This window comes from Asterias amurensis, chromosome 17 (genome assembly GCF_032118995.1).
Source record: "Asterias amurensis chromosome 17, ASM3211899v1".
NCBI classification, from domain to species: domain Eukaryota; kingdom Metazoa; phylum Echinodermata; class Asteroidea; order Forcipulatida; family Asteriidae; genus Asterias; species Asterias amurensis.
This window is the reverse complement of record NC_092664.1, coordinates 15662304-15730188: the sequence shown is the minus strand read 5'-3', so window position 1 is coordinate 15730188 and position 67885 is coordinate 15662304. Positions and strand designations below refer to the sequence as shown.

Sequence of the window (67885 nt, the reverse complement as noted above, 5' to 3'; positions counted from 1 at the left end):
GTTTGTTTGTTTGTTTGTTTGTTTGTTTGTTTGTTTGTTTGTTTGTTTGTTTGCTTGCTTGCTTGCTTGCTTGCTTGCTTGCTTGCTTGCTTGCTTGCTTGCTTGCTTGCATGTCTGTCTGTCTGTCTGTCTGTCTGTCTGTCTGTCTGTCTGTCTGTCTGTCTGTCTGTCTGTCTGTCTGTCTGTCTGTCTGTCTGTCTGTCTGTCTGTCTGTCTGTCTGTCTGTCTGTCTGTCTGTCTGTCTGTCTGTCTGTCTGTCTGTCTGTCTGTCTGTCTGTCTGTCTGTCTGTCTGTCTGTCTGTCTGTCTGTCTGTCTGTCTGTCTGTCTGTCTGTCTGTCTGTCTGTCTGTCTGTCTGTCTGTCTGTCTGTCTGTCTGTCTGTCTGTCTGTCTGTCTGTCTGTCTGTCTGTCTGTCTGTCTGTCTGTCTGTCTGTCTGTCTGTCTGTCTGTCTGTCTGTCTGTCTGTCTGTCTGTCTGTCTGTCTGTCTGTCTGTTTGTTTGGGTTTTTGTTTGTTTGCTTGCTTGTTTGGGGGTTCAGGCTCTCTGTGTATTATATTTATTGTTTACAAACCCACTATATAGAAAATGCACCAACTGAGTTTGCTGAAAATGTTATTAGTTTTCAAGATTCTTGCATCATGCCAGAATTGTGGTTTAAATTGAAAAAGATAGGTAAGACTTCTTCTGTATGTACAATTTGTGACCTTGTTGGTAATATTTGTTCGGAAGTATAAGCCTCTGAGACCACTAAGTGCCTCTCGTTAATGACTAGTGTATGGCGATTTAACATTTTACGAAGTTAAAATGAACATAATAGTATTTCGGGGCTTTTATTTTAAACTAATGTTTATACTTATTAATTGCTAATTGCTAATCATACTGATTACAATCATCACCATGAAAAACAATTAAATTTGTGTTTACAAAATGCGCGTTTTGTTAGATAGGAACAAAATTCTTTCGTCGTAATTCAGCGTCGACATTTTACATGTCAACTGTGAAGGGGAGGGGGAATTAATAATGATCTATATAAACAATTAAGTTATCAATTATATTTTGTATTAACACAAGCTAGCGGGGTGTCTTCCTATAACCGCGTGTTTCAGTGTATCGCTATATAGGCGGCTGAGTGGTCCAATGACAGAAAATGTGAATAAAATGTTTGGCACATCATTTTGGCTCAATATAACAAAATAACTGTTGGCTCGTTCAAATTTCTTACTGGAATTCATCACACTGTAATGTGTATGGCAACTGCCTTCATCTAAAACAATGACTTTTCGGTGACAGAGCTTTCTCTGTTAACGCTCCCAAATTTTAGAACATTCTCCCTCCCCAAACTCAAAAGGCTTCTTCCCGAAAACAACGTTGAGGACTCAATTATTCAAATCTATAGTTACCCGATTCTGAATACCGCAATTTCTGCAGATTTTTAAACTTTTCTCACGTTTATTTTCGGATTTTTTGTTTTTGCGATATATATTTTTTAAATAATGTATTTTTTTTTTGGTGCTTTTGCCTTGGTTTTACTTTAGTTTTCAAGGACGCAAAGTGCTTAGAAACGTAGCATTGAGCGCGGTATTAATTGTTTTACTATAATTATTATCGATTTACCAAGTAATAAGAATAATAACAAAAAAAAACACTTTTAAAAAGTTGGAAATGCAGTTTCCTATTACAGGTATTCTGAAATATCCTATTAATATCCCTTAATTGAAGTGATTTCTAGATGGCCCTCATAATTTAAATGACCCTGAGGTGAGTCATGATAGCAAACAGCAAACCACGATATCCCATTATTGTGGAACTGTCTCTTGCTCGGTTCAGTTGTAATTGCAATTTTTCAGTGATTGGTGGAGTACAGTGCTCGCTGTCTTTCTGTCTCGGTTTCAGCAATTAATTTTCTGCGTTATTAATTACAAGTGGTAAGCTATTGATACATCCTTGCCTGGTAGAATGCTGCTAGGTCAAGTGACCTCTTGACTCGCTCTCTTCCAGGTAGGTCATACCTGCTGATTTTAATAAGCTGGTCATTGACCAGTGTCTGTTTGAGCAATGCCAAAGGTAGAACAGATGTTTTGTTTATCTTATTGGGGTCGTCTGGGAATAATACTAACAACAGTTTTTATAGTAAAATATAGTAATACAAGTTTTTGGGACAATACAGTTCTTATTACAATCAGAGGCCGTCCAGGAAAAGGCAAACATGTCGTCAAAAAAGATGTGCCCTGCCAGACCTTGCTCATTTAAAAGAGTAATCATCTAAATGCTACACATTACACACACGTCAACAATTGTAGTGACAAAAGCTGGCAAGTAAAGTTATTAATATAACGAAAAGACCCCCCCCCCACCGTATCAGAACTAAGACCCACCCTACCCCAATATTGTCAAATTTCAGATTTATTTTTCTTTTTTAAATATGATATAATAATAGATCAAATGTATCAACAAATATCACAGTGCCAATAAATGCATTGTGGTGCGTGGTCTACACAAGCTTACATCATGTTGACAAAATATCCATTGTCTTTTAAGAGTCGACAATTTTAATAGAGACGTTATATAGTATTAAGGAGTATAATTATTCTTATGACAGTCGGATTATTATTGTTATTTAATTTCTCTCTATAAGTTATATAAAATAGGCAAGAGTGAGGAGGACAACATATTTCTGGCGAAAAAAAAAATTATGTCTAAAAGGTATGACAGGCAATATTAATGTACACGGGGGGAACATTACACATTTAAACAGTACCCAACATGTCGAGCATTTGTCGATGAACATGTTGGATACAATCGTTTGTCTGAAACCATGAATGGTTATGGGTCTGCTATTACAGATGGTCGCAACGGGTTGGTCATAATAATGGTTCAAATCAGTTAGTTGTCGGAATTGTTTTATTTTTTTATTTCGTATAACACGGCCACCAACACATTTCGCACTATTTATTATAATAACGAAATATTATTTAAAGGCAGTGGACACTATTGGTAATTACTCAAAATAATTATTAGCATAAAACCTTTCTTGGTGGCGAGTAATGGGGAGAGGTTGATAGTATAAAACATTATGAGAAACGGCTCCCTCTGAAAGTGCCATAGTTTTCGAGAAAGAAGTAATTTTCCACGAGTTTGATTTCGAGACCTCAGATTTAGAACTTGAGGTCTCTAAATCAACCATCTAAACGCACACAACTTCGTGTCACAAGGGTGTTTTTTCTTTCATTATTATCTCGCAACTTCGATGACCTATTGAGCTCAAATTTTCACAGGGTTGTTATTTTATGCATACGTTGAGATAATTATTGTCAAAGACTAGCCTTCACAGTTGGTGTATCTCAACATATGCATAAAACAACAAACCTGTGAAAATTTGAGCCATTTCTTACAATGTTTTACACCATCAACCTCTATTCGTGATCAAGAAAGGTTTTACGCTTATAATTATTTTGAGTAATTACCAATAGTGTCCACTGCCTTTAAGTGAGAGAAAAACAAGTAGACTTACCTGACTGTGATGTTACAGCCAAGACTTGAACCATAAAAACACCGAAGAGCTTAACAGATATCAACTTCACCATCTTGCTGCTGCCAAAATGTCACAAGCTGATGCTGTCTCAAGAATACCCTCTTCAAAATGAATAAAAACCGAATCAACACGCATAACAAATAGCCTACATAAGCGCCTGTACGGGAAAGTGTCAAACGGCACACGTTACATGCAACTCCAGGCAACCCCTTATGACAATTTAATATCCACATTTACTGTTGCTTTGGTTTGTAATGGGAGAGTTGAACACCGTTGGTTAAATACTTCTTATCCTATCGAGGTGTGTCATCCCTGTCAGTCTTGCATCATAAGGTGTCTCAATGGTTGCAATGACAAGTCCTTCAAAATGGCTTAGCGCACGGTAGACTTGTACCCTGTCTTTATCCGCAAGGATACTAAAGGTATTGACAACAGGTTGCTTTTCAGGGCCAGTGGTTTCATTGAATACTATGATGCCATTGGACAAACGTGCAGTGACGTAAGCTTTCAATATATGTGTTTTGATTGGTCGGAGGTGATGTTGGTGCAGCTGAAAAACATCATCTCGGACCAATTAAAACACAGATATGGAAAGCTTGCTTATGGTCGTCTGCAACTAGCGTGCGCTGTGTATTATGTACAACACGTGTACGGATTTGACTGCGTATACAAAATGTGAAATGAAAGGCGATTGTGATGTCAGATGTTCAGAATACTCTAAAAGTTTGGCGCACGGTAACCAAAAGAGCGACACCAACGATGATTGGCTCACTGAAGCGTTATAAAGCCATGCAAAGAGAAAGCACCCAGTGTGGGCTCTTGGGAAAAAAGAAATCACGTGGATGTGCACGAAAAACGAAAGTGAATACATATAATAGAACCCCTTTTTGAGTAGATGAGAGGAACATGCATGAATTTTGTTTGCATGCTAATGAAATTGAATTTGATTTTTCTTCTGAAATTGGTCAAAACAAAATGAACTAGAACAAAACAGTGGGTTGCCAATTACTTTTTCTACACTGTCCATCAATGCGAAAGATAATCTGGCAAAAGGTCAACCCTAATGGCCTTTTAGTAACCAAGAGCAGTGAGGCTTCGGTTGGCGGTCAGGATCGATCGTGCAATTAATTGAAAAACTCTTGTTTATTGCGTTTCTTTGGTAAAATGACAGTGTCCATATGTACATCAGTTTTTAAATTATGACACCTATCAAGCTAAGTGGGTCGTTTGTTGGAAAAAATATTATGGAGAAACTAAAAAAAAAAAAAACATCCCATGCAACAGGATTGATTTTGTTGTAAAATAATTTTAAAAGATTTTAAACTTGCATCGGGTATAACGAATAATTTGCATTGGAGATAAAGAATGTTACACGGGTAAGTAAAACCAAAAATATCTTGGCAATATAAAATTTATCTTTTATTTTATATATTGACAACGACCAATGGGTTTTTATACAACCCCAAAAAGGGTTAAACTCAGCATTTATAAAAAGACATTTTGTCGATGTATATTTATCAAACCATGGCATTAACATATTCCTTTCTCGGTTTCCTCCTCTTTATATATTTGTGTGCATAATAAGTGGCGAAATTAAGCTCGATTAAAAGCCACTGTAAAGGGCAGGTCACACAGGCCCCGATAACGATAACGAAAACGAGAACGATAAAAATGCACGCCCTCGATTGGTTGAATGAGCGTGGGCGTATTCTGCGTGGAGCATTTCAACCAATCGAGGGCGTGCATTTTTATCGTTCTCGTTATCGTTCTCGTTATCGGGGCCTGCGTGACCGGGCCTTTATATGTTTTATCGTATAACATGCAACGAACAACTTTTAATAGGTCCTAAAAGAGAGCAACAATATAGAAAAATCAACAATAAATACACAATATAGACATCATGTTAGATACCAGTATGATGAAGCAATGTAATAAACAAATATATCCACAGTAAACAAAAGAAAAAGTGCACACTGTAATAAACTTGTTCCGGTTTAGTCCGCAGTTTAGGGCTCTAATTCAACCTAATGGGAAACCAAATTGAGTTGCAGCAGAGTCACTAAAATGCCTAATGGTCTGGTTCGTCCCCTGCCATTTGCAATAACGCCACAAGCTTCACTGATGCCACAAACCATAAACAATGATGGATCGTTCGTTTGGTCTTCGTTTGAAAACCGTATTATCAATCATCATTACGATCACCATTTTTACTTGATGGTCAACAATTTCTTTTTCAAGTTACAAGTCATGCTTGATACTGTGGAGAGTTTAATTTCGTAATATGAGACGTCTCTATAAGTAGAACGTGCAGAGAGCAGAACTTTGTTTGGGAGGTCAGGCTTTCTGCTCTACCAGCCAGGCTAATTCTGATGGATGATACCCAAGCCTACATCCAAAATAAATGGCCCCAGGAAAAAACTAATTGATACCTACATCTTGAAGTGGCCTTTAGGCCTTGTGTGACTGACGACTTGCATAAAATAAAAATAAGTTAGCACCACCCGCACAGATACATGTAAGATAGCAATATCGAAGCTAATAATTGACCAGTACATCTGAAGTCACATGTGGAGGCTCGTAATCGCGTTACGCTTGATACACCAGCGATGTCTGAAACAATGTGCATTGTTGACCTCGCGTGTTATTATTATAACGCTGTTGTTTGTAATCAGCAGAGTGTAATGGGTTCGAGTCCCGGTCATGACCCATGTGTCCTCTTGTATGTAAATCGTGTACGTAAATCGCAACTTATCGTCCGTACATATTAGGTTTAGATATATCTATCGTGTACGTATAAACACGGTAATTTTATATATTTTTTTATTCATGTGGCAGCAATACGGTCCTGCAAAATAACAGTTCAAAAAGTATTTAAATAAAATTGGTTTGAGAATGAAAATAGAGCCAATTTCGTTCTCTCTGGAATAGTGCATGGATGATATTTATCAATACCAAATGCTGACGGGACACATTCAAACCAATTCAATTTATTTATTTCCACACTTCCATGAAAGATGTCGACGATAACATTGTGTACTTAGCCTACTACGGGGTAGATTAAAATATCATAAAGTATCTTTGGTAATTGTCAAAGACCAGCCTTCTCACTTAGTGTATCTTAACATATGCACAAAGTAACAAACCTGTGAAAATTTGAACATAATTGGTCGTCGAAGTTGCGAGATAATAATGAAAGAAAAAAAAACACATCACGAAGTGTGGGCGTATTCTGCGTGGAGCATTTCAACCAATCGAGGGCGTGCATTTTTATCGTTCTCGTTATCGTTCTCGTTATCGGGGCCTGTGTGACCGGGCCTTTATATGTTTTATCGTATAACATGCAACGAACAACTTTTAATAGGTCCTATGAGAACAACAATATAGAAGAATCAACAATAAATACACAATATAGACATCATGTTAGATACCAGTATGATGAAGCAATGTAATAAACAAATATATCCACAGTAAACAAAAGAAAAAGTGCACACTGTAATAAACTTGTTCCGGTTTAGTCCGCAGTTTAGGGCTCTAATTCAACCTAATGGGAAACCAAATTGAGTTGCAGCAGAGTCACTAAAATGCCTAATGGTCTGGTTTGAGAATGAAAATAGAGCCAATTTCGTTCTCTCTGGAATAGTGCATGGATGATATTTATCAATACCAAATGCTGACGGGACACATTCAAACCAATTCAATTTATTTATTTCCACACTTCCATGAAAGATGTCGACGATAACATTGTGTACTTAGCCTACTACGGGGTAGATTAAAATATCATAAAGTATCTTTGGTAATTGTCAAAGACCAGCCTTCTCACTTAGTGTATCTCAACATATGCACAAAGTAACAAACCTGTGAAAATTTGAACATAATTGGTCGTCGAAGTTGCGAGATAATAATGAAAGAAAAAAACACATCACGAAGTTGTGTGCTTTCAGATGCTTGATTTCGAGACCTTCAAATCTTATTCTGAGGTCTCGAAACCAAATTCAAAGGTTTTAGTGGAAAATATCTTATTTCTCAAAACTATAGGTTACTTCAGAGGGAGCCGTTTTCTAACAATGTTTTATCAACAGCTCTCTATTGCTTGTCACCAAGTAAGTTTTTGACGGTAGCAATTGTTTGAGTAATTACCAATTGTGTCCAGTGCATTTAAGCACCAGTAAACAGGATAAATGTTATAACTAGAGTTCGCATACCGCCTACGCTATATTCATACCAATGGTGAGTTTCATTTGACAGAATCAGGTTTCAATTTTGTTCAGCATTAAAGACTTAGAAAACTGTCAACCCGCTGATATCAGTACCAGTTACTTTATTCACTCGCTTAAAGGAACATTACAGAATTTTTTTTGCTAAAAAACAGTTGCTGGCAGTGTGTAATCCACCACATATACACAAACTGACAAACCTTTTGATGTTTGAAATCGGCCATCTTGGTCACCAGAAAATAGTGGAAAAAACGAATACACATTTTGCATGATATTGATACCATTAATTTGTTTGTTCAACAAAACGCTCACTGAGCAATTAACCCGAAACGCGAAACTATATTATTTTATTCCCATCAAATATGAAATTTGAGACAGAATTGTATTCAAGGGATTTTTTTTTTTATCATCATCATGACACCGTGCAAGTTTTGTATCATAATGTCATTCGGTGATCTTCACGGTTTTTGTTTCAAACCAATTTTGAAATGTTTATTTAATCACACTGTTCAATTCTCATCGATATTGTGCTCGCATGTCTGCGTTTCCAAAAACATTCAGACTTTACGTAACAATAATAATTGTTTATGTAATAATTCAGGGCAAGCGAACAAAAACACCTAACACCACATAACAAACAAAGCCATATTCTGAATCCATCCAGTTTTTTTCTCGACATAACGGGACAAGAAGAAGAAGAAGAAGAGGCCTATACGGCTGACTCAACACAAACTGAAACTTATTTGTTCACAGCTAATGCATTTCAGAATTGTCCCCAGAACACCATACTAAACATTTAGCATCCAGCATTGCAAACGGAGTTTCTTCAGGGCTAGTGTATTTTATATTAGCATATGTGTATTTATGTATAGACCATGTGAACCTTGTTTCACAATTAGCGTGACCTTGTACGTTCTTGAGTATTTTGGCAGGCAAGATACTTAACTGAACCTATGGGGACGTTGACATTTTGTGTCATAATTTCCACATAAAAGCAAGAGTTATGAAAGTAAAAGCTGGACAAGTTTTGAGATGTGCCCCCTTTCATCATATCAACAGTTGATAAGAATTAGACAGTGCAATCTCCATAAACTATAAGAGTTTATGTGTTCTTCCACTGAGCTGTGTACAAATCGTGCCTGCAGTAAGTCCAGCAGGCTCTGTGGCCCTTTTGTAAACATGTGATGTCGCAGGTCACCTCGTCTATTACTTATTTGAATACAATGTCAAATAATTTGCAAATAACTAGATGACGCCATTACCACAAGTACACATTATTTCGCAGAAACTCTGTTTCTAAGCATGACAAATTAAAGGAACATGTTGCCTTAGATCGGTCGAGTTGGTCTTTGAAAAGCGTTTTGTGACCGTTTGTTATAAAATGCATATGGTTAGAAAGATGATGTAAAAGTAGAATACAATGATCTACACAATTATGCCTCGAAATTGCGTGGTTTTCTTTTTACCTCGTCCAATAACACGGTCGGCCATTTATGGGAGTCAAAATTTTTGACTTACGTTCTTTTGACGTAAGTTTTGCTTACGTTCCGTCTCAAGTTACGCTTTATATACAAAAGGTACGCTTTTAAACATGAGTCAAGTTACGCTTACGTTCCATACGCAGCTACGTTTACGTTCTAAGATACCCAGCTACGCTTACGTTCCAAGATATGCTTACGTTCCAAAAGATAAGATTACGTTCTAAGCTACACAGCTTCTCAGCTATGCTTACGATCCATACGCAGCTACGTTTACGTTCCAAGATACCCAACTATGCTTACGTTCCAAGATATGCTTACGTTCCAAAAGATAAGATTACGTTCTAAGCTACACAGCTTCTCAGCTATGCTTACGATCCATACGCAGCTACGTTTACGTTCTAAGATACCCAGCTACGCTTACGTTCCAAGATATGCTTACGTTCCAAAAGATAAGATTACGTTCTAAGCTACACAGCTTCTCAGCTATGCTTACGATCCATACGCAGCTACGTTTACGTTCCAAGATACCCAACTATGCTTACGTTCCAAGATATGCTTACTTTCCAAAAGATATGGTTACGATCCAAAAGATATGGTTACGTTCCAAGCTACGCAGCTACTCCATATCCATACAATCCATATACATCATTTAGGTTTGTTACGCTAAAATCAAAAATTACGCTTTCAATCCCGAGTCAAGCTAGGCTTATGTTTCAAGATTTGCAGCTACGCTTACATTTCAAAATACATTCTCACAAGGACGCTTTTGAATAACTCACGATTTTTTTTTTACAGCAACCATTTACAAAAACATTATTTATGATTATACAGCCCTAAACTGCGTACACGGTGAGCCGGTGTGTCCCTTTAAAAATTTCTCACCAGTTGGCCTGTCCAATCTTAGACAGGTTTTACATTACCCGAAATATTGCCGAGTGAAAAGATTTACCTTTTTATTTTGTCTTCATACCATATAGCTCAGCAAAAAGATAAGTCCGGTTTGACCCAGAAAATTTGATTTAAATTTTAAAGCGAATCTTACAACTACATTTTTAATCTTTGTTACAAATTGATAATGTAGAACGCTTTTTTGGTTCTACACAAGTGCATGTTTCACTGAATGAGATGACTGAACTTCACATGACAGCTTAGTATCCTGAGGCAAAAACTTGCTTAAAATTACTGGACACTATTGGTAATGACTCAAAATAGTTGTTAGCATAAAAACTTACTTGGTAACCAGCAACAGGAAGATGTTGGTAGTAAAAGCATTGTGAGAAACGGCTCCCTCTGAAGCATACAACGTAGTTTTCGAGACAGAAGTAATTTTGCTATAAAATATTTGAATTTGATTTTAAGACCTCAGAATTATATTTTGAGGTCCCGAAATCAAGCATCTGAAAGCACACAACTTAGTTTGACAAGGGTTTTTCTCTTCCAGTATTATCTTGCAACTTCGTAGTTTGTTATTTTATGCATATGTTGAGATACACCTGAGAAGACTGGTCTTTGACAACTACCAAAGGTGTCCAACTTTTTGTGGGACACAAAACACCACGTTCACAGATTTCCATTAAACTCACACATTTTAAAGACAATGATGGTAGAAAGCTCCCCCTAATTATAACTTACAGAGGTGCTGTAGTTTTTGAGAAATTGGTAAAGAAATGGCACGAACATAAATTTCGTCTCGGTTAGACGAACGTTATTTTAGCATGCAGGCCTACAACATAATTAACAGTATTGGTATTTGAATACCAAAACCCTTTAACATCAAGCCTACCAGCAAATCCTTGCGTCTAAGCCCGACCCCTGCACAAAATGTCAAGTGCTTGAAAGAGAAGAGTCATTTCTAAACAAATAACAATCAAAATAATTTTATTATTCTAAACAGGTCTAAACTATAGGGCAGACATATTATTCCGTTGTTCAACCCTAAATAAATTGATGATTAATGATAAATAATTAAACAAATTCTATAAGTTACATGGTGTCGGCCACAACTTGTAATGTGAAAATACTTACTGTTCCAGACATTTGTTTATTATTCTCTTTTTTTTCACCAACATATAGAAATACAAAAGGATGATTCGAATTGAACTTTATTTCACCGACATTATGAACGTACTGTATCCATGTACACTAAAAACGAAAGTCTAATTCTGTTTCATGCACCCTTCATGCAATCACTCCATCGAGCAGTGGCACATAACGTCGGTGGTCGCAGGTTCGAATCCAGTTCTATACATATTATTTCAACCCGAAATAAATTGATGATTAATGATAGATAATAAAAAAAAACTATTTTATTAACAAAATTTGTATCACTGATTCACTGAAAAGGCACCCTGTGAATTTAAGTGACTTAAAGAGTTTGGATACTTTTGTAGGAGACTAAAAACAATGTCCACATATTTACATTAAACTTACATCGTTTGAAGATAATGATGGTAGAAAGTTTCCCTTAAAATGATACTTGCTGAGGTGCTGTAGTTTTTGAGAAATGAATAAAACAAGTCACGAAACAAATTGTTGTCACAGCAGACGCCTTTGTCTCAGGAGACGACCATTATTAAATAATAAAATACGTTTACATGCTAAAAATTTCTCAAAAACTACAGCACCTCAGCTAGTAAAATATAAAGGTAAGCTTTATACTGACATTGTCTTCAAACAGTGTAAGTTTAATGTTAATCTCCGGACATTGTGTTTTGTGTTACAAAAAGTAGTACCCAAATCCGTTAAATGACAACGTATGGCTCTGGTTTTTGTAACAGTTCGATTTGTTTAGTAATATTGTAGATATATACAAAAAAGCTTACAATTCAAAACTTCATTCCAGGAAGGAATAGAGATCACCAAAAATCTAGAGCTCCAATGTTCTCTTAGGACAATCCGTAATTGGAATACACAATCTGATTCAAATTTTGGGGATCCAAAATTTATATCTAATTCTCCATAACCACATGTAATAGCTCCTACTCCACAGGTCGGATGTAGTTTTTACATCGACCGAAGGGTCTTATGGTAACATCATCAATGACGCCATGACCTTGACCTGGTACAAGGCAAAAGTTGAATCGATGGAGCAACTTGGCCAAGAGAACTCGGGCTTCGATCTGTGTGGAAAAAAAAATCATGAAGGGATGCATAGTTTAGGAAATCGTAAAACTTAAAAGGTGGAGTACGCATTTGCCACGGCCCTAAAACCCAAACCTATCTGAAGACATTATATATTGTCCATGAACGAGGTTGGCACTTAAAGCCATTGGACCCTTTCGGTAAACAGTATTGTCCAAGGCCCACACTATGTGTATTCACAACTTCTATGTAAAACAACAACCCTGTGAAAATTTAGGCTCAATCGGTCATAGGAGTCGGGAGAAAACAACGGGAAAACCCACCCTTGTATCCGCACGTCTCGCCGTGTTTAAAATAAATCCGTAATTCTCGATATCGAGAATTTATTGTTTTTTTAACTGTTTTCTCAAAAAGTAAAGCATTTCATGGAATAATATTTCAAAAGAAGTCTTTCACCACAACCTTCTGTAAACCCTGTAGGTTATTTGTAAATCTGTGAATTTTTGTTTTTTTTTCTGTACCGAAAGGGTTTTGGCTCTAAAGAGTTAATATCGACGTTTTTGAAGCCAAGAAGAGTTAATTAGATTACTTGTGGCTCTATAAAGTTACTGGGAATACACACTCGACTGGCCATCCTTCTGAATCTTACGGTCCTAATTAAAAAACAATTCATGTCACAGTGCTATCATAAACATTCAATATATTGTAATGATTATTATAAGTTGACTCACCATGGCAAACTGTTGACCAATACAATTACGGCTGCCCAATGAAAATGGAAAGTAGGCATACTGTGGTCTGAAAGGGTTAAACAAAATAATATTCTTAATTCATCTTGGCCGAGTTCGGTTTTGGGATAGTCGAGAACAATTTGATGTTCTAACCTTTGAGATACACGTGTGACGTAGGACTTGACTTACTTGTCATTGCTGGCATTAAAACGATCGGGATCAAACTGCATGGGGTCGTGGAAATATTCCTCCATTCTTGCCATAACAAACGTGTTCACCTACAGGGAATCATAATAACGTAGGCTTTTTAATAATACAAAGCCATGTTTTGAAATATGGTGGACACACCATAGATTTGGGTAAATCTGTACAAACACCCAAATCAAGCAGTAGTAACTAGTAGGCCTACCTGATTTTATTGTCTACCATATCTCATCAAAAAATGTTAATGATAGTATTATAATATTATCTTCAACACAGCTTTTTTGAAATATCCTGGCCCACAGCGGTCTAGTTAACCAGACCCTTTCTAATAAGTCGAAAGTTTTCAGTAGCAGACACTAGCATGACAACTTGTGGCTATCAGCAATGCACTTAATAAGTTGATATGTCTTAAAGGCTGTGGACACTATTGGTTATTACTCAAAGTAATTATTAGCATAAAACCTTTCTTGGTGACGAGTAATGGGGAGAGGTTGATGGTATAAAACATTGTGAGAAACGGCTCCCTCTGAAGTGCCATAGTTTTCGAGAAAGAAGTAATTTTCCACAAATTTGATTTCGAGACCTCAGATATAGAACTTGAGGTTTTCGAAATCAACCATCTAAACGCACACAACTTCGTGTGACAAGGGTGTTTTCTTCTTTCATTATTATCTCGCAACTTTGATGACCGATTGAGCTCAAATTTTCACAGGTTAGTTATTTTATGCATATGTTGAGATACACCAACTCTGAAGGCTAGTCTTTGACAATTACCAATGGTGTCCACTGCCTTTAACGTCATTTGGGGGCGCTTTCGGTGGTTCCTGACGCCATAAAGCACTTGCTCAAACGGGTCTGAAGGTCTGACAATATTGAGATGCATATTATACACGTAGAAATTGGTTTATATTAATGTAATTGCACAATGGAAATGAAAAGACCACCAGGCATTTACTTATAAGGTGTTTTTTTGTCATTACACTTACTGCAACAAGACTCCCTTTATGTATTTTGTAGCCTTTGACTGTGACGTCATGTGCAAGCTCCCTCCCAGTGCCCACTACAGGAGGCCAGAGACGCAGTGCTTCCTTCAAAACCTTGAGTAAAGACAGTTAGGAAAATAACAATATGTTGAGTTTTTGTTTTCGAATTTTTTTCGTCATAACTCGCAGGGCATTCGTATGAAGTATGAACTGGGATTAAACAATCAAGTTTGCACAAGCCAACTTCATGGAGTTTTGATGTTATGTGAACTCGGCTGTTGCGGTAATTCCCGAGACTCAGTGTGTACATTTTGTACTACCTTATATAGGTGAAGTCATGTAGTAGTCATTCATAATGGTTTGCTTGCTATATACATACAAATGTTCACGTTTTGTGTAGCCCTTACATGTGCCCAAGTCATACTAGTTATCGTGTTGCCCTATCTTGCATTATACGTACCTGCATCATGTAACTGAGTTTGACAACATCGCTGTATTCCAAATAATCCCTATCACCACACACTGACTCTACCTCAGTTTTCAATCTGTTACAATCAAACGACATTGATTCACATTATTTCAGATTGCATTATGTTCATATACGGCTTAATGTTTATATAATTTTCAAATCACAATAATTATATGGCGAGTGGAAAGTTAAAGGAACACGTTGCCTTGGATCGGTCGAGTTGGTCTTTGAAAAGCATTTGTAACCGTTTGTTATAAAATACATATGGTTAGAAAGATGTTTTAAAAGTAGAATACAATGATCCACACACATTTGCCTCGAAATTGCATGGTTTTCCCTTTTACTTTGCGAACTAACACGGTCGGCCATTTGTGGGAGTCAACATTTTTTGACTCCCATAAATGGCCGACCGTGTTTATCGACGAGGTAAAAGAAAAACCACGCAATTTCGAGTGATACTTGTGTGGATCATTATATTTTACCTTTAAAATATCTTTCTAATCATATGCATTTTATAACAAATGACTACAAACGCTTTTCAAAGACCAACTCGACCGATCCAAGGCAACGTGTTCCTTTAAAGACACTGGACACTATTGGTAATTGTCAAAGACCAGCCTTCTCACTTTGTGTATCTCAACATGCATAAAATAACAAACCTGTGAAAGTTTGAGCTCAGTTGGTTGTCGAAGTTGAGAGATAACTATGAACGAAAAACACACCCTTGTCACACGAAGTTGTGTGCTTTCAGATGCTTGATTTCGAGACCTCAAATTCTAATTCTAAGGTCTCAAAATCAAATTCATAGAAAATTACTTCTTTCTCGAAAACTATGTTACTTCAGAGGGAGCTGTTTCTCCCAATGTTTTATAATGTCAATCTCTCCCCATTCCTCGTTACCATTACTCGAGGTTTTATGCTAATAATTATTTTGCGTAATTACCAATAGTGTCCACTGCCTTTAGTAAGCCTTTATAAAGAACCCCATACAAAAAAAATACAAAAAACTATACAAAACATCTGAATTAAAAACTTATAAAAAAACTGATCGATCAGCCTATGAATCAATCAATCAATCATCAAACAAACTATCAATCAATGTACACGATATAAACATAAATAAATATAAATAAATAAATAAATAAATAAATAAATAAACAAACATTTATAGTTTTTTGTTTTTGTTTGAATGTATGTTATCGATTTAATTTCTTTGTATTACCTCCCGTAGCTCATCGTATCTGTTATTTTTTTAATAAAATCAATATCAATTAACCAATCAATACATTCATCAATCAATGAAACAATAATACTTCATAATACATAAGAAGCACAAATATATCAATAAACAATAACATTATAATTGCTTCCAAAACATGTTCATACCTGTGCATAATTTCTGGATGATGTCCAAGTTCTAGCAATGTGAAACTCAACAAATTAGCAGTAGTCTCTTGACCTGACCAAAGAGAAAAGATAATTAATATAGTTAGACTACAAAACTGCTCGTTCTTAAAGTCACTAGACACTAATAGGTAGTTACTGGAAATAATAATTGTTGGCACAAAAAAACTTACTTGTAACGAGCAGTGAAGATCTGTTGATAGTATAAAACATTGTAAGCATCGTAGTTTTAAAGAAAAGTGTAAACTTCGGGCTATAAGACATCTGAGAGCACTTGTGCAACACTAAGGGAATCTTCGAATTAATCTTAAACCAAGCTAAAAATGACATTCTCCGATGCCCCTATGTGGGATGAGCTTCTTATACAAGTAAGACATGCAAGCTCACTAATATAATTCAAGACACTCCTTTAGGCTCGCATGCTCACTACCCATTAAACTATACCTCAGCACCTTAGAGCAAACTTTTGATATTGGCGCTCTATAAATGATTTTTGATTGACTGATTAATTGGTGATCGATTAACTGATTGATTGATTAAATTATTGCAAAAAAAGAGAGTTTCTCGTTACCAGCAACAAAGAAGGTCACAAACTCATCTATGACGTTTTCCATCTGGTCTTTATAATCTTTTCCAGACACTCCAGTCACTGACTTTAAGATGTATGTTAAGATATCTTGAGGCACTTCATCCTCCCGCTGCATTGCTTCCAGTCTTTGCTCGATGCATTTCCTTCCAGCTTCTCTCAGAAATTTGATGCTGTCTCGAACTTCTTGTTTGTATTTACGAGCAGCAGGAAATGGATTCAACTGGAAATGTTCAAGTACATTTTGAGAAAATTATAATTAGTGCAAAATCAATCCCGTGGTGTTTGAGATCCTGCTGAGATTCAGTGAGTAGTTTTAGACCACTCATGTTTCTTAGTCAGAATCAATCTCAGATATTCATATTCAAGTTAAAGATAACAACCAGTTAGTAGAATTATTTCCACTAAAAAGAAAAAAACGGTAAAGGAGAATTTTCAAACAATATTTTTGTATTTTTATATAGTGTGAAAATTATTGGCGAAAGAGTGTTATAATACAGGCCTACCAGTTCATATTCTCGGTTATCTGATATTTAAAAAAGATATACAGATAGGTATGTACATTTGCAATTGTTGGAAGTTCATTGATGTAGAAGAAAAGTAATTGACCACGCACAAATCCATGTGGAACTCCGCTCTCTACTCTTTATAATGACAAAAAAAATACACAAACATTATATCAAATAATATTGCATTAAATTTACCTGCATGAATGGTACATTGAAAGCAGTACTCATACCATTCAAACACTTTGTAACTGCTTCGGTGACGGGAGATTTCTCGTCAAATACATTGAGGTCCATCCCGAACGCTACCTTTTTAAGAAGTATAGTTTATAACAAAACATTACAATAATATCGAAGACTTATATAGCGTACGTATCTACCAACACTGTACTCAAGGCGCTTTAATATTGGGCCTAACCTTCTAACAGAAAGGTAGGTTATTGAAGTTATGAATTCTTCGACCCAAAAATGCTACGATGCGTTCAGCAGCCACAGCCAGGAACCCCGGGCGAACCTCTCTTTTCGATAACTGCACTTGGTTCTTTTACGTGCGTTACACAACACACGGGACCAACAGTTTTACGTCCCGTCCGAGGACAAAGCCATGGTTAAGTGTCTTGATTAAGGACACAAGTGTCACGACTGGGACTAGAAATCACACTCTGCTGAGCGGAAACACCAGAGTTTGTATAATTATATAGAAATCACTGTGAGTGATGATTAAGACTAAAAAAGAGGTGGCATTGATTACATTTAACATTAATATTGTGAGCCCTGTTAGTGATTTTCATTGGCAAGCCACATTAAATACGCTACTTTGCGATGTGGTTTATTGTGGTTAGTGCTTTTAAAGACAGTGGACACTTTTGGTAATTGTCAAAGACCAGTCTTCTCACTTGGTGTATCTCAACATATGCATAAAATAACAAACCTGTGAAAATTTGGGCTCGATTGGTCGTCGGAGTTGCGAGATGCCTATGAAAGAAAAAAACACCCTTGTCACACGAAGTTGTGTGCTTTTAGATGCTTGATTTCGAGACCTCAAATTGTAAACTTGAGGTCTCGAAATCATATTCGTGGAAAATTACTTCTTTTTCGAAAACTATGTCACTTCAGAGGGAGCCGTTTCTCACAGTGACTTATACTATCAACCTCTCCCCATTAGTCGTTACCAAGTGAGGTTTTATGCTAATAACTATTTTGAGTAATAACCAACAGTGTCCACTGCCTTTAAAGTGAGACTGTTTAGTCTCAATTAGTAACCTTAGAGCAAGGATAGTTTGACTGGTTCAACAAGATCTCAGGTCCTCTTTCTAAACAGTAGCTGTACTAAGAGCTCAAATTTAGTTTCAATTGAACTCCAATGTTGCGAGCCATAATATAATATAGTCTGTTTTACATTGCATTTGGTAAACCATTGGAAGCAAATTGGATGTGGTTTGTTGAATTAGTTCTTTTTTTAGTGAGACTGTTTATGTGTAAAACCACAGGGCAAGCAACTGTACTTACCGTGAGCAAAATCCGAGTTACCGAACTCCTATATATTCACCTGATATGTTTCCACACTATCAAATTATGATCCTATTGAGTTAATCTACATGTAATTATAATTATTTGTAGTTGATATTGATTGATTAAATGTTCATACTTTAGCAATTACATCCAGTGTTGTTCTATTAAATTCATCCAACATGGCCACCTCTGTCTTGCCGTCAGCTTTATTGCTGAGTTTATCAATCAGAAGGTCTGCACTGGCGTTAAACTGATGCATCAAATCCACCAAGTATCTGGAACAAGAACACCAACACAAATAAGTCACAGTGATTTAACTTTTGGAGAACGGTCGTTTCAATGTATACTCCCACAATACTTTCTAGGTGAACTGCCTTAAAGGAACACGTTGCCTTGGATCGGACGAGTTGGTCAAAACAAAAGCGTTTGTAACCGTTTTTTATAAAATGCATAAGGTTGGAAAGATGTTTTAAAAGTAGAATACAATGATCCACACAAGTTTGCCTCGAAATTGCGTGGTTTTCCTTCTACTGTGCGAACTAACATGGTCGGCCATTTATGGGAGTCAAAATTTTGACCCCCATAAATGGCCGACGTGTTAGTCGACGAGGTAAAAGGAAAACCACGCAATTTCGAGGCATGTTTGTGTGGATCATTGTATTCTACTTTTACAACATCTTTCTACCCATATGCATTTTATAAAAACGGTTACAAACGCTTTTCAAAGACCAACTCGACCGATCCAAGGCAACGTGTTCCTTTAATAGCATGGGGTACGCCCTCGCGATTCACTTGGAAATAGAAGGGGTTCGCCCCTGTGTTCCTGGCTGGATTGGCAGCATGTTGCGCCACAGAAACTATAACATGGACTATGGTATATTATGTTTGAATGCTACAAATAATACGAGTACATGAATGCGTTAAATTGACAGGCATGTTTATCATGCAAACGTGTTATTGAAAGTATACAACATTTGGTGTTTAAACCATAAACAGATATTTACAGTTTTTAAGGCTTTATTGAAATGCAATGCTTTACCTTTTGTGAAATGCGGGATTCAGTAGCAACCTCTTTGGTCCATGAACTGCTGGATTTAATTCACAAAGGATGCTATCGCCCATAAGTCGCGTACCAAATAACTTCATGAAAACCCCATAGAAATGGTACGGCTTTCTGTGGAGCATGGAGTCTGTACACAGAATTTCCTTGGATCATGAGAAAAAATAACAATATTTCGGCAAATAATTCGCAAATATGTCGTTAAATTACTTTTTTATTTTTATAGCCACTCATCAATGTGACTCTTTCATTTCGTTATTTTTCGTTTCATTCCGGTTTAATTGAAAGTACAAAAATAAAACAAGTTGTGTGCTTTCAGATGCTTGGATTCGAAACCAAGGTCTCGAATTTAACTCAATTTTTTGTGTGTGAGAAATTACCTCTTTCTGAAAAACTATCAGAGGAGGGAGCCGTTTCTCGCGATGTGTTTTGCGATCAACAGCTAGCTGTCCATGGCCTGTTACCGAGTAGGTTTTTATGCTAATATTTTTTTCAAGTGAGTGATAGTGTCCGTTGCCTTTATAATAATTTTATTACTTCATGGCCATAATCACTGGATTCTTTCACTTTAAAATGTTGTTTTTGCATACCTTGACAAACTCTGCATCTAACACTACGATCATCGGTTTGAAGAGCAAAAACACATGGAAGATCGGACCATATTCTCTCATTCTAAAACAGACACAAAATGTAAATAACGTGATGGGCAGTAAGTGACTGCTGAGTGTTAATAAGAAGACTATTATGCTTTTAATTTTTTTTTATTGTAGACCTATTGTTAGACACCTTTTCAAAGGAAGACTAAGTCTTACCGAACGATAGTATCCTTAGTAATGCCTGTTTGTTTGTTGTTTGTTTGTTTCTTAAGCCGGCCTCAGGTCGACCTTGCGTCAACAAAAACAGTCGGCGACTGACTTTTCAGGATCACACTGCGCCTGAGCCAAGACCATCGGGAACTTTTCAGTCAGCGATTATTTACGACCTAAGCGTAATTTTGATAATTTTAAGACAATCTGAACCAGTCGCCGCCAGAAAAAAAAATAACAGTCGCAAGAGTAGAACAAGTTCAACTTGTACGACGTGTTCCGGACGGTCGGGAACCAATCGCAGGCGCACGATTTCTCAGTTGGTGTGACCTGAGCATAATAGTCTGCGTGTTGCTGACGGTTTGTTGCGGGCGCAAGAAAATCGTACGTCCACCTGAGGCCGGCTTTACAAAACTCGGGAAAGCACCGGTGAAGGTTCAAACAAATTACTTATTCTTTTTCCCGATTCAACATTAAATCGTTGCAAAAAAGTAAACAGGATTTAACTGATTGACTCCGGCTAGCTACTGGGCAATCTTGGTGGTCTATTTTGTATGATACTGCTCTATAATATTGCAAAGGTCGTGGGTTCCATCCCACCCGACTAAAATGTTTGTGATTTTTTTTCCCCGAACTCAGGAAGGTAGACATATACTGACACACATTGGTGTACAGGGTATAAAACTAAATCATTAATATTTGCAGGTGTTTCATAATCTTTGTGAACAACTGCTGCTTTGTTGTAATTCAGTTTCTTAATCTTTTAGTCGTAACTGAACGTTTTATTCTGTAAGTACATATTTTTAAAATAAACATTATTAGTAGTCTAACTTCACTATCTTTGAACATTAATTTGCTGTCTTGTAGAATTTGTTTACTTGCAGTATATTTTTGTGTGTATCTTCATATTATGATAATGGTATTTGCTATTGTGCAGTGTACTTTCACTGTATAATTAATTGTTGATTTTTACAAATAAAAATGTATTGTAAAGCGCCTCGATCTTCTGTAGAGGCGATATAAAAATGTTGATTAATCTATCACTAACTAGTTTACTGTGAAATAATGAATAATGGGTAGGATGGCCTTAGCTTTCGATCCAAACCTGACCTTTATTGTTAACTATGCGACATAACTTGAGCCTTTCCTCAATACGCGACCATGCTATATAGGAGTTTACTTACATGTCTATAAAGCCATCAGACATGCACATGTTCCTCTTCTTGTAGCCGACGAGCATGTTCAAATGACCGGTGAAGAAACTGGTGGAAAGTCAACAACAAATTATTGAAATTAACAAGTCAAGTCTAGCTTTTGGCTTGGTTGCTAAATCGCTTATGCATACAATCACTTTCAGTGTCCAAGCAGGAAGGGACAGACGGAGCTGATTGGAAATAATAGTCAAACAGCACACCGGAACTGACAATGTCAGCTATCTGGTAGCTGCTAACAATACAACCACATAACTGTGCATTATCGTTTTTATAACATCCGGCCTAGCTATAATATACACTTTCTGCATGTTTAACTTCTCTTATAAAAAAAAGTGTAAGTTGTATTATCTGGTCCAGTTAACAACACCAGTAAACATTTGGCGATACAATCCCTGTGGTCTTGATGGTAGACCTACCTCCAAATTCGAGCCCTGTTGGGGGATAGAGAGTTAACTTTAGGAGGTAGGCCTATTACAAACTTAATGCTAGTCCTATGTTAGGAAACTCGAGATAAGTCGACACTTGTTTTTCTTTTTGAAATCCAACCCATGGACCGATTTCACGAAGAGCTAAAAATAATACAGGTAAAACGATATTTTTATTTCATGCAGCTGACTCAGAAATAGTTAGAGACAAATGCAATGTAGGAAAGCAAATAATAAATCAGTACAATCATTATCACACTATTTGATTCACTGAAAAAATGTACATGGGTCAATTTGCATTCCTTCGCTGTGAAATCGGCCCTAGCCCCCAATACTGTTCACATAGTCGACCTCGGCCCCCAATACTGTTCACATAGTCGACCTCCACTCACCTTTCCCTTGGCGGTGCTGGGATATGCGCAAACTTCCTATGCTGATGGTGAAGGAACATCACGAAAGCCAAAAACAAAACACCTATGCAAATCACAGGGACAAGAAACATGACTGTAAACATATCGGCACCCATTTTTAGAAGGAGGGCCTACCGGTACAAAGCAGCTTGGTGTTTGGAGATCGAACCGAATAGATTTTGTTCAATTTTGGTGACATAACTAATTCTCAGTGGATATAGTTGCACACAGAAAGGCTGGTGTGCAAGAATTACAATACAACCTATATACACCGACACGGCATTCCAGCAATAATTTCAATGAATAGACCTTGGACTAACAATTGATGACCTTATTACAACTTCCGTAATACTCGGTGACCTTCAACTTTAGTTGGTTTGCTACGTGTTGCTTATTATGCCGTTGATCTTTTGTTAGCGAGGACACTTTGGTGCTTTTGGAATCTGGTGTCCAAACCAAAGGTTTGGCTTTTGGTGTCCAGGGAAAATCTGTCCCCCGACTCGGAGATCCTGTCCACCACTTAGAAAGTTAACGTTGTTGCTGGAAGAGAATGATTCAAAAGAGGGCGCTATCAGCATTCCTATATTATTGGGGGACAATATCCAGGGGTACAGAGTCTACATCCGGTGTCCCAGGGAATTGGAAAATAAACACGCTTTGGAGGATGATTGAAAAGAGGGCGCTATCAAAAGTAGGTTGTACACACTTGCCGAATCGGGGGACAAAATATCCTGCCACACCGGCTTGACTCTCAGGTGCCTGAGGGGGGGGGGGGGGGGGGGGCTTGGACACTGAACTCCTGACAATTTATTGTGCCCAAAGTCAAACAATAATATATTGACACAAAATAATGACAAATTCACGACTATGAATCCAAGTTCTGCTAGTAAAAATAAAATACGACGTGTGACCCAAAATTATCATGTTGTAGGCCTATGAGACTAGAAAACATTCACGACTTGGCATGCAAGCATCACCACACATACATTATGGGTGTGATCACTTGTCCTGATCTCTAATCAACAATCACCAAACTGCGGGACAGGCTGGTTTTATTATTTTTTTCAACGAATGTAGTAGGGACGTCATTCTCCAGTGTGTCTATATTATGTGTCCCTATAACACAGGTATAGACAGAAATCCCGTTTTGCGAGAAAAAAATGTGTGTGGACTAATTCCAATAATGAAGGACAACAGAAGTAAAGAAAAAAAAGTGTGACATGTTATTTATTTTCCCGAACCTATCAATGTTAACCCCCGGAAAACCAATTATTATGCAATTATAGACCATTCAATTCTTTACGTTTTCTTGTCGGGAAATGTTTGTCCCGAGGTTTTATGTCAGATACCGTCACGAACTTTTTCAGCCCCTGTCAGATGCAGTTGTGTCCGCATATGCAATCGTGTCCGGGACTATGCAAAAACATGACTGTACATGTGCGCGCGCAAGCAGAGATAGCGTGCATGCACTGCGAACCTACGTATATTATTTAGCATGAATATTCACGTATTATATGATTGCAGCGAATGCCGAACATGACATGCACTAAGCTTTTAAAAAAATATGGCGAACGTGTTTCGTCGACCAAGGGCGTTTAATTTACTGCTGGACGGTTTTGCACGGGGCGGACACAACTGCATATGCAAATGTGTCTGGGCGGACACATTTGCATTATGCAGCAGCGTCCGGGCGGACACGATTGCATGTACAAAACCGTCCGGCGAACATTGTTGCATATGCAATAATGTCCTCCGGATAGTACTGCATAGAGGACATAATTGCATGAGGCACCCCCGGCCCCCCCCCCCCCCCCCAAATTAATAAAAATAGACATAAACTAGAGATTGAGAGTTTGTGAACAAACTCAAGGTGTTCGGTTTCCGGGAGTAAAAGCCTGGATTAAAAAACAAATATTACACCTTGCTTTTTTCTCAAGATTTGTAATAAATGATTCAAATTACAAAAACTGTCAAAACCACATGATTACGTCATCTAGTAAAAGTGTATGTTTGGTGACGTCATCGGTAATATTTGTTTTAAACCAGACCTTTGCCAGACTTGTATGGTGTGATGGTAAAGCATCAAAGGATGTTTATTTCGACCTAAAAGACAATAAACCACGCCCTTTCAAATCATTTCACAGTCACTTCCCGTTTAAACAGGTCAAAAGGTCAACGAAAGTTCACCAACATATCCATTTCTGTCAAGTACGTAAAGCCCTTTCATATGATGTACAGATTGTCAAAATAGCTTATGTAGTTTAGGAAATATGAACTTAGGAAATATTGACTGACGACTGAAGAAAAGACTGTAAGGGGCATGTATGTTTTAACCGCCTTGAACGAAGACTATTCTTCATGAAGCTTTTTCGCGCTCTATTGATAATATTTTAAAAAAGAAGTAAAAAAAAAATACGTGGATCAAAAAAAATGATTTTTTGAAATAATAATTTGAATTTTTATTGCTCAAGAATGGATGACGTCATCATGACCTAACTAACACATTATTCCACTCCTAATGCATATCTAACTATGTGCGAAATTTCAAGTTCATACGAGTTTGGGAAGTGTGCTTTTGTTCGAGGACAAGGGACGAAGAGAAGAAGAAGATGAAAATCTGGATTGTTTTATTGATTTGTTTGTATTAAAGTTTTGTTTAATCCGGCAGTTTATTTTAGCAAGACCACTCCTAATTGCTTGGGCCTTATGCTTTAACCATTCTGTTTTCTTTGAAAGTTTTGTATTGTAACATCCATGTCTGTGCATGGAGGTAGAAATAGATTAGTTTACGTAACGTCCTTTCCTACTAGAGAAAGTTTGAAAGGGCTTATGTTATTTCAGAGATTTTTTTTCTTCAAAATATTTAACTCAAAATAACTTGGATAGTTGTTTTAACAAATAATCAAAACAATTGATGATTATGCTAAGTTCAAGAAGTAATAGATATCGTAATACTGACGTGAATTCCGTGGGCCCAAAACGCCCTTCACCCGGGGGGAGTGGTCGATCGATGTAACGTCTCTATTCTTCTCGGTGTTTACCAAAACATGACCAATGTTCGTCATTTTGTACTGTTGTTTTCTCACATAATTAAAAGTCCCACGAATCACTGAAGTAGGTGGCCATCTCAGCGAAACTTCGTCTTCAATTCCACATTGACCACTAAGCCATCAGAAGGGTAACATTTGAACAATTTGACGCTGAAGATTGAAATGAAATCGTTTTCGCAGCGTTCTGCATAGCTATATAGCTCTATGCATATCACGCTATGGCACAGAGTACAACAAACTTGGCAGCATGCCACCAAATAAATTATGCCTAATACACTACACGTGTACGCCACAAGTGTTACGCACAACCAATGGGGAAATTTCGTAGTTCTTTATACAAGAAATTGTGAACTTTCAAACTCGATTTTGAACCAGAAGACGAGCTCAAAATGGGATCACGTCTGCGAGGCATTTACGGAGTTTTTAACGAACTTTCCGATGATGTGTCGATTGTAACAACCCATCATGTAGATCAAAAGTTATGATTTTTTGAAATAATAAACTTTGAAAATTCATAACTCAAGAATTGATGACGTCATCGTGACATAACTCAAACGGTTTCTTCTCCTTATACATATCTAACTATGTGTGAAGTTTCAACTTTATATGTGCTTGGAAAGTGTGATTTTTTTAGCGGACAATCGCCGCTAGTAAGCAGAATGGATGATTACTGGAGCGTGCTCTGCTGCACCGCTAATACACTACACGTTGTGTGTATGCCTACGTGCAATGTTTATGCACATACCAATGGGGATTTACGTTGTTCTTTAGACGTGAATTTTGAAATTTTCAACCTCTCTTTTGAGCCGGAAGACAACATCAAAATGGGGTCATGTCTGTGGGGCGTTTACGGAGTTTTCAATGACGATTCCGATGATGTTTCGATTGTAAAAATCCCTCATGTAGATCAAAAGTTATGATTTTTTGAATTAATAAACTTTGAATATTCATAACTCAAGAATTGATGACGTCATCATGACCTAACTAACACGGTTTCTTCTCCTAATAAATATCTAACTATGTGTGAAGTTTCAAGTTCATACGATGTTTGGAAAGATGTTTTTGTAGGGGGACAAGGGACGTACAGAAGAAGAAGAAGAAGAAGAAGAATAAGTATCAATAAAAAAAAAAAACCGAACAAAAATAAGAGGTGTTCCGGGCTGTTGGCCCGAACACCTAACAAGTTATTCAGTTTGTACGCACCAGTGACATCCCTCGCTTCATGTAAACAGTTACCTCCAGGCATGAGTAAATAAACCCATACGAACTACGGTTTAAGTCAAATTCAAGGAGCGTACCTTTTTTCAGTGTCATCTCCGAACGCTGTGGAAGAACCCATTAAATATAATATTATTGGGGTTTTTCAGGATTTGTTGCGTGAAATTATTCATGAACTATCGGGTACATATTAACTTCGCGCCAGGAGGCGTCTGCAACTCGAAGTTGTAATAATACTATGATAAAAGTTTGACAGTTGTGGCGGTTTCAGTCTTCCGCCGTGTTCAGTTTTCCGGACCAGTACGGCTCTAACAATAGACTACTTTCGCTTGCTGTGCGCATGCAGGCGTCGCATGACGTAATGTTACCGTATTTAGTCATTCGGAAAACTGAACACGGCGGAAAGTTGAAACCGCCACACCGCATATCCGTCACGGTCAGTTCCGTTTCCTGTGTTAAAGTCATCTCCGTCACCACTTTTATATCCGTCACTTAAGTTTTTCCTGCATATTTTGTGCATATTAATTTTAGTATTTTGTGCACAATGTTTAAAACATGAATGAGAACAAAACCATGCCAGTTTACAATTGTCACGCTGAGACGGGTTCCATGGCGTTTTGTACACTCGAGGGGAAAATTATAATGGCACTCGAGAGTGTACAAAACCCACATGGACCCCAGTCACAGCGTGCAAAATTGTTTTGTTATACCTTTGTATTATTGTATAAGTAGGATTTGAAACTTTGCATGGTGGAGATAAGATATAGAAGAGTTTGCGGTAACTGTTACCGCAAACTCTTATATATTATTGTATAATCGACCAACGCCGGGAACGATCAAGGTGATGTACACCGGTGTACGTCACTTTTCATGTTACCCAGCCCGTCCAGCTAGGACGACACCCTACAGTTTTATAGACCATGACATGAACATTGATTTTTAGTCTTATTTTAAATAAACTATTTTGTTTCAAGTTTTGGTTGTCACAGACGGAGATTACTAAATGCAATGACGGAAAAAACTGATTCCGGTAAAGATTGCGCCAAACACATATTTTTTTCTGAAACTCGAAAACAGACACTGAATTGAGATGACGCCGGCTCTGAGGCCTACTGCAAGTTAGCACAAGGAACCGTGACCGGTATGTCAGCATGACATCAAGTTACTCCTAACAACAAAAATTACGACTTGAGGAGTAAATTTGATGATTATTATAATTTTGAATTGAATTGAATTGAATTGAATTGAATTGAATATTGTCACGCCTTGTGTCAAATTTGTGAATGTTGTCACTGATGGTCCGAAGTGGGTCAAGCCATGTGGGTCAAGCCATATGGGTCAAGCTGATCATCGAGTGTAAAAATTCAGTGGGGGACGACTGACCCCACCCCACCCCATTCTAATGTGAAGTCTGGCTGGTGTCCAAACAAAAAGCCATGAAGACCTTGATGAAAGGTCTGACTTTGTATTAGCGGCTATTATTTTAAGAGCTCAACAAAGAGAATTGAAAGGTCACGATGACTTGCTATAATGATAAAAGATACATGTAAACAATCGACGTTGGGGGCGTGTTATATGAAATGTATACAAAACAAGAGTCGGTCAATCGTCGCGTGTGTCAAAAGCAAGGCGGGCGTAATTTTCTCTCAAATCAAGTGCAAATAAATCATGGCAAGCAAGCTAAAAGTTATCTTATTCCTCGGGACATACCGAGAAAATAGGCTTGGCGAGAGAGTGGCCAAGTTCATGATAAATCAGCTGGAACAAGATGGTAAACACGAGGTAGATTTCATGGGTAAGTTTTTCTACCTTATTTTCCATATCTGATATGCCCATCATCAAAGTGCAATAGCTAGAAAAAGCAACGCACAGCACAGAGCAGGAGTCCACTAGTTGCGATAACGTAACCCTCCTGCCGATGGCGTAGCCAGAGGGTTACGAAGCAGACGCAATGTGAGCAGGGCGAAATGGTTAAAAACGTACAATTTCGACAGCTAGTCAGCAGAATTGCTCCATTTTTACCACTTTTGAAAATCATGACACAAATTCTAGAAACACGAACTTGATCCTCATGTATCTAGTACATTGACTCATGCCAATGGGTCCTGGTTAACTCTGCAGCTGAGTGCAACTCAGTGTGATAAAAATATATTCACAAAGAACATCAACTTTCAACATGTTCAATGCTCCCTCACTGACTTGAAACGCAGCATTTGGTCTGTCTAATAGTAATAATATAATATCAAAGTCTTATAAATAGCACACCTTTCTACCAAACAAAGTACTGAAGGCGTTGAGTATCATACAAACTTTCAGAAAGATAGGTTATTACAGTGATTAATTCTGAGACCCAATTTTATGTACATGTTACGTAGCACATTGTAAGGGTTTTCAGGATGCTAGGGCGCATACAGCAGCCACAGCCAGGAGCATGGGGCGTACCCCTTCTCTTTTCGATAAGTGCACTGGGTTCTTTTGTTGCAACTAAAGTGACCATAGGGTCGGAATTTAAAGCACACTGATACAGTTTTCAACCCATAATTTTACCCAGTGAATTTTTCTTGTAATTTGGGTTTTTTTTTAAGTCACATTATAGGCCTAACTGGCATCTCTAAGCTGCTATCATCCAACTTTCCTTGCTAACTCAATGTTTTCGAAAATGAACCTTTTATTTAATACCCAAACTGATTGATTGATTGCTTTGTTAAAATCACAGATGCAGAAAAGTTGGACCTCCCCATCTTGAAGAAGGCGCTGCACTTTTACAAAGATCAGACGGAGGCACCTCAAGTCTTGCAAGATGCTAAGAAGAAGATCATGGAGGCGGACGCGTATGTCTTCGTATCGGGAGAGTACAACCACTCCATACCCCCAGGCCTGACTAACATGATCGATCATTTCCCAACGTCGATTTTTGCCTACAAGCCTTCAGCCATCGTTTGCTACTCACCAGGTATGTTGGTGACGTGGACAGCCTGGGTTCCTCATGTTAGCGTTTCAGGCCAATGGGCAGAAATTCATTCATTAATTTCTTCCATATTTTTTTCACCTCACTAAGCATAAGTGATATAATTTACATGTACATGCTTATAATAATTAAGAAAACAAAAGGACATTAGGTTTTTGTGTGAGGAAGGAGGTCTCCAAGAAGCATCAGCTTGTCCAGTAGAGACCCCACTCGAATGAAAACAAAGAACAATGCTTCAATATGAAAACACTATGTAAAACTACATTACAACTTAGATGTTCCAGCTAATATAAAGTAAACTCGAGGTTGGAATAAAAGTTAGCCTCCCTATAAGTATTTGCTAATTAACTACCTTTTTGTGTTCATAATTTTTTCGTACAGGAATGTATGGTGGCATGCGAGCAGCGATGCATCTTAGATGTTTCCTCGGTGAGATTGGTTGCCTTCCCGTCTCTAACATCTTCGGCATTCCTAAATGCCATGCAACTCTTTCGGAAGCTGGAGAGCCACTCGACGACCACCTGGTAAAAGGGGCCAAGACGATCATCGGCCAGTTGGATTGGAACGCCCACGCCATGAAGAACCACCGCGAGCTCGTAGGCTTACCCAAGTAGAAAGACTTCTTCTACCCACCTTTAAGCCCGGTTCATACTTCATGCGAACGCGAATTTGGCATGAATTTGACGTCACACCCTCCTTTCGCAGTGATTATTCGCAAGGGAGTAGAGCAGAGGGCAACTGCTGTGAATTGTTCAATGCGAATTTGTGACATCAAAATTCGCTTCGCATTCACATACGCATGAAGTATGAACCGGGCTTCAGGCTTTTAGAATATAGTTTGTAAGAGTGTGTCCTGGGCCCAATTTCATAATACTGTTAAACAGCAAATTTCTTGGCCAAGCAAGAAGTGACCAGGTACCAGTCGCAGCCATGTTATTTGAATGGTGTTGGCTGGTATCCTGCGTTTGCTAAGCAACCGTTATTTTTTTTTGTGCCAAGCAAGTTTTTGTGCTTACATGCTTTATGAAATTGGGCCCTTGTCATTTGGTGCAACCATGATATTTATGATGATTGCATCAAAAGAATTGGGCCAAATGGTGTTTTTCCAGGTCAATGGGTGTTTTTTGCATGCAAATGTAATCAGTCTTCTCACTTGGTGGGTCTCAACACATGCATAAAACAAACCTGTGAAAATTTGAGCTCGATTGGTCGTCGGAGTTGCGAGATAACTATGAAAGAAAAAAACAGCCTTGTCACACGAAGTTGTGTGCTTTCAGATGCTTGATTTCGAGACCTCAAATTCTAAACTTGAGGTCTTGAAATCAAAATCGTGGAAAATAACTTCTTTCTCTTAAGTTACGTCAGTTTAGAGGGAGATGTTTCTCACAATGTTTTATACTATCAACCTCTCCTCATTACTTGTTACCAAGTGAGGTTTTATGCTAATAATTATTTTGAGTAATTACCAATAGTGTTCACTGCCTTTTTAACATCCATATTAAGTTTGTAATTCATGTCTTTCAGATTACTTTCAGGGTACTTTTAGTCAAGGGTATTTTCCAACCATCAATCACATGGATTTATTTCAAACTGATACACAGAAACTTTCAGCTGATGGTTTGTAGAACATAGCTCAAAGTCTATGACTGGGGAGCCAGTAAACATGTACTTTAAGTTGGCTTTCAACGTTTCAGCCATCAGCTGAGTTCCTCTTAAGTTTTCTTATTTTAAGTTTAGAAAACTGCAAAACACTAGCACATGTATACAAGGTTTTGCAAGTTTCTTTTGTTCCCCTCCGAAGTTGAAGTTGCATGGTTTGGCTCTGCTTACTGAAGAATATTGTCACAATTCTCCACCTACTGTGCAAGTGCCAAATTTCTGTGCTAGCCGTGTCTATGAAGAATGCTAGTGACGCGGAGAATGCACAAGCACTTAAGCAAAAATTCCCTGCTAACACAAAAGAAATGCTTGACAGAAGTGCAGAACTACCCGCTTCCATATAATGCGCAGATTCTTTACTTAATATGGAATTGGGCCACAATGGTTTGGTTAAAACCATTTCAGAACCACCACAGCTCGGAGAAAGTATTTTATGTAAATGTGTGTCTATGCAAATCGTAGTAAATTTTACAGGTAGTTTTTTCATTTTCATGTATTTATGTTGGGTATCAAAAAGTGTTGATACGGGTCTTCTGACAATGAACCTACCAATTTTGTCCTCTACTTTAAAGGTGGTGTCATAATTTTAGATTTTAATAATAATAAAGACTTGTAATGCGCACATATCCACCCTGCTGGATGTTCAAGCAGCTGTTTTAACTAAAATCGAGACCAAAGCTCAATTTCATAGAGCTGCTTACATGTAAGCAGCAAAGGTTGGTAAGCAAATATTTCTGCTCAGCAAAAATTAGCAGGGAATAAGTTTTCTCTGGTTTCTTTTATTTTGCTCAGCAAAATCTTTCTTTGCTAAAAAGCTGATATTTGTACTTAACAACTAAAGTTATGAAATTGGGCCCAGCCTGTTTGTTTTCCCCTCAACTTGCTCAACGCAGCAAGTTGCTCTCGTTAAAAGGGGCCAATGGAACTAAGATCCCACAGCAAACTCGGGCACTCCACAAATTAGATCATGGATCGTCAAATTATTTGATATATTATAGTAGATTCAAAGTGTGAAAATGTAGATAAAATAAAAACAACACAACTAGACATTTACTTATAATTGTAGACATAATAAATAATAGAAAGGGATAGTTGGTAATATTATTAAGTTTGTTCACTTCTTATTTATGTGCTAAATATTTTTCAATAAAAAAGGTTACATAACACAATTCTGCCATCGTTTTCTTTCGTCACTGGTATTTAAAATGTTTTTACATAAGGGTTGCCTGACATGAAGCGTCATCAACCGCCATATTTGATGATTTTTAGCGTGTACATGTTTCATCAAAGATGGTGGGCAAAGACCCTATTAGACTTGATTCAAGTCTTAGATTGCCGTTATTCTTCTGCATCTCAACCACGAAAACACCCCCACATAATAAGCTAATACATCACACGCCCCAACTCGCAATCTAGGCTAAATGATGAAGAAAGATCACAAGAGGGTGCTGTTTGTAGCGGCTATCAGAACGACTAAAAAGCACTGATCAAAGACTTGGAACCAAGTGTAAGACCACATGTGCCATCCATCTATGGTTCGGTTTTCACTTGCTCTCACCATGGAGGTAGAACTATTTCAACCTCCATGCTCTCATTGCCTACATAATTTGAGACCAGTCAAGCCAGTATACAAATGGTGATTACATGCTAGGGTTAGGAATAAGAAAATAAAGGGGGGGTCACACAAAATTACTCTGTAGTCTGACTTTTTAGCGCCGAAGGGGCAAGATGGGCAGCAGTTGGACTGGAGCTCTGTCTTTTGAATCTGAAATAGGCATAGTGTGCCATCACAGCAAGCAATTATAGCAATAATGCTCATTGTCTTAATCTTGCATCAAAAAAGTTGCTTGCTCTAAAAATGGCGTCCAATATTTCACATGCTCAGCTAGAGTTTCCCATCTTGTGCCTTTCGCACTTCATAATCTTGAACACAGTAGAAAGAATATTCCCATGGATTACATTTCACGACCTCAAGAAAATTACTGAGTAGACAAATACTTAACGAAACACACTTGTATATAATGACCTGGGCCCTGTCTTTTTTACATCTTTGGTCATAATATAATATTAATAGTGAAATACAGATGAAGATGTCAAAAACTGTGTTTAAAGCAGTACTTTGCCAAGCGACTGGGTCTCAACCAATGCCCTCTATTTCAATTGTCCAGTCCAAGTTAATATGCTTCTGGTGCATGATTTTTTAATGTCTCATTTAATGATTATCAGCTATGGTCATGCTGTCTGCCAGCTCGGTTGAACTTTGAAGAATCAGTCGATTATTCCACGTCCACATTGACCTCCCATCAAACTACTGGTTGACTGTAGTCAGTTATATAACTAGAGTTGAGGATAACTTTCATCTAGTTCTTCCAGTGTAGGGGTTCAATAGCCCAGGTTGGACTCCTCCACTGCAAAGAACACCAACACTCTACCAGGGCTTGTACCGCGGTTTATTTTGTTGATGGCATTGTCAATGTTGTACAGCCTACTACCTACATCCATCATCATGGTTTACAATGTATGTTGTTCTTCTCAATATGCTGGTTGGCTGAAGAAAGGGAAGCAAGTCTAGCCACTTTGGCCCCTGCTCAACCAGATGACATTGGCAAGCTCCGTGTCTGTGTGTATGTGTATGGTAAGGTGTATGCTGGTACTCAGTTATTTTCGCATTGGTTTAACACAGCGATGTGACGAGTACCAGTTATATAGTGAGTAGAGTAGAGTAGAATCCTACTCGTACATGTACCATAGGAAATCTGTTCACATATCTTGCACCAATTGTCCGTGTCGAGTCAAACCAGTCACACTACACAAAGAAGACTTGGTGCTGGTTTGCAGTAATACACGTAGGCTTGAGTACTTAGTGTCTCACTTAAATTGATGTGCAGTCAATAACCTAATATTGATAACCATACAAAAATCAGCCCTAAAGTTAGCACAGTGTAACTGTGTAGACTAGTCAAGACAGTGTCTGATGAAGCACTTTCACTTTTGCTATCTGAGTTTTGAGCTCCATGGGAACAGTCTCACTGCTGAGAAACCCAGCATCAACCAGAGTGGAATGAACACCCAATACATAGCCATACTGCGGGCATATTGCAGTTTCACACACAGTACAACTTGGAAGGAGATTTTCAACCCAAGCAAACACACAAACCATACTTTATTCACCATTGATAAACACATGTCATTCGGATCGTAGCCAACTCGGCAGTGGCTTATCATCTTGACGATCAGAAAGGTGAGTTCGATCAAGTCGCAAACCCACAGAGGGATGAAGACAAAGAACCAGTTCCATGCCCATCCCGTTTCAGAGTTTTGGGTTAGGCGGGCGGTCAGCAAACTGATAAAAATGAGAGTGGAAATGTACATCACCAACATACGATGAACGAACGCCATCTTGGAAATTCTTCGTCGATCGAAGTGACAATGTTTTTGTTTTTCTATTATGGCCGGCACAGTTAATTAATTTGCAGAGTGTATTGTTATTTTGACTTATGAATTCAATTGGTAAAGTATTTAAATTAGATAGTGTTTTTGTTATTTTAGATAAAGAACCGATGAATAATCCGCATAAAATGTGCAATCCAGTGACTTTTGAAAGATTGTAAATGACTAAACAACAATAACCTACGGCACCTTCAATACTTATTCCCCCTTAAAAAATGAAATAACCCATCAGAGGTACAAAGGTCACAGGGAAATGGAACGACAAATCTTCAGTGCGCGCATAAACAGAAGATAACGTTGTGATGGATGGACAATGTTGTGTAAGTTACCTTTTCTTTTTACGAGAATAATTTACATAATCATCAATGAAAACCTAATTAAGGTACAAACATCATATTTTCAGCAAACTCAGCGGGTTCTGGATGCAACGCTGGGAGAAACACAAAGATAGTAAGAAATATTGTTTGCGAATTGCTTCTTCAATTTCAATTCAATTCAATCGTCAATCATGAATAGACTTCATCTTTCATCATGCTCATCTGTTCATTGTCTTGGAATCTTGTGGGTTTTGTAAGTTTTTATTCTAAATCTGCTGTTATATGTAGGCCTAAATAATTTATAATGTTGTATCATTCATATAAATTATTCATAGGTGTCGCATTATAATCTGGACGTTAGAATTTGTATCCTGGTGTCATGTGTTTTCAGTAGGATAACAGGAAAACTGTTCACAATCAAAAACTAATATATTTTTTTTTCAAATCATCTATCCAATTTTGTTATTTTTTTAACACTTCATGGTGTGTTTAAGTTTTTTAAGTTTTGGTTTTACATTGTGAGAGACAGTCCACCATTAACAGTGCTTAGAAATGCATGCACGACATTGGAGCAACGTCATATGTTTTCACATCTTTCATTGGTTGGTATTTTATTGAATATTCAGAAGCTAGTATGACGTCCAAAATAAATCAAAAATATTATTCAATTACTACTTAACAAATTTAATTACATTTTTGTCCCAAGGCATTATGATTTATGGCTAAGTATATTAGAATCCAGAGATATCATAACATAAGGCATGAAAGTAAAACACCCCCCCCCCCCTTGAAGCACACATACTTCATAACAATCCGTTTTCCTCCATTTCAGACCAGTAATGTTTGGTTTCAGGAGATAAGAAATCAATCTATGATATTTTCTCTTTAATGTAGACTTAATATTTATAACGCTTATCGGAATTTATTACAGTATGCAGTAAATCAAAACAAATTTTTTGTGTGTCATTTTCACTTAAAATATTTTAATATTTCCCCCACATTTGCACACCATAGAATCCCAAATAGTAACCACCTCATGTGATCCATCTAGTGACTAAAGCAGAATGAAACTCAATCTAGCAGATAGGCCCTAGTAATTTTGTTTTGAACTTTCGAGGTTGGATGATGTTTCTTTGACTCATTTGAATGTTGGCATAATAATGCACTAGTGATTAGTACCAAAAATCATTCATTTTATAAATGTTTGAGCATAACCAACGACAGGAAACTTTATTCTCAGCATGATTAAGCCTGATGAAAAACAGACCGTGAGTAAACTGCATAGCTTCTGTCACCAGTGCAGCTTGCACAATCTCGCGGTAAACGCAAATCAAAGTTGGGGACCGAAAACATATAGGGTCGATAACGTATGACGCTACGATATATTTAGCTCCCCCCTCTCCCGAATCTATTGCAATAAGGTTTATCGCGAATAGCAAAATATCAAGAGAGGGCGCTGTTGAACCCACACAAAGGTATAGGCGTTGTGTGCGCAAGTCGTAGAAACTGCATAGAAACCGCCCCATATTCCTTCCCACAATGCATTGCGTTTCTGAATCGCGATAAACCTTATAACGTAACCTGCCGACCTCTCCGGCTACGCCGTCGGCAGGAGGGTTACTATCGCAACTATGTTAATGCGCTAGCTCTCTGTTTAGGCCAGCGTTTGAAGGCACTAGTTATGCAGGGAATCTTGCTCTGTGTTTCTATATTATTCTATTCTGAAAAAGTGGCTCACCAGTCGTCAGTTAGACTTTACAGTGTTATATGGACCACTCTCATGAACTTCCTTATTTAATGAGGTTAATCTGACCATGGAGGAATTCATTCTGACCCATTGACATGTTCTAATGTTAATGCTCTTTTTTAGTTTTACTTTTTGGTATTTATTATTAATTAAATATGTAACTGGCCGCCACTTTTTCCCTTGTTTTTGAATTGCTGCTACCACATGGCATTGGTTGGTACATGTAATTGAATATTTATGTGTTTTTGTCCATATAAAAATTATATGAATGAACAAAATTTTGGAATTGTTTTTAAAGTTTTTTTAGCCATTGTTGTAGTACTGTGTTTTAACCCATTTAGAGAAATTTAGATTTACATTAAACATATTAAATAGCCTTTTTATCAATACCTATTTCCTCATTGATTTTCCACATCTAGGTTTATTGACCCTCATGCGTAAGACTTTTTTAATAATTTGAAAAGCTGAGGGGTCAACGGACGCACTGGATGTTGCTCCTAGTTCAAGAGATGAGAAAGTTGGTTCGACAGAGTCACATTGGCTGACATCGGGTCTGATGCGATTGGTCGAGTTCAACGTCTCAGAGTTTCCCATTTGAAAGATGCTGGGGTTTCTTGGAATTAACGAGGCCATTTCTGGCTTCCAGAAACAGGTAAGGTTTGCTGCAGGAATGGTGGGAATATAATCAAGTGAGCTTTGCGGAGACGCCTTTTACTTTGTAAAAATTCTCGTCCGAGTTGTTTGAAGTTCTGAAAAGAACCTCTGGTTTAACAAGTCGGCTTTTTAATAGTGTGCTCTTATCATTGTCGGGAGATCGCCTGCACCAATGGCCAGAGCCCACTAGTTTCAGCACTGGGTTGGGCCAGTGACACATATGGCTTGAAATGCTCACTGGCCAGAGCCCAGTAAATTCAGCATTGGGCCGGTAACACACACAGAGCTTGAAATAACCCCTGGCCCACTGGCCAGACCCCAGTAGTTTCAGCATTTTGCCAGTAACCCACAGAGTTTGAATTGAATTGCCCACTGGCTAAAGCCTTGAGTGGTTTCATCATTGGGCCAGTAACCCACAGGGCTTGTTATGCCCACTGGCTAGAGCCAAGTACATGTAGTTTGAGCATTGGGCAAGTAACCCACAGGGCATGAAGTAACCCCTGGACCACTGGCCAAAGCCTATGTAGTTTCAGCATTGGCAGTGGCATGATTGGGCAAGGAACCCATTGGTCCACTGGCCAGGGTAATTTTTAGCATTGGAACAGTAGCCCACATTGTACAATAGACCTTATGCATTGACGTCATCCAGTCGCCATCTTAGAGGAAAAACGGTGACGAAACAATCGAGACGCACGGATTTGTACGCGCGGCGCAGATTGGTGAATGAACGATCTTCTTTTGACCTCTAGGTTTAGGGCGCCCTACTAAAATGACGTCATGTGCATATAAGGTCAATAGACCGTTTGCGCTACCAATGATTACATGCGATCACGTGACCTACATGTATAGGGGGTATGGGAAAACACGGCTACACAGTAGAGACATGTGAAGACTCGTACCGATGGACCATAATTTGCTGTATTTTCAATAAATAACACTTATAACTAAAAACGGAGCCCTTTTTTAAAGTTGAATATTGTGACAATGATTTAAATCACATAATTGCTAGTTGATGTTCCCAGTATTCTACGACAAAAGAGGTTTCTTTTGAGAGTATGGTTAGACTACGTAAATTACTGAGGTTTGAGCGAGCTCACGCGCCGTGGATTTTGCTTTGTGCACGGCATGAAGTTGGGCTGTGATAAGGGAGATCGCGAAGTTGTCCTACTCATAGCTGGCGGCTACCCATTCTAATCAAATATTTTGAGGGTGAAAATAAGGGATTTGCAGCTTCTTAATGAGATTTTTATTGAAAATATTGCCAGCAAAATTTTTAATATGAGAGCACTGTAAAACCACACTTTCCGTGCACAAACACATGACATCGAGTGAAAATTCTCTAGGAATTTCCTATTTGGTGGAACTGTGTTTAACCATACTGGCATTGTTCAGCCACCAGTAAGGTATCATGCCACAAACTCTGGAATTTTCTTCAGTGATTTCGAGAATTTAGTCCTTTTCTTGAGCAAAAAATTACAACAGTATTTATAACCTTGTCTTTACGCACGTTTATATATGCAGTACGCCGTCGTTGTTTACATCCAATACCCACAATACACGCGTACATGTAGGTCACATGACGCACGGAGCGCAATCGGTCTATTGACCACATCATTCTTGACTGCCCTGACTTTAGACCACCATGAGGGCAAGCAGGGACTTGGGGACTTTGATGAGGATACCATCAAGTGGCTGGAAGTCACTAAATTACCAATTTGACTTTATTCAATGATTACCTTTGTCCAGAGACCAAACAAAAGAAGAGAAGAATATACAATAAACACATACATTTTTAATTAACATTAGAAAACAGCCAGCTGCGACAAATAAAACTGAGACGCACATTTAAATAGCGTTTGTGCCACTAAATAGTGGAAAATTATTATTGTCAATCCTAACGTGATCTGTTTTTCCTTTCTTTTAATTTCTTTTATGTTTTGTCCTTTATCACAGATTGGAGCCTATGACAAAGAACTGTGGGAAGAACATGTTGAAGAAAAGGAACTTAACATACAGGTAAATATAAGGCAGCAACAAAAACAAAATATAACCAGAACCGTAATGCTTCCGAAAAGCCTTCCATTCCACTTATAATTTTGATTGGAAATAAAAGTAAACTGTAAAATTTCATGCGCCTTTACGCGTTGCATGTCATGGTTGAGCTATCAAGCACATTGGACTCGAGATCTGGGCCCAATTTCATAGCGCTGCTTAGCGGCCGATTAGGTGCTTACTGTGCAATTTCTATTTCATAGCGCAGCTAACCGTAAGCACACGAAAAGGCATGCTAACCTTGCAGTGCTTATCGCACGAAAATAAATGACGTCACAATGCAAATCCACGGTAAACACGCAATATGGCCGCCAAATTTTTCTGCTACAGTAAGCATGCAAATTTGCTTACCTTTAAGCAGCACTATGAAATTGTGCCCTTGTGTTCTGAGCAGAAGAGGGTGTGTTTGAGTTCCGGTCTTGACTTAAAATATCCTCTATGAATTATTGCTGTACAAAATCTCCCTGATTGCAAGACGCAAGTGTTGGCGCTCCTGTATGTTAAAGCTACGCTTTGTTTTACAATGAATTTTTCAGGGTCTACAAGCTGGTGCTAACAATGTTCCACTACGGACGAGTCGGCTGAAAACAGAACTCATTGATATTGATCTTGTAAGAGGTAAGTCAGAAAAGAAGTAGTTGTTAAAAACTGTTCACCCTTACAAAGCCCCTTGTTTTTTAGGTACGTTGCAATTTTTTGTCCCATTTCGCAAAGACCATCTAGAGCTTCTCTTTAAACTAGAGTAAAAATCAGGGCCATTTCCAGTACAGTGTGCCCTTTACCAATGGTACAGTTGATCCCAGAGAGGCCAATTCCCCTCAAACATGTCAAAGGGGTTGACTCTTTACAATATCTCCTTCACAACTCGGCACCGTACAGGCAGTTTGTGACATTTTGTAATGGCTGATATGGATGTGACAAACATTTACTAGCCCCACAACAATCACGATCTTAGTGCTGTAAACACAGACAACAACCTACAACCCCAGCCAAAATGCTTGGGCCACCCATTCCCAACTTAACAATAAATATTCCCTGTCCACTTCCCCCTGACAATTAACATTATGTTCCCCCGTCCCCTCGCTCAATGTTTACTGGAACGCAACAGACCGTGCAATGAGAGCCAACATTGAAAAGGGGTTGGGGGCCCAACGAGATATGGCCAGGATTGTAGTTGATATACAAACCATTGTATGTATTTTGCTGTTGAACCAAGAAGTCATGCAGCGGCCACTGCAGTTTGACGGATAAATTGTTTACCTTTCCCTATGATGGAAAATGGCTTCTTCTTGGCAAACTGTGAGGGCCCACTACATGACGAATCAATGATTTCAGTTTGGTTCTTTCCTTTAGGTCTATACCAAACATTGGTTTTTACAAAACCTTTTCATGTAGTGAATATTACGGTCTAAATATTTGTGTATTATGTTCAATAGATTTCATAACAGTAATAATATTAATAATAATCAAAGTCTTGTTTAGCGCCGGTATCGGCCAATGCAGGAGCTCATGGCGCTTGCTCAAAAAATCTGCACCCTAGTCAGCTTCGTTCCAGGTGACTTTAAAAAAAAGTTATAGTCATTATGCTTGTCAAAGGCAATGATTATTTGTGGATGTTGAACAGATGTGTTTTGAGTGCTGATTTGAATGTATCGGTTGTGACATCTGCCCGGACGTAATATGGAAGACCATTCCATATCTTTGCTGCTGCGACTTGAAATGAACGCTCTCCCCGAGAGTTGCGTGTCATGTGTACAAACATGGCACATACAGGGCACTATGTCAAGTACATTGTAGAAGCTGGGTGTATTTTTGGGGGGAAGGTGTATGAAACCCGACTGGCATTTCCTTTGTGGGGGGTGAATTATGGAACCCAGGCTGTTGCCAACTAGCATTTAGCTATCTATTCTAAAATGAGTGCATAACAAAACTCACCATTGAGCCCGAGTTAGATTGTGGGTGATACTGTCACGTGCTTCAGCGGTTCGAGGGCATGCTAACTGTATTTACAAAGAATGGGGTGTATTCATTAATACCCAAAACAGTTTAAGACTGGAACACATTACCACCACAGACATTATAACGGTTATAAACTTATAACCCACCTCTAAGCAACTTAAAACTACGGTGCAACAAAAGTGACATGCCTATTAAAACTGTGCAGGCAGGACAAATTGTGTATACCCCCTTGTAATGATAAAAATACTATTAAATACGGCGGATTGATTTGATTTCTGGTTCTTTAATATCAGGTTCCACATTTACCAAAACCAAGCCTGAGCACTCCTCAGGCTCCATTGCACGTAAAGGACTTATCAGGGTGATGCTGTTTCCACTATACTGTAGTTGGTAAGTTCATTTCTAAAATGTTAACTTTGCTTCGGGGATAAAGAGTATTATTTTGTTTTCGCCCTTCCAGTGACCTGCTTTTAAAGAACTCAAGGACGTACTGCGTATTATACAGTGCTTAATTTATGTCAATGTGGGGTGATTGAAACCAAATAGTATTAGTTCCTTGTCTTCATTAGCCTGATTGTCTCACCACTCGGTTTCATCTGCTGTGGTTTGGATTGGTACTTGAGCGCGTTGAATGCATGCACAGTACACAGTCAACCCTCCTACTCAATGACCATTCAATCAAGCATGCATTTTTTGCAGAATTTTTTTTTCATCTTAGTTTTCCCATTCAAAATTGAAAAAATGCTAAACAAAATTATTCAAATTTTGCAATTTCTTTTTTTTTTTGTGAAGTTACAGTTGCATGTCTGTTCAATAGAATCCACTGTGGTTTGTAATGATACAAAGGCCTACATGAATATAAGATTAACAAATGCCAGCCTGCAATATGAAATCTCATGGTGAATGCATGAACACAGAACCACAGTCAACCCTCCTACTGTCTGACCAATCATTGTGGTTTTTAGATGATAAACTGCCAGATAGATAGCGTTATGATGTCACTAAAATCACTGGCCTTGGGCTTGTGGTTCAGTGCTGATTTCAGTGTTCTTGAGGTGAACGTACCTCTAGCACTCGCCAGAAGACGACCACATCATCCTGGTCAAGTTTGCCCTTCTCAATACCGACACTTCTCAAAAAAGATATTTTATCATGATGTGTAAACTATCAAAAATGTTGCCGACTGGTTTTTTGTGATGTTACAGTACAAGGTTGACCTCAGGTGAATACCGAACACTTCGGCACCTCGCAAACTCAGCACCTGCAAACTCGGCACCTTGCAAACTCGGCATCTTGTAATCTCGTCACCCACTGGGCACCAAGAATGTCGGCACCATACAAACTCGGCACCAACCTTTTATTGACTAACAAACTCGGCACCAAGCAAAAATAACCTCGAAGAGTCAAGTAGTTAAAATAAAGTAACGTACGTGTAATTACACAATAAAAAAGAGTTCAATAATTAGTAGCTTTGTAAACGCTGTTCATGGCAAAATCACTAGTTATGGGGGTTGATAAGAATTCCGAACTTTCGAGAAAATTTGGGCCTACAGGAAATTTACCGTGGCGCCACACCGAGTTCAGTCTATTTTTTTTTTAAATGTTGTTTAGGCTGATTGCATCCATGTCGGTGAAAGTGCGGCACAATTTTTTTTATGATTTGGGCTTTGAACATTTAAAAAAAAAGGGTTTTGTTTCTTTTGTTTAACAGTTTTCAATGAAATTTTGCTTTAACGGAGTATGATTTGCCGAAAGACGCCGGCCGTGACCGGGGACTAATTTACAGACGGACCACTCGCGACAGTTCCTGTGCGTGAAAGATTAAAGATTGTTTGGTGCACATGATCCTTTCAGTGTTATTTTTTTTCCCGTCCTGTACTATTTTGCTATAACGTCGCTTCTACTTTCTGGTAAATTGTACGATAGTTAAAATAAGTGTTATAATAACTTAAAGCAGGATCAAACTTTTTATGGGACTGGGGGACTGAAAATCACAGTGTGAAAAAAAATTGAACTTTTTCAGCTGGGTGCCGAGTTTGTATTTGTACATGTGCCGAGTTTGCAAGGTGCCGAGGTTGTAAGTGCCGAGTTTGCAAGGTGCCGAGTTTGCAGGTGCCGAGTTTGCAAGGTGCCGAAGTGACCGGTACCCCCTCAGGTTGGGTTGAGGTTCATCAAACTGAAATGTGCGCAGTGGTTTGCTGCTTCTTATTGTGGAGCGTTTCTTGTGGTGAGAGCGCCCTCTCGTGACAAATCAAAACAAAAAGGTTTTCCACCAAAACTACTGTATGTCCCGAGAAACCATACTCGCACATTTCAGGTGACTTGATCCTAATAAAATTGGTTTGGTTTTCTCTTTCAGGTGGAAGAAACAGCTATCGAAATGGATGTACATTAGTTTACTAGGGTTGTATTTCATGCAGTTTATGGTGGTGATCGTGTACTGCTTGTACATACCAAAGGAAGGACAACAGGTAAGATTTCAAATTCCCTGGTCCCATTTAATGTAATTTTACCATAAAGATGTTAATGGAGGAAGCAACCCATGCTGGCAACATGGCAAAAATAATCTTAACCCTCCTGCCGTTTGACCACTCAATTTCGTAATGGTATGGAATTAGGTAACACCTAGTATTCACTGTGTGTTAATGACCTTGGTTGGTTGCTGGTCGCTCTAGCCGAAAGGTGAGGTCCATTAACAGTGGCCAGCCACCAACCAAGGTCATTGACACACGGTAAATTTGTGGTTATTCTTCACTAATATTATTATATAATGTAACTATAACTGTTTTAAAGGGAAGGTACACGTTTGGTAATTATCAAAGACCGGTCTTCTCACTTGGTGTATCCCATGATATGCATAAAATAACAAACCTGTGAAAATGTGGGCTCAATTGGTCATTGAAGTTGCGAGAAAATAATGAAAGAAAAAACACCCTTGTTGGACGATTGTGTGTGCTTTCAGATAGGAATAAAAGACTTCTAGCTAGAAGTCTTTGATATTTTAGTGAGAAATTACCTCTTTCTCAAAAACTACATTTCTTCAGAGGGAGTCGTTTCCCACAATTTAACAGCTCCCCAATGCTTGTTACTAAGTCAGTTTTTAAGTTAATATTTGTTTTGAGTAATTACCAAACGTGTACCTTCCCTTTAAAAGCTTTTAAATATTTGTTGGGCACCCAATCTGTTAAATGTAGTTAGCTTTTGATAAAATGTATTAAAAAACTAGGCTACATGTATACGCTTTAAGAACTAACAGCACCTTTAATTTAAATACTTTGGCTGTGCTGGCATTACATAATGTTGGTTTAATGTGTGTACCAGCTACCGTAAATGTATACGCCCTCTACAAGTTCACGCAAATGCTTGGTAAATGCGAGCCTGCAGCACCATCTCGCCTTGTTAAAATTACTTTAAAAAACACACAAATGTGCCCAAAGAAAACTGTTGATTTGATTCAATAACAACAAGCTTGTTTAGGGGCCATTTATTCGCTAGTTCACAAAGCCAATTTTTATATCGCAATACACCCCAGACCAGCAGGGTTTATAAACTCTTTGTGGTCTTTATTGATAATAGAAGACTGGTGACGAAGTCAGAAAGGGTCAGTTAAAACTGAGAGGGTCTTGGCTGTGTGATAAGGGACTGAGGCATGGAAGAGTAAACAGTAAACAGTGTCTCCAACATAAATCAAATCCAATGGAGCTCCAACAAAATAGACATCCACAGAATGTTGCTATCACTAGTCCTGGAATTATTTTGACAAGACATAAATTATTTGCAAATTTTGGGACAATTGACCAAATAGGGGTATCTTAACTAGCATTCATTTAAATTTGTTCTTCTTTTCTGTTTTCAGCCAATCTTCTTCACAGAGATTTTCATGCCCATTGTCTTGTCATTAGTTCTTGGCACTGTCTACTCACTAGTTGTAGGTACCACCGTAGCAAAGTCAAGGTCCTTGAGAAGGCGAATGACAAGGAGAAGGTACTTTTAACCCCACCCCCCTTCAAACCCAAGACCCCCACTCCCTTTTTTTCGATTCCTGCACGTTAATTTACTCTTCTGCTTCTTTCTTTTCACTCCATATTCATGTAGTAACGTTTCCACCAGAGTCTTTTTACAGGGCTCAAATTTTAAAATGGACAACTGGCCAGAGTGTTGGGCAGTATGATCAAGACACCAAAAGTCTTTGTCTCAAAAGAATTATGTTCAAATGTTGAGTTTTAGTCTCACAAAATATCTTAAGTATCACCCATAAATCTTCTCTTACTGTTCAAAAGGAACAGTTGAAGATGATGAAACTGCATTTTCGATTCTAGTCTTGTTTCTTTTAAATTTAGTCTTTCAGTTAAAATCCTAGTCTAGTAAAGATTCTAAGAAACATTGAGACCATTAGAGACTCACTCTGGGGTAGCAGTCTGTGGGGTAGTGAAGTTAATAGCGAGAAAATACCTAAATCCACAAAGTGAAAAGTAGTAGTCTCGGCAGATTTCCTACAGTACCTTCCGCCCAGGGCCTAATTTCATAGAGCTGCTTAAGCACAAAAAGAAGCTAAGAAAAAAACAATTTTGATTACCAGAATTAGTTTACCAACTAAAATACCATCTCACCTGGTCAATTTGCAGAATTTTTCAAGCCAATTTCTCTGCTTATGTAGCTCTATGAAGTGGGCTCGAGGTAAGTACACATAGGACAGTTTTTCAGAACTAAGTAGTTCTCAAAGAACAAAATCTCGGCAGCAATGCGAAAATGGTATGCCTACTCAAAGTTGAAAAACCTAGCCTGATGTTGTCAATTAGCCAGTTGGCCTTTAAAAAAAAATTAATTTTATTGAGCGCTAGATTTTGTACTGCTCAGCAGTTAAAATTAATATCTACCAATTTGTGAATGCCAATGTCATCAATGTTCTATTATTATCACCAAGCCAAATTACTGTACTTAATGTACAAAAAGGAACTTGACCTGATAAAAAAGGTTATTAATTAACTGACTGGTTTGAATAAACAAATGAGAATGAAAATTGACGATGTGTCATGCTTTATACTTCCAGCCGAGAAATCAAAACCAAATCTAGTAAAACCTCTTCAGAAGACGCCAACAGCTACGGAAAGAAACGCGGCATGCGCCGCAGCCAGTCCCTCCCCTGCACTGCCGAGACATTCTTCCAGATGCGACAAGCCCGCCGCACACTCACCCGTCGCTTCTCCCGACCAGGTATCGTTGTCGAGGACAGCGTAACCGGTCGACGGGAGAGCCTTGTGGAAGGGATGGACGAGGCGAGCGTGGAAGATGGCCTCGGTGTTCGACACCGCGTGAAGACAGTGACGTATGTTGGAGGAGTCACGGGGGATGAAACGACAGGTTGTGCAGAGGAGGACCTAACCCTCTTGGGAAAACCCATCAAGGAGTCGTCCCTGGCAGGGGAGATACTCCGCCCGGATCAAGACCTGCCAGGCCTGACGGAACCAGACACTCCAATCGTCTTCTCCGCATCCGATCAGACTCCGGCCGTCAAGCACGTCTGTGAGAAGGGGTTGGTTGAGGTCAAAGGTCAACCTGCAAAGGAGAGTGAAGGATACGTGACAAAGAAACCCGGGGAGGAGGCTGGAACTGTGGAGGTGTCTAAGGTTTCTTTCCTTGGTAAGTGTGTTGTCTGTGTCAATGACAAACCCCTTTATAGTATTTTATACTCTTGTTGTGTATTAAAGGTACTAGACACTATTTGTAATTATCAAAGACCAGTCTTCTCACTTGGTGTATCTCACAATTTGCATAAAATAACAAACCTGTGAAAATTCTTCAAGATGTATTAGTTCAAATTACTCTTTTTTTTTCTTCAAACCTGCCTTGTGAAACTCATTACCAGTCTTACTAAGCAGTAGAGTGCAAGATGTCGTTTTTAGCCATTGTCATCTCGGTAGTCTCTGATGGTTGCTTTCCGTGCATCCTGGTCCAGCATAATTGTCCTCACGCAGTTTCTTGCTTCGCAGGGTCCTTCTCCTGCTGGTTGACATAGGTGTGTCTCTCCCACCCCTGCTCCTAGCTCCATGGATGGGTTATCATTGTAACAATTCTGTCAGTTCTGTCAGAGAGCAAACCCATTTTGAAAAAATAATTTAGCCTGTATGTTTGTGTCCTTTATAGAGCGTGCTAAAAAAGCCTCCAACTCTGCGTTCAGTGATGACATTTCGGACAACCCCCCGCATGCATCGGACAGCGAGGGGGCCCCAGAGGAACCCGAGGGCCGCAGACACGAGCTTCGCCTCCGAGGGCGTGCTGGTGTACGAAAGGGTCGGCGAAAGTGCCGTGAGTACGGCAGTTCAAATGACTCTGACGTGGATCCAGTTCCTGTTCGGCAAGCGAAGTCCCTCATGGAGGTGAGCCAACTTTCTAGGGTTCTGTATCTCAAGTTATTTTCCGAAACGATAAAAATGAAACTTATCTCTCTTTTTGAGTGAACATTGCAGAATTGGTAGGAAAGATACCTGTCTAAGATCACTGATTTATATAAAACTTACAAGGTCAGATGGTGATAGAAGAAAACTAAAATATTCTTGTCTTAATTGTCATTTTTGATGAGAAATAAATAAAACTACTTTCTCGTTGGAGTTTATCCCAGTTGGGTTTTTTTTTTCATTTTTTTTTATCCATGTCTCGCAACATGTGTAATCGATTTTTCAATATTTTCTTGTGACACAGATGGTCGATCAATCTCAAACTTCTACAGGTTTGTCAGTTCATGTAAATGGTGGTTTACCAAAGTGCTTACACTGCCAGCAACTGTTTTGTTAGCAAAAACCCAGTTCTGTTATATTCCCTTTGAAGGCAAGTTTGGGAATTATCAAAGTATGTCAGTATTCTCACTTAGTGTATCCCAGCATGCTTAAAATAACTTATCTGTGAACAATTTTGACACGATAAGTCATGGAAGTTGCAAGAGAATAGTGAAGAAGAAAAAAACACCCTTGTTGCACATGTTTGTTTTAAAAAAGCTTGAGGCCTGATGTCTTTTAATATTTGAGTGAGATATTACCTGTTCCCTCAACGCATTCGCGTCATGCATCAGCATGGTCAACCCGGCGTTTTCTTGTCCAGCTGGTCAATGTACATTTGATGTGTCTCCTCCTACCACTGGTCTCAGCTCTACTGATTTCCACAGCACCTTAATTTGTATATATTTTTTTCATTTTCTTTAAATAATTCAGGATCCACACCTGCGAGGTCCGTCCCGTTCAGGAGACTCTGATATGGACGATCCAAGCTGGGGTGAGACGGCTGAGGAAGTATCCTCCTCTGGCTCATCCAGTGAGTCCAGCGAGAGTGACTCGACAGACACAGACAACGAGAAGCCCGAGGAACTATCTCACTTTGAGGACCCGTTCAAGCTGATGCCCGCGACAGTTACAAGCACCCCGAGTGCCTGCACGAACACGGAGAAAAGTAAGTCGAAAAAGATCACTCTACTCCCATCATGGTCGAGCGGATAAGAGCACCAGACTCAAGCTCTGGTGTTTCTGTTCAGTAGAGTGTGGGTTTGAGTCCTGGTCATGACACTTGTGCTCCTTAAAGGGTTTCGGTACTGTTTGTGACACTGTTTTACTCATTGCTTAAAAACTACAGCACATCGGCATAAATCAGCAAGAAATATTTTAAGGGAAGTTTTCTACCACCATTATCTTCAAACCAAAGTTTAATGTAAATCTGTGGATCTTGTGTTACAAAAAGTACCCAAACCCTTTAAGCAAGACACTTAACCATATTTGCTGTGTCCTTCGGATAATACAAAAAGCAGTTGGTCCCATGTGTTGTGAAGTGAACTTTAAAGAACCCAGTGCACTTATCAAAAATTGAAGGGGTTTGCCCTAGTGTTTCTGGTTTGAATGGCTGAGTACTGCACCGAAGCACCTCGTAATAATTACATGGTGCTACGTAAATGAATTTGTCTCACACATATACTTCAAAAAAGTAGCTCCACAATAACTTGCCAGAAAATACTGAATGATGAAGTTCCTTGAGTGTCACTGAGTGACAAATATAATAATAATAATAGCTCATTCTTATACAGGGCATTTTATAATTGAAAGAAATACCAATGCGCTTTACTAAAAACAAAAGCAACCTATTTACAATAAATACACTAACAATATGCAAACAAAAGCATTAAACTGAACGGTAGGCAATAATGTTATGAGCTCCACATGTATATAAGAAGCAAATATTATTTTTATTATCAGGGGGGTGGGGGATCCTTACAGTCATACTGAAGCAGTAGCATTCCAACAGCTTTATTCCACGTAGTTCATCTCTTTGGAACTCCTTGCCTGTGCATGTTTCTCTCCATCCATTAATCTAGACTGTTTTAAGAGTAATATAAACTCATACCTTCAGCTCCCATGAGTTCTTTTCACAATAAATAATTGTTATTCTTGTAGCCCCCATACCAAGAGTGGCTTGATTAAAAAATCTCTTTGATTTGTTTTGACCATGTTTCAGTCCGTGTTCGTATCTTCGAGGGGAATGAATGCAAGAAGGCTGATCTAAGCGTCCTGGAGATAAGCTGCCATATCAACACTAAAGTACACAACACTCGCAATAGCTGTGATTACATCTTCATTGGTGCTATCTGTTCAGTCATCCTGGCTAGTATACCAGTCAGCTTCAGGTGAGGAGGGTGGTCACTATTAGCTAGAGGGCAGGGGGGCGGTAGTTTTAGGGCTTTTCTTTCCCACAAGGTAGCGTATGTGGCAAACGTAAAAAAAAAATAAGGGTTGCAAACCTTTCGATTTTAGGAAAATTTCTCATCAGCCAAACCTTTATATCTTTATTGCACATTTTAGTAGATTATGTTTTAATACACTTCTGAATATACCTGCGACCTGCAGTAAATTTCAGTTGAGGAGGGCTGGTCACTATTGTTTGGAGGGGGTATTTCTTTGGGTTTTTCTGTTACACAATGTAGTGCATCTAGCCAAACTATTTTTTGTATTTGATTAATGTTTATGTGTAGGGTTCAATACAGAAAAAGTGGCTAAAGCAGGATTTGAACCTAAGACCTACGGATTAACTTGCCGCCAGTAGCCAATAGCAGTAATGTTGGTCGTCTCCCTATCTGTGTTCGGGAGTTCCAGGCAATCTGAGACACCAATCTGTTAGCAAGGTTACTCAGATTCAAATGTTTGGGGATAAAACTAATACTGATAACCACATAACCACATTACTTGAAACTAAAATGATTCTCAAAATGTACTATACTTTCGAAGGCTGCTGTACTTGTATCCAAGTAGATTTTACCACTATTTTTAAGTAGTGCTGGGCGAATAGTAAAATGTTGTCATTCGGATACCGCTGGCCATCTATCCGAAATTAACCGGATATTCAAATAGTTTTTTCATTGCTAGAGGGCGCTATTAAAAGATTTTTTAAAAAAATTGCCACTAGAGGGCGCTGTTCATTTGTGAATGAGATCTTATGGGCCTATTGATATTAGTTTTAGACAGTGTCACTCGGTTCATTCATAAAAATGACCGGATCTAATTTGAAGATGGCGATTTGCTTTTTCTTGTGATCGTGGTTGACTCTACGTGAAGGAGAACTTTTGTGATCTTTGAACAAATTACGTCAGAAATGTCATTTTTTTTTAACTCTTCACGGAGGTGAGCATAGTTATATACTTAATTTATGCTGTTTTATGCTGTCTTAATAGAAGTTTCATAAGGATTCAGACAAAACATTCATATCAGTTGTCGTTTGACATCCGCGGATATTCGGATTGTTAAAGAATATCCGGTTACTTGGTTGTAATTACAGAATTATCTGGTTTGCAAATAAGTATTTGCACCCTATGCGGATATCCGGTTAAGAAAAAAAAGACATTCGTGGTTACGGATAGGAAAACCTATTCGCCATTAACCGGATATTCGAATAATTGGCCCAGGCCTATTTTTAAGAGTACTTAATACCAAATATTCATATTAACCTTCCCTTTGAAACAAAAAATGTTTCTGTCTTTCATCTTTAAAGATTACGAGGAGTCTCTTTATTGGAGCCGAACCTCTCCTGGCTGACTTATTCCTGTTTCATGAGGGGAGCCAGCACATTGAGGCTTAACAGTACAGCGTACATCGTTGTTGGCGTGTGCAGCTTGGAACGCTTTGCTCTGAGCTTCATGTTTTTCTTTCTGTTGTCTGTTGCTGAGAAGACGTACAAACAGGTAAATAATAACTGTTGTATAATGACTAATTAGCCTATCCTGGCTGACTTATTCCTGGTTCATGAGGGCAGCAAGCACCTTGAGGCTTAACAGTAGAGTGTCATGGCCGAGTGGTTAAGAGCATTGAATTCAAGTTCTGGTGCTTATTCACCGGAGTGTGGGTTCGAATCCCGGTCGTGACACTTGTGTCCTTGAGCAAGATACTTTGCTATAATTGCTTCTCTTCACCCAGGGGTATAAATGGGTACCTGCGAGGGTAGAGGTTGATATTGTGAATGAAAAAGCCTTTGGAGCGATATAAACTGTTGCCCAGGTTGTATACTCCCAAGGGAGCTGAGAAACATTAAAAAGGGATGTTATTGGCCCTATGACCAGGGCACTAATGTAAAGCGCATTGATACGGTTATTGTGAAATGCGCTATATAAGAATTGGTCATTATTTACAGCCTACATTGTTGTTGGCGTGTGCAGCTAGGGAATACTCACAGTGAAAACAGAGTTGTGACGTCAAATTCACGTCAAATTTGCTTCGCAATAGTATGCATTTCGCAGGAAGTATGAACCGGGCTTTAGTCTGGAGGTCGCTGCTTTGAATCTTGCTCTCGGAAATTTGTCTTTGTTGAACCCTAATTTATCAAAAATATAATACTTGACTTGTAGAAATTCCTTGGAGATCGTACTTACTGATAATCAAACAATACAAAGTAAAACAAGTCTAAGTCTTAATTTGAATGATTCCCACAAAATATACATTCTGCCATGCAGACATTTATTTCTAGAAAGAGCAGTGTCCGAAACTCCATGATTAGCCAAATTCAAGATATGGCGATAATTAAACAGAACCCAATCTCTTCAGGATAATAACTTTTATCAACATTTAGTTATGGAAAAGAACAAAACTCTCAAATGGCTGGGTAGAAGTTCAATAAGAAATTCCTTAGACATGCTTAGAAGAGCAACACTGTGGGCTTTCCCTAGGTGTTCCTGAGGTCCCTTTTTTTATGTTCACTTATAAAAACATTGACGGTCTAAGCCCACAATGTAATATTTATAATATTTTTCATTAAAGGCACCGACACGTTTGGTAATTGTCAAAGACCAGTCTTCTCACTTGGTGTATCCCATCACAAGCAATAAACAACAAGCTTATTAATATTTGGGCTCAATTGGTCACCGAAGTTGCGAGAAAATGATGAAAGAAGAAACATCCTTGTTGGATGAATGTGTGTGCTTTCAGATAGGAATAAAAGACTTCTAGCTAGAAGTGTTTAAATATTTTAGTGAGAAATTACCACTTTCTCAAAACTTACGTTAGTTTAGAGGGAGTCGTTTCTCCAATCTCGTTACCAAGTTAGTTTTTAAGATATTATTTGTTTTGAGTAATTACCAAACGTGTACCTTCCTTTAAATGTTCTTCTTCACTATAAATTCATTATTATACTGATGATACCCTCCCAAGGGTTATGGGATCTTTTCCAGGTTCAGATTAAAATAAAATACAATCCCCAGTGGTACTGACAATATTCTTTTTTGTTCAACCAGAGGAGTCTTTTTGCCAAGTACTTCTCTCACCTGACCTCCACCCGCCGAGCTCGTAAATCTTGCCTTCCACACTTCAGACTCGACAAGGTCAGCAACATCAAAGCATGGCTGTCACTCAGGTCCTTTCTCAAGGTAAGGGGTTGTGTTTAAATCTGGGCCTATTATGTCTTGGTTTAGAGTGAAATTAACATCGGGGATAAAGACCCGGGACCAGTCCAAGTATGAAATTATCCCCACAGCAATAATTTGTAAATGGTCTGGATAAAACAAACAACTGAAGGTACGACCAAAATTTGACGGGAAAATGACTGCATTGGAGTCACTGTGTACTTAAACCCCGAACAAATAAAACAAATTTTATCTTTCCTTTTGATTTTCAGAAACGCGGTCCGCAGAGGTCTATTGACGTCATTGTGTCTTCAGCCTTTATGGTAACACTCTGTTTGGTCTCTGCTTTGTGCGTTGAGGTAAACTTTGATGTTAGATTGAGTAATTGTTTAAGAAAATGAATACTTGTTTACCGAACATATCAAATGTACATGTATGTACATGTACATGAAGCCAGATGGGAAAAGAGCAATTTTTATTAATATTTTTTTGGTATGATAATCTATAAAGTTGGTTTTGACTGTGTAGGACGACCAAGCAGGGTCCCCCTGAGCAACATTTTTGTGTTGGGTTTCTAGCTTTTATTCTTCTTGTATTCTGGTTTTTCGTTGCACAGATGTTCACAAACACCTAATAGGCTAGTTATTATTTTATTTTCTTGTTGTATTTTGGTTTTCTTTGCACAGATGTCTACCTAAACCTAATGTCTAGTTACTATTGTTATTCTTATATTTTTGTTTTTGTTGCTCAGATGTTGCAGAGAGACTTCAAGTTCTTATCCCACCTATTCAATTGGGAGGTCATAGCATGGGCCTTCTGTATGTGTCCCTTCCTGTTGAGGTTCATGACGCTTGGCTCCAACATCAACAAGAAGTTCCGCAACACGTCTGTGCTCCTAACTGAACAGGTGAATACTTAAAGGGTTTTGGGAGCTTTTGTAAATCAAGTTTTTGGCCATGTCATGAATCCATATTCACTGTGAATGAAGATGTTTGTATCATAATTTACCTGTAGATTTTTCAGCTTGAAAATCATAGAGCAATGTTTTCAGGAGAGTTGTGTAATACCATTGTACATGACATGCTATAATTATTTTTGGTTAAATATTTTACTCAGCTAATAACACTTACATGTAAGGGTAGCTTTGTACTACATGTACCATTATCTTTAAACCGCATAAGTTTAATGTAAATTTGAATGTGTTTTGTGTTTTGTGTCCTACAAAAGCCCTTTAGAAGCAAAGTATGCCTTTGGTTTTTGGAACCCTTTAATTGATTCAATCCTGCTTAATTGTAAACATACACAATAAACTAAGCTGTGAGCATTTCATTTCAAAAGGTGGTAGCTTTTTTAGACTTTGAAGGACAATCTGGAGCAGCTATGTCCACACAGGAAGAATAATCCACTATTGGAATGCATAATCTGAGAAATCTTTCATGCAGAATCCCCTCTACAAGATATTTATAGTACTGCCTGGTTTGACATACTAATCTGTTAGTCCCCTGTTTATGTAATCCCAAATTAAGCACTTTCTATTAAGCCCTACAACACCTTTATTTTAACCTCAAGTCACCACTTGTTTGATTTGGAATTCTTTGCCGGGCATATTCAAGTTTGTTTCCTTTACGTGTGAAAGCCAAAGTGGTCCAAACTTTGTTCTATTGATTGATGTGACGCACTGTACCAATCATGTCATCTCGGTTTTATTCTATTCCTCCAGATCAACCTGTATCTCCACATGGAGAAGAAACCACACAAGAAGGAAGATCTAATGCTGGCAAATAATGTACTTAAACTTGCGTCTAAGCTCCTTAAGGTAAATCAAACTATCATACAAACAGTACCACCAACAATTGTATTGGACACTGTCAAGCTTTGTACTTGATCTGTATCTGGAGTCTACTTGTTTGGAAACTGTGTTTTACTTTCCTTCATGAAGTTTTAATCGTCCAAATTTCAAACAAGGATTTTTCAAAACTTTATGTATCTGATGTGTTAATGGTATACGTCATACAATATAACACTTTGTAACACCAAAGTTTACCTCTAACAACACTTTATAAAATGTATTATTTACATCTGAAAAGGAAGAAATATGACCCTTTTGAACAAGTAGGTAGGACAATTCACCAGCCCTAGGTAATTTTTTACTGGACAAAGGCCGAGCTAGTATACAAATATTGACTGCTTCGAGTGCTATGGTTAAAACTATGACTCTCGAGTTGATCTCTGGGAGCGCAAAACGCCACGGGGATCACCGAGGGAGTCATAGTTTTTAACCATTGCACGAGTAAAAGCAGTCAATATTTGTTTTATAACACCCCAAATATTTCTAAATACTGTACTATTAATATTAAGTTACAGACCTAAATGCTACAATCCATGGACGACGCGAATACAGATTGCAAACACTTTTACTGTGCTGCATGTAGTGTCGTGCAATCCGAAATGGTTACAGACTATTAATTCATCATCCTCGTACACGCAACGGACGTCTGGGTACTGCACGCCGTGTGCTAGTCTTCGGACTAGCGCATGGCAAACCGACGCACTATCACACGGCCGTCGTCTAGCAAAACTAAGACATGTCATGTGATGCGCTCTAAACCAATGAGCAGGCCGAATACTTGCAAGGGGTGTTATAATGCATTATACTTGCTGTATTTTTGTTATTGCATAATAATAATATGGATTTGTAACGCGCACTTCTCCAGAAAACCGATCAAGGCGCCTACACAAAATGAAAACATTATACAATAGAAAATCAAGAATAAACATAATTTAACCTATACCCAATGAAAGTCTAAGTGAACAAGTGTGTTTATAGTTCCCTCTTGAAGTTGTTGAGTGATGTTGTTTTGCAAAGTGAGACAGGGAGCTTATTCCATAGGGCAGGAGCAGCTTTAACAAAGCACGGTCTCCGTAACAAATTGTTCTTGACCTTGGCTCTACCAGCAAGTGAGATCCACCAGACCGTAGGGCACGACTGCTGTGCTTAGTGGAGATTAGTTCATGGTGTAATTAATGATAATTTTAAAGTAGAAGTTATGATTCTATGATAGGTGTTTAAAACCAAAGTATAGTAGGGAGATCGCGTTTTAAATAACACAGTGGTACACCTTGTGATAGTGACTTAAATTTATTACTAAAGTTGTAGGTCCCACACACTAATTAATGCACTTAAAAGAACCCAGATCTCAATTGAAGACAATCAAAGCATACTGATAGAGATTACACATGGGGTGCTTCTTCAAACCTCACAGTAGTATTTATTTATTGTTTCTTGTACTTGATCCACACCTTTAGGAGATAGAAACTCCATTCAAGATTGCCGGCTTAACAATGAATCCTGTCCTGTACAATATAACAAGAGTGGTGGTTCTGTCTGCATTCTCTGGTGTCCTCACTGAGCTTCTTGGATTCAAGCTGAAGGTTAGTTAATTGTAGCAGTAAAATTTTAATGATTTTTCTTAAATTAAGGTTATTGTTTTATGTGGTATTGTGGTATAACTTGTGCAATTTTACATTTTAATATTTTATATGTTGCTGTAAGATAGGATTGTAAATTTCATGTATCTTTATATACTTGACGAATAAACCATTCAATTCAATTCAATTCAATAAATGAGCATCGACCACAAAGCCAGCTTGATTACTGCCGGTTTGATTAGGAGACTCTATAAACTCTTGCTAGTTTTCCATATGAGGGACACACATAGGGGAAACAATATCCCCTATGACCAAATGATTTAAATGGCTTTAATTCTCAGGTTGCTTTTTAAAAAGTGGACTTGTAATGTCTTTTTTCTTTTATGTAATGTCTTTTTTCTTTTATATGTATTATAATTATGTTTAGTTTGTAAACACTAAATGTTTGTATGGATCTATATCAGTTTTTAATGTTCTATTGTTTTGCTTGTCCTCCTCATGTGACCGACAGGTCGCAGGTTCAAATCCTGCTCTTGTCAATTTGCCTTTTTTTCAACACAAACTTATTTCATATTATTTACCCTATCAGTTTCTCTTTGTGGTTTTTGATATTATTTTCATTGACATTATTAAGTATGTGGACAGAGTTTAATGTCCAACTATTTGATGTGCAAATTTTTAAATATTGTCCATTGTCATTCTCATCATTCTAAATTCATTAAAAATTTTATTTTTGTCATTTTTATTTTTCTAGCAGTGGAAGCGAGTCAAGTGGAAATTTATACCCAATTGTCATCTTTCCCCCACTATGCCCTTTGGTGCTTTTACCCAATGGGCATTTTCTTACCCCATGTTTGCTCACCCCATGACAATTTTCTTAATACCTCATGGGTGTTTTCTTACCCCATGGGTTATTGCCTACCCCATAGGTGTTTTACCCCATGGGCGTTTTCTTACCCATGGTTGTGTTTTACCTGTGTGCGTTTTCTTTACCCCATGTTAATTTTTACCCAAAGGACGTTTTGTCACCCCATGGGTGTTTCTACCCAATGTTCATCCATACCCCATGGACATTTTCATACCCAATGTTAATTTTTCACTTATTGGTGTTTTCTTACTCGATGTTTCTTTTTACCCCATGTGCATTTTTACCCCATGGGTGATTTTACCCCATGGGTGTTTTTACTCCATGGGCAGATGGGTGTTTTTACCCCATGGGCAGATGGGTGCTTTTACCCCATGGACATTTTACCCCATGGGTCTTTTTACCCCATGGGTATTTATACTCCATGGGCAGATGGGTGTTTTACTCCATGGGCAGATGGGTGCTTTTACCCCATGTGCATTTTACCCCATGGGCATTTTTACCCCATGGGTGTTTTTACCCCGTGGGTGTTTTTTCCCCATGGGCAGATGGGTGCTTTTGGCCCATGGTGTTTTTACCCCATCGTGCTTTGCATCTAGTTTTCCCAAACTATATCGTGAAACATAAAGTTATTATGCATTGATCTCTTTTCACTGATATTGCCTTGTTTGTATTTTGATATGTAAAGTGTAAAATTTAAATTCAATAACTTTTATACGTTGGTTACCAATACTTTTAATATTCATCTTTTTAGGTAACTTATTTCTGTAATGTTTATTTTTCTGTTTTAAGGGGTTTGGGTATTTTTTGTTTGATCTTTCAAGTGTCTGTTTATTTTTGACTAGGTTTAGTGGTAGTAATTTTTTGTATTTACTGTTGGCTTACTTATTGGTTTTCCTTTTGACATGATTTTTAAAAGTGCTATGGGCATTATGTTGGGTGTTTTTCTTTGCAGATTTGATTTTGTTGCTTATGTTAATTGATGATGTTATTTTTCTATTTGCAGCTATGGAAGATCAAAGCGACGTGAAGACCATGTCAAGTCTACTTTGCCAGCTCTTGAAATACTTATAAATGTATTATAATCAATCAGTATTCAGAACCTTATAAATTTCTGTATAGAGGATAACCATTTTAAAAAGACTGGCTACCAGTCTTATGCAGCTGCCTCAAACAGATTTGCGAAGGTACTTTCCAAAGTTATCATCATTTTCATGGTTATTTAAAGTGTAGGACTGTGGAGATGGTAGAGGTAAGCTGTGGACAATAAACAAATATTGATATTATGACAACGGAAGTAGTAGACGAAACACAATGATGAAACTGAAATACTGAAAGATCTAGGGTGGTTCCAGGGAATTCTGTTTGCGGAGATTCGGTCTCCCCCATATCAGTTTGATTTTTCAATTTGATTTTTTAAGAAATTATTTCTATGGCTGGTTTGGAGAGAGAGGATTCAAAATAGGGCACTATTACGAGGAAATTTGTACACAGTCTGCCATTTTGGATCTCTGAATCTGTGGATGAACCGAATCTTATGCCACATGGGACCGGGAGAGGGGCATTTTATTTGAAAATAAAACCCTTTGATCTCCTACCACTGTCAGATTATTGCAAAATGCCCTACTGGTTTGCAGCCATTTGTAATGTTGATTCCACAATTTTATGCAAAGCCGACAACCTTTCCAGAAGTGAAGGGAATAATTTGCTTTACAATATCAATTTTAATTGTTTTTTTAATCTTATTTATTATGTGTTTACACTCTAAAACTGCAGTAGTTTTGTGCACAAGCCTACATTATGTATAAAGTGTTTTCTAATGACCCCCCTTTGCTTTTAGTTGTACTGCGTTAAGGGTTGTGGCCGAGCACAGAATTCAAGCTCTGCTGATTCTGTTCAGCAGAGTGTGGGTTCGAATCCCGGTCATGACACTTGTGTCCCTGAGCAAGACATTTAACTATAATTGCTTCTCTCCACCCAGGGGTAAATGGGTACCTGTGAGGGCAGAGATGGTTCTTGTGATTGATTTAGTCGAGTATCGCATTTGTTGCACGAGGCTGTATACTCCCCAGGGAGCTGAGATGGTTTAAGGATGGCCCAGCGACCAGGGGTAATAATTTGTAGCGCTTTGGGACACCCTTCGGGAGTGAAAAAGCGCGATATAAAAACTAAATATTATTATTATTATGGCAATCCAGCATTTCTGAGAATAGAAGGAAGTAAAATGTGTTTTCAGTCTACTGGCTGCAGACTGGTAGGGCAGGTAGAAGGACAGTTAGGGCAGTGGAAGCTTAAATTATCAAATCCAATCCTGCCATACACATGTACTGAGTTCAGTCATCATATAGCGAAATAACACTTAGCAGATGTAGACTGCGAAGTAGAAATTAACTGGAAACCAGTCTTAGATAGTACATTTCACTATACATGGTAATTTTGCCGGTTACTCGTTCTTCTAAACATGTACTTTGCTAAGCAGTATTAACGTTCTAAAAGGCCTTCTTGAAATAACCTTTTGCAAGTTAGATTGGAATGATGTCTGGTACACTGACTTGTTCGGTTTTAAATGGATGCTTAATTTGAATTCCTCAGACTAGATCTAGTGTTGCTGTATCAGAGGGTTCAGGGCAAGACTTTGCTGTGCACCCTCTCAGTTAGCAAAACAATGGTTTGCGTTCAATTCAGTTAAAACATTTATTTCTTTACTTCATAAAAAATACCTAACAGACTAAGCCAAAACAATTTTCTTTAAATAAGTTACCAAAAAGGAAAAGCATTTTTTGTACAAGGCAGAAAACTTAATTAAGTACATGTAATATGGAGGCAAAGTGTTGTTTGTGATTCTGGTCCTTAAGGTCAACTGTTTCGACCTTGGGTTTTACTGTACCCGGCCCAATGTTTTTTCATTTTTGTTTGTTCATTTTAGAGACATCAATTGGCCCCCTTTGATATAAGGTGCACCGCTTAGTTTGGGTATTTACATACACAATCACCCAAACCAAATACTACAATGTAGTTGAATAATATTGTTTCCACCATCTATCAAAAAAAATGTTTCTCTCTTGTATGTTTTTTGTACTTAATTGCTTCTTGTATGCTCTTTTTAATCTAGACTATGTAAATGTTGTGTCTGTTTTGAAGTCGTTAGATGTAGTCTGAGAAACTCAATTGTTAGATAGATGGTTTGGTTTATTGCTTTTTACTCTCGTGGCCAATGGACAAACTACAGTAAAAATTACAATTTCTACAAAATAGTTTACATAAAAAAAAAAAATGAATCTAAAAGTCAGCCGTTTAAACAAAGCATTGGACCAGACATTGTTGAAGTGTAACTCGCGAGTGGCATGTACTGAGGCCAGACGTACTTATATACTCCTCTAACACAATTAACATTAACACCAATTTCAGATTTCCATATTTTAAGATCAAGTATAAACGAACTTAATGTATTTAACCTCGTCGAGTGATCTCTTATAAGGTTTTTTTAAAACAGCATTTTAAAACATCTTTGAATTTGATGTAAAATTTATTTGTTTCGTAACTGAATGGCAATTATATACGTAAAACTAGACGGGACCAAGATTTTAAAAAGAGGACAACATTGAACCAAAATTATTTCGTTAGGAACGTGTTCCGTAGTCTCATTCCGTTTTGTGACGCACTCACTTTCTTACAGATGGTGTCCTTACATGACATTGTGGGTTGATACCCTTCCCATGCAAATTTCGTCAAAAGCCCCAAAGGTCAAATGACGTCACACTTCAAATATGGATCTGTAAATTTGTGTACTTTAACATTTTAGTTCATTTCTTGACTCTGATATTATTCAATCAAAACGGCATTGGAATTAGACATTCTGTCTTACGCAAGAATTCCTCTTTTTAATGAACATACCAATTTGATGTTGATTTCCAATTACGACACGTTTCAAATCTTCCTCGAAAGAGGATCAAGAATGACATTACCACATTGTGTTATCGTGAGAGTGTAACTTTCCCCCACTTTTATAAGAATTCGTTCACATAGCTCGGGAAAGTATTGATGAGTATACAGTGCTAACACATCGGTGTATATGGGTAAAACCACTTTCCATCTATTAATGGACTCTATCTTGAAGAATGAGTGCGCCACAAAGCAAAATTTGACATAGAAAACCCTCTATTGTTAAGATGTATTTGTATAATTGTTTTTTATCAAGGTCACAGTTTGATTTTAAAAACTGTAAGATATTACTTTACCCAAAACAGGGTAAAAACACGGTGGATTATAGTGATAAGAGTTGTTGTTTTGTAAACAAGAGTGTTGCTTTGTAACCGAGAATGTTGTTTTATATTTTAATTTGTTGTGTGAGGTGCTCCTCGTTAAATTCCTTTCCCAGAAAATGTTCACCTTAATTGTTCAAGGTGTTTTATTTAATTGATGAATTAATGTGTAGCAAAGAGTTAAAGTAATATATATTGATATCTGTAAATGTTTTGCTTTTATGTTGTTGTATTGCAGTGGCGTCGAACTCATTCAGTTGAAAGAAGCATAATAGGTTTGGAATAGGCCCGCCAGTGTGTAGAATTGGGGTCTTTTGAACGCTAGGCGGCAGCAGACTTACCAATAAAGTAGTTGTTTTTTGTTATTTTTGCGCGAGAGCAAAGTCAACAGTGGACATGATGTGGGACCAATTTCATAGCGCTGCTTAGCGGCCGATTTTGTGCTTACTGTGCGATTTCCACTTCATAGCGCTGCTATTGCTAACCGTAAGCACACGAAAAGGCATGCTAACTTCCGGTGCTTATACCACACGAAAATAAATGACGTCAAAATGCAAACCAATATGGCCGCCCAAATTTTTTGCTAACCTGTAAAATACGCTTGCACCTCAGCAAATTTATCTGCTACAGTCGGCACGAAAATTTGCTTACCGTGCGGCGCTATGAAATTGGGCCCTGGTAAGTTTGCTGCCACCTTATTCCAAAGCCGTTCCTGTCTGGCCTATTGGAAGATGACTCCCAATAATTATGGCTTAACCTAGGTTGATCATGGTTTACCAGTGTTGTGGTAAGCCTATAGCCCCTATTCGCCATCAAGTATAACTGAAGTACCATATTTGAATAAAAATTTGCTTAATAATTAAAACTAAAGTTGTCACTATCTGGTTTATGGAAACGATTCTTAATGTTTTGTTTTGCAAAGTGCTATAATATTTCGTTCTGAAATATCTGATTATAAAGCTCTCGGCAAAATTGAAACTTGAGAAAAAAATCATATGTGTTACCTGTCTTAGCTCAGCCTAGCACTCGATTACTACTAGAGTACCCGAGTTTTGATGGTATCGAGCCGTATAGGCCTAAACCCCATGACAAAAATACTTTTAAACACAAAGTCGATCCATACTCGATAATCGAAGAAAATAATTAAAAGCTGTATACTCACAGTCAGTACTCCGATAGACACGGGTTTTATAACCACACAGAAACGTCAAAAGTTCCCATTATATGACTACCCCGGTGGAAATGTGATCTTTGAACAGAAATGCTCAAACAAAACAACAAGTAAACACTTTGTTCAATATTCAACAACCAAGGTGTATCGGGGGGGGGGGTGAAGCTCAATTAAGGTTTTTTAAGTCTCTTTCGTTCATTATTATGCCTCTATTTGACCTTAGATTGCACCACGGAGCATCTATATAATCCATTTCGGAACCCTTAAAATAATGGGCCATCGGGACCCCACGCCGAATAAGGTTTCGCGCCCCGCGATTGCATATAGGGCATATACGCTCCATCTTATGACAGATTTTGGTTGGTTGTGGATCCACAACAGTGGTATTTGAGACGCTTCATGGACAGAATCCAAATACAAACTGAGTCGATTTTAAGTGCTTTATTAACAACTATACAATTGTGCTGACAAGATACATTTTACTGAAAATTACTTTGATTAAAAAAAATAAACCTCCATTTGAAATGTTTTCCCCATTATTCTAGATTGTTTTAATAAACTGTAGCTATTTGAATAAATTAATCGAGTTGTGTGTTTTATCACCACATTAAAAGCATTATTTCCTCAATTGGGTTTGAGCAATCTACGGTTGCAATAATTGTAATAAAACGTGGTATACTTTTACTTTTAGAGAACAGTCAATAGTTTTAAAGGCACTGGAAACCTGTTGGTTAGGCCTATTATTATTACTCAAAATAATTGCTGGCGTAAGAACTTACTTGGTATCGAGCAATGGAGAGATGTTGGATTAGTACAAATCACTATTGCGAAGTTACTGATGAAAAAGGGGTAATTCCCCATTAAAAATTAATACTAAAATACTTCATTAGACATCTCTGAAAGCACACCAATTTGTGCAACAAGGGTGTTTTTGTTTTTTTCATTATTCTCTTGCAACTTTAATAACCGTTGGTTTGTTTTGTGCATATTTTGGGATACAATGGATAACTCTGGTCTTTGACTGGTGTCCATGCCTTTAATGAATGCCAATCAACGACGATGACTTTGAATTCTATCAATACAGTAAAAGTATATAATTATATTATACCACGCCCGTTCCCCCCAAAAATGAAGATTATTACCATGTAATCAATTACAATCTGGCGTTGAATACAAGTAGGCTCGAACCACAAAAATGTAGCTGTAAAAAGGAACAAAAAGGTTCATATTTGAAATCATACTAACTTTAAAGTGGTTGACACAATATTGATTCTAGAACATTGATATGCAGACCTAGTTTATTATTAAAGTATTTACAGTTTATTTCTAACGGTAAAAATATCGAATGCAAGATACGTTTAAAGACAGTGGACACTATTGGTAATTGTCAATGACCAGTCTTCTCACTTGGTGTGTCTCAACATATGCATAAAATAACAAACACGAAGTTGTATGCTTTCAGATGCTTGATTTCGAGACCTCAAATAATTCTAAACTTGAGGTCTCGAAATCAAATTGGTGAAAAATAACTTCTTTCTCGAAAACTACTCCACTTCAGAGGGAGCCGTTTCTTACAATGTTTTATATTACCAACCTCTCCCCATTACTTGTTACCAAGTAAGGTTTTATGCTAATAATTATTTTGAGTAATTACCAATAGTGTCCACTGCCTTTAAGGTATTTACAGTTAATTCTAACAGTAAAAATATCGAATGCAAGATACGTTTAATAAAGGCATTGGACACTATTGGAAGTTGTCAAAATAGTTTTTGGCATAAAAACTTACTTGGTAACGAGCAAAGGAGAGTATTCAACATTGTGAGAAACGGCTCCCTCTGATGTAACGTAGTTTTTGAGAAAGAAGTATTTTCTCATTAAATAATATTTGAATTGAAGAGACTGTCGTAAGTGCCGTGTTTATTTTATGCAATGCCAGATGTTTAACTTATTTTTCTGCTGTGTTTTAATTTGTGCAAGGTTGCCTCTTTAATTTAGCTCATTTAAGGTTGTCAGAAGTTTGGTGGCAGACCAAGAGGGTCCAAAGAGGGCGCCAATTATATTTAAATTAGGGCTTCAGGATATCAGAGAAGGCAGTATTTGGGGTGGGCTTTTTAGGAATGTTGGTATTTACTTGTATTGTCCTTAGGAATGGGTTCCCTTTGTTATGTATTGTTCTGGTGGGTTGTGCAGTAGTTTCTAGCCAGTCTTGAGTTGAAGTTGGATGAGCAGTCCGTATGAACTCTGAGTGGGTTTTGGCTGAGAAGACGAGACCAACGAATTCAACCATCAAAATCTCAACCGGGTTGAGTTGGCTGGCCTGAGAACTCGAAGGCCAACAACTCATGAGGCAGACGTAGAACTGCTGAGGAGAAGCTATAGTTAGAGCTCCAGCCGTCTATATGGAAAACTGCAGTATCGTCACTCAAAGGAGACGGGCAAGTAAACAAACACCCCCCCCCCCCCGATATAATCGGAGAAAACTACGAGATTGAACATTTATTTTGCCTGCAATGAACAATCATGCATTGGTGGCGGGTAATTAAGATTGCATTGCCTTAGAGTGACTTTGCTTTATTTAACGATTTGTAGTGTAGCGAGGACAAAAGTGCACCTCAATCCAGAACAATACAGTGGAGGGAGAATTTTGTGAAACAAAGAACAGAACTAGCTCATTGATTTGTATTGTGTATGATTAGGGTTTCATTGACTTTGTAGGGGATTAATTTTTTCGTTGTGAATTTTTGTTTAATGCAGACAACGTTTCACTGAAAGGATCATTTTTGTGTGTCATCGTCTCGGTTTAGCTGTCCACTAGTCAGCCAGGGGAAATACAGTCCCATGGTGTGACAGAGACCTCAGCTGAGGTCTCGAACTCAAGTAAGGCATCTATAAAAGCACAAAACGTTTGCGACAAGGGCGTTTTTTCGACCACTATTCTTTTGCAACCTCGACGACATTGTTTAAGACCTAAAATAAATAAATGTGAACCAAAGCAGCTTTTCATTACCTGAAAACATAATTTATAAAATATAACAGTGGACACTAATGGTATTGTCAAAGACTAGTCTTCACAGTTGGTGTACCTCAACATATGCATAAAATAACAAACCTGTGAAAAGTTTAGCTCAATCGGTCGTCGAAGTTGCGAGATAATAATGAAAGAAAAAACACCCGTGTCATACGAAGTTGTGTGCTTTCTGATGCTTGATTTCGAGACCTCAAATCAAAATGTGTGGAAAATTACTTCTTTCTCGAAAACTACGACACTTCAGAGGGAGCTGTTTTTCACAATGTTTTATACTATCAACCTCTCCCCATTACTGGTAATCAAGAAAGGTTTTATGATGATAACTTAAGTAATTACCAATAGTGTCCACTGCCTTTAGTTCGATTTGTTAATGCAAGAATTAGGCAAGTTCGTCTCGGAAATCACACTTTATATCTACATAATTATGGCAACATTGCAAATTGTACAAGCATGCATCTAGAAATTTGATTTTAAGCCTACAAAACCAAGTTGAGTATCAAGATTGTTTCCCCTTCAAATTCTTAATCTTCTTTCATAAACGAGAACTTTAAGTCTTCTTACTACATGACCGAGAGGGTGGGTATCCAAATTGACCACCCTTTAACAAAAAAATCATCAATTAAAAGCATTTTACCATTCAATACTACGAAGAAAATTGTAAGTACTATTTGACAAATCATGAGGTAACTTAACATGACCGTCTCTGAACACCAAGACACTCATCTCTATTGTCTTTAAGTATGCCTATACCGTAAGTCATTCACGTTACAAGTGTGTTTAAAGTTGCAACATATAATATGAAAGCCGAATAATGTTGAAAGATAATCACATTCACTGTGTTGTTCACCTCTTTTGAAAAACGATTATACCTACGTATGGTTAACAATTTTACATGCTTGTAACATTTATTGTAAAAGGTGATTTAAATGACAATAGTTTCTTTGAATATACTCAGCTTCTCCGAAAAATATGAAATCAATCAATTGGAAATGTAACCTGTACAACGGAGACCGATAACGCATTCGGCCATCAGAAATGTCGCGATCAGGTTGAGGGTTAATCAATTTTATGAAAAGGTTTCGGTGTTCCCAGAGAAATTTGTCCGTCGGACATTCTGTGACAATCTCCTTTGCCCACCGGGTTGAGTAAAAAACAACAGTTTATACTTTGATTTTATGAAACATTGAAGGCGCCAGGTGTCAATTATTGCGTTGGTTTTCATGGTCTGTGTTTATATGACACAATTTTATGAATAAGGTTTGAACTTTGGATCGAAATCATTAATACAAGGCTCGCTGAAAATGATATCAGCCTCATAATCAAGGTTATCAAAACTAACAAACCAGCTTTGTGGTTGTGATAAGACGTAATAGGTCAGGGTTGAATATTGCACCCCTTGGACTGCCATCTCGAACCACCCGTTGTCGTATGTCATTATGACTGGTACTCCGATGTACTTCAAGCCATTCACATGAACTTGGGTGGAGGAATCCCATTTGAAGAATGTCCCGTAGCCAGCGCCAAACTCTGCATTCAAGTATTTACAAGTAATCGCAATATATATTTGTATTTATTTAT

General features: G+C 38.1%; 4 protein-coding genes and 1 pseudogene across 6 annotated transcripts in view; 2 read left to right on the top strand and 3 right to left on the bottom strand.

Moving 5' to 3' along the window:
• Positions 1-3584, bottom strand: part of LOC139950149 (uncharacterized) — a 19502-nt gene extending 15918 nt beyond the window's left edge. Inside the window, exon 1 of the mRNA XM_071948774.1 lies at positions 3512-3584. Within this exon, the coding sequence (XP_071804875.1) occupies positions 3512-3584 (73 nt within the window). The remainder of the gene's footprint in view (positions 1-3511) is intronic.
• A 4063-nt stretch (positions 3585-7647) lies between these two features.
• Positions 7648-26262, bottom strand: LOC139950013 (cholesterol 24-hydroxylase-like). Of its 2 annotated transcripts, none has more exons than XM_071948638.1 (14): positions 25578-26262; positions 22601-22682; positions 21754-21831; positions 20354-20435; positions 19743-19909; positions 18840-18978; positions 17390-17500; positions 16671-16908; positions 16082-16154; positions 14687-14771; positions 14230-14340; positions 13229-13317; positions 13040-13106; positions 7648-12346 (listed from the first exon to the last, which is right to left on the bottom strand). In XM_071948638.1, exons 1-14 carry the CDS (start codon positions 25681-25683, stop codon positions 12206-12208), a joined length of 1569 nt encoding a protein of 522 aa, XP_071804739.1. In that variant the 5' UTR covers positions 25684-26262; the 3' UTR covers positions 7648-12205. The 2 variants fall into 2 exon arrangements, with proteins under 2 accessions (XP_071804739.1, XP_071804740.1); XM_071948639.1 differs by lacking the exon at positions 25578-26262 and adding an exon at positions 22949-23067.
• A 2200-nt stretch (positions 26263-28462) lies between these two features.
• Positions 28463-34510, top strand: LOC139949854 (quinone reductase-like). Its single transcript, XM_071948406.1, has 3 exons — positions 28463-28681; positions 29603-29839; positions 30236-34510. Exons 1-3 carry the CDS (start codon positions 28555-28557, stop codon positions 30466-30468), a joined length of 597 nt encoding a protein of 198 aa, XP_071804507.1. The 5' UTR covers positions 28463-28554; the 3' UTR covers positions 30469-34510.
• A 715-nt stretch (positions 34511-35225) lies between these two features.
• On the top strand, positions 35226-63704 carry LOC139949700 (protein PHTF2-like). 2 transcript variants are annotated; one of them, XR_011787565.1, is made up of 19 exons: positions 35226-35283; positions 37447-37679; positions 39635-39697; positions 40270-40351; positions 41986-42082; positions 44052-44163; positions 45549-45676; positions 46743-47332; positions 47837-48069; positions 48898-49132; positions 50186-50354; positions 51713-51902; positions 53445-53576; positions 53825-53911; positions 54304-54459; positions 55273-55368; positions 56859-56984; positions 58853-62869; positions 62926-63704. XR_011787565.1 is itself a non-coding variant. In XM_071948184.1 (18 exons), exons 2-18 carry the CDS (start codon positions 37629-37631, stop codon positions 58874-58876), a joined length of 2571 nt encoding a protein of 856 aa, XP_071804285.1. In that variant the 5' UTR covers positions 35226-35283; positions 37447-37628; the 3' UTR covers positions 58877-63704. The 2 variants fall into 2 exon arrangements, 1 of the variants encoding a protein (XP_071804285.1); XM_071948184.1 differs by having other exon boundaries at positions 58853-63704.
• Positions 63705-67553: 3849 nt separating this feature from the next.
• LOC139950148 (uncharacterized) overlaps positions 67554-67885 on the bottom strand; it is a 2576-nt pseudogene continuing 2244 nt past the window's right edge.

Coding starts and splice junctions, on each gene's coding strand:
- LOC139949854 (XM_071948406.1), top strand. CDS start 28,555: ATGGCAAGCAAGCTAAAAGTTATCTTATTCCTCGGGACATACCGAGAA. Junction 28,682..29,602: donor ACACGAGGTAGATTTCATGG/GTAAGTTTTTCT, acceptor TTAAAATCACAG/ATGCAGAAAAGTTGGACCTC. Junction 29,840..30,235: donor CATCGTTTGCTACTCACCAG/GTATGTTGGTGA, acceptor TTTTTCGTACAG/GAATGTATGGTGGCATGCGA.
- LOC139949700 (XM_071948184.1), top strand. CDS start 37,629: ATGCTGGGGTTTCTTGGAATTAACGAGGCCATTTCTGGCTTCCAGAAA. Junction 37,680..39,634: donor TTTCTGGCTTCCAGAAACAG/GTAAGGTTTGCT, acceptor CCTTTATCACAG/ATTGGAGCCTATGACAAAGA. Junction 56,985..58,852: donor TTCTTGGATTCAAGCTGAAG/GTTAGTTAATTG, acceptor TTCTATTTGCAG/CTATGGAAGATCAAAGCGAC.
- LOC139950013 (XM_071948638.1), bottom strand. CDS start 25,683: ATGACGAACATTGGTCATGTTTTGGTAAACACCGAGAAGAATAGAGAC. Junction 21,832..22,600: donor CCAGCACCGCCAAGGGAAAG/GTGAGTGGAGGT, acceptor ACTTTCCACCAG/TTTCTTCACCGGTCATTTGA. Junction 18,979..19,742: donor AATCCCGCATTTCACAAAAG/GTAAAGCATTGC, acceptor TTCTTGTTCCAG/ATACTTGGTGGATTTGATGC.